The sequence below is a fragment of the Emydura macquarii genome, unplaced genomic scaffold (assembly GCF_026122565.2).
Source record: "Emydura macquarii macquarii isolate MOO-44397 ecotype Brisbane River unplaced genomic scaffold, CSIRO-AGI_Emac_v2 contig_1002, whole genome shotgun sequence".
NCBI lineage: Eukaryota > Metazoa > Chordata > Testudines > Chelidae > Emydura > Emydura macquarii.
Genome location: NW_027131139.1, coordinates 1,850,608 through 1,918,174, shown reverse-complemented (window position 1 = coordinate 1,918,174; position 67,567 = coordinate 1,850,608). Strand labels below are relative to the sequence as shown.

The 67,567-nt window shown below is 62.9% G+C and overlaps 3 protein-coding genes across 6 annotated transcripts; 1 reads left to right on the top strand and 2 right to left on the bottom strand.

Moving 5' to 3' along the window:
• Positions 1-7,883: 7,883 nt before the first annotated feature.
• On the bottom strand, positions 7,884-11,943 carry PET100 (PET100 cytochrome c oxidase chaperone). The gene is made up of 4 exons (XM_067544635.1): positions 11,855-11,943; positions 10,209-10,295; positions 9,748-9,780; positions 7,884-9,040 (listed from the first exon to the last, which is right to left on the bottom strand). Exons 1-4 carry the CDS (start codon positions 11,879-11,881, stop codon positions 8,963-8,965), a joined length of 225 nt encoding a protein of 74 aa, XP_067400736.1. The 5' UTR covers positions 11,882-11,943; the 3' UTR covers positions 7,884-8,962.
• Positions 11,944-12,220: 277 nt separating this feature from the next.
• On the top strand, positions 12,221-26,720 carry XAB2 (XPA binding protein 2). The gene is made up of 19 exons (XM_067544633.1): positions 12,221-12,370; positions 13,295-13,443; positions 13,911-14,034; positions 14,854-15,051; positions 15,725-15,859; positions 16,227-16,391; positions 18,608-18,752; positions 19,471-19,622; positions 21,356-21,475; positions 21,867-21,998; positions 22,350-22,481; positions 22,684-22,797; positions 23,096-23,258; positions 23,572-23,762; positions 24,330-24,452; positions 25,154-25,325; positions 25,433-25,559; positions 25,925-26,037; positions 26,161-26,720. Exons 1-19 carry the CDS (start codon positions 12,311-12,313, stop codon positions 26,220-26,222), a joined length of 2,577 nt encoding a protein of 858 aa, XP_067400734.1. The 5' UTR covers positions 12,221-12,310; the 3' UTR covers positions 26,223-26,720.
• Positions 26,721-27,469: 749 nt separating this feature from the next.
• CAMSAP3 (calmodulin regulated spectrin associated protein family member 3) lies at positions 27,470-60,889 on the bottom strand. 4 transcript variants are annotated; one of them, XM_067544629.1, is made up of 19 exons: positions 60,588-60,889; positions 47,531-47,796; positions 43,223-43,357; positions 42,856-42,966; positions 42,130-42,162; positions 40,829-40,876; positions 38,879-39,017; positions 38,609-38,748; positions 37,807-37,900; positions 37,290-37,341; positions 35,715-35,776; positions 35,143-35,218; positions 32,834-34,652; positions 31,291-31,418; positions 30,615-30,847; positions 30,387-30,486; positions 29,987-30,105; positions 28,887-29,005; positions 27,470-28,704 (listed from the first exon to the last, which is right to left on the bottom strand). In XM_067544629.1, the coding sequence occupies exons 1-19, from the start codon at positions 60,733-60,735 to the stop codon at positions 28,402-28,404; spliced, it is 4,125 nt and encodes a 1,374-aa protein (XP_067400730.1). In that variant the 5' UTR covers positions 60,736-60,889; the 3' UTR covers positions 27,470-28,401. The 4 variants fall into 4 exon arrangements, with proteins under 4 accessions (XP_067400730.1, XP_067400732.1, XP_067400731.1 ...); XM_067544631.1 differs by lacking the exon at positions 40,829-40,876; XM_067544630.1 differs by lacking the exon at positions 42,130-42,162.
• Positions 60,890-67,567: the final 6,678 nt, after the last annotated feature.

Genomic DNA, 67,567 nt, shown 5'->3' with positions numbered 1-67,567 from the left:
TGGTCCCAGGAGTGTCCACACGCACACAGGGGTCAGCTGGGCATCTGCTGGCCAGATCACAGCATAAGCTGGTGCCAGCGTCCTCTCTCCAAGGGAACGAATCCTTCCCAGGCTGGAGCAGGGAGGCAAACACAGGTATCAACAGGCAGGGGGCCCTTTCCCAGCTTTTCCTTCCATGACGGTCTGATCGAGCCATCTGTGCTGTGTATCGGGTCCCCCGCACCAGAGTCTCTGGGCACCACACAGTCATTACTGTATTTATCCTCTCAACCCACCCTGTGGGGCAGGGCAGGGCTGCTATCCCCATTGCACAGGGGATATAAGTCCCACCACCAGCCCATGCTGCCTCTTACTGTATTGTCTTGCTGATCTCATTGCCAGCTGGCTTACAGCTATTGCCTCAGTTTCCCCACACTGGTTGGAGGGTTCCGGCCTTTAGCTAATCCCAAACTCCCCCTGCAAACCTTCCAAGGTAAAACAGAGTCCAGGGCAAGCCGCAGCCCTCCTGTGCCCAGGCTCCTTATTGGGGCATGTGTCCAGTTCCCACCTTGGTACCCCGGGGCGCTTGCATCCCCACCCAGAAGCACCAACCTCAAGCAGGAAGCAAGTGCCATGTGCAGGCCCAAGGCCTCTCCCTTCTCCTTCCCCCCAAACCCAGGGCACCCAGGCAGAAGCCAGCTTAGCCGCCCAGTTGGAGTAAATTTCCCCTCTCGGGAGCCCCACGAGCAGCTGCTCCTGCCTTCAGGTCTCCCTGTCCTCTGAGGGGAGTTTTCATTCCAAAGGGGAAGTTTCCAGCCCTCGTGGCTGTGAAGAGGAGCTGGGACCGGGAGCCCAGTGCGGTCTCGGGCCCAGAAAGCAGAAGGGAGAGAGAGCTCGGGGGTGTTCACGCACTTAGCGATTTTGGAGGCAATCTTGTGATTTCTCGGGGCCTGGCTCCCGCGGTTCGAATGCCAGAGTCTGGCGTTGCTGTGACCCAGGCCTCGGCGAGGCTGTGCCTTCTGTGAGGAGAGAGAGAGAGGCAAACCAGGACCAGGGAGAGCACCTTAAACCTCCTAACGGAAACACCCAGACATTTGGCAGGATCAATAACTGACCCGAAAGTAACATCGGCCCCTTGCACACTGCAGATTACCAGCACAATAAAAGATGTTTTCTCAACACCTCGCTGCGTCACCCAGGGGGAATCAGCTCCCCTCTGCCCGGCAGCTTCCCCCCGGCTGTCCCGCCTGCGCCTCTCCCCGGCTTGCGATGCTCCTTAGTTTCCACGCTGCCCTGACCGCTCCTGTCTCTGCAGGTCCACTCGCGAGCGGCAGCCGCTCACCCAGAGGCCACCCTCATTCCCCAGGTGCACAAACTGCATCGCTCTGTCAGCGCCCCAACGGGACGCCCAGGCTGAGACCCCGAGGCCTGGTTTTCAGGGATTCCAAGCTGCAGATGCTCGGCACCCTCTGAAAATCAAGGGATCTCTACCTGGGCCCCAGAAACGGAGGCAGCTGCAATCAGTGATGGCTCTAGAAAATGTCAGCCCAAAAGAATGATCACCTGCCCCTCACCCTGGCATTTGGACGCCTCTCTCAGAAACCATTTGCCACCCAGCCACACCAGCTGGGGTCCCTTCCAGCTGGGGTCCCTTCCAACTCTAATATTCTATGATTCTATGACCAGGGCGTATCAGGCCACGGGGTTTAAACAGCACCTCCCCGTGGGAATGAATGAAGGAATGAATGAAGTGTGTGTGCTTGTGTTTGTGTGTGTGTGTGTGAAGGGGGTATGTGTGCACTGCTCTCTACAGGATGCAGCCAGAACTGCCTCACTTTGTGTCATTGACCCTACACTGCTAAAACCCAATGGAGATTCTTCTAGCTCAAGTGCCAGGGCCTGGGTTTTGGCCCAGTGGGATCCGAGCTGTGTCCCTGGTGTTGCTGCGTGTTTATGGGTGGCCACAGGCTGCAGCTCTGGGAGAGCTGGGTAGCCCCAGGGGTCTGGTTGGCAGCGATCCTCTCCCAGATCCCAGCCGCCAGCACAGAGCCTGGGGCGAGTGAGGGCCCAACACAGACAGGGCTCCAGGGACTAAAGCTGGTCCTAGGACTGAGCCCGGGCCTGGAAGCTGGTAGGGAGTATTGGGAGTGCAGGGGGCAGGCCCACTGGGTTGGGATGGTAGTGGAGGTCGCCAAGCGAGGGTGATGGGGGGAGGGGCGGTGTAGGCCTGCAGGGCAGGGATGGGGAAAAGGCCTGCGGGTGACGGGTATGGATTGTGGGGGGCAGGCCTCTGAGTAGGGATGGGTGGGGTGTAGGCCTGTGGGGCGGAGATGGGAAGGGGTCTCACGCTGTCCGGCATTGCTCACGACTGGCAGTGCCCACCTCAGGGCAGACTGACAGACGCAGGGCAGGCCCCCCGAGCTGGTGGGGGGGGTTATAATTAGCTTTCACCACGCCAGTAACAACTGTGAACTCCTGGGTCACTAGGACAGTCTGACCAGGGGGTCCCAGACACTCTCCTTGGACTCTCCGGTCTATCCTGCCACCCAGACAAACTGGCCTTGGGGCTAGATGGTCACACACCAAAAATCACACCACATGCAGGTTGCTTCCAGCGCCAAGAGACCAATCACTTACCCCCAATTGGTACCCGAGATCCTCCACCACAGACAAGGCCTGTAGCCAATCCTGTCACAGACTAGCTAAAGGTTTATTAACTAGGAAAAAAGCAGGAGTGAGTTATTTGCAGGTGAAAGCAAGCGAACACACACCCCAGTGAGTTACCGTCTAGCTCTCAAGGGACAGCGTTGTAGTGAGCTGTCAGTGCGATGTGTCTTTTACCGCAGCCGCTGGGGATCTCTGGCTTCACTTTAGCGTCTCTGACCCGTCAGATTTCAAACAGCCGAAGAGATGGAAAATTTTCCCACGTCTTTGTTTCATTTCCTTTATTCAGCTTCCAAGCCCACAGGGTGAGCTTTCTTGCACCGGGGACATCAGTTGGTGGCTCCTTCACGGAGCCGTGAGCACAGGAGTGTACTTGGGCGGTTCACCCCTCGCCCCAACACCTGCCCTTTCCGCGGCGTGCGGGAGACCCTGGTGCAGGGGTACCTCGAGTGCGCCAGGCTCCAGCCCCTGTCCCAGCACTTTTCCCCGCACCTGTTTATCTACGCACACCCCATCCGAGGCCCCACGAAGTCGCGGGACCTTCTCGTCAACCTCCTCCTAGCACTGGCCAAGGTGGCCATCTACAACACCAGGGACAGGAGGTTGGCTAAGGGGGCGCTCTGCGACTGTGGAGCCTATTTCCGTTCCTCCATCCGTTCACGCATCCGGCAGAGTTCCTCTGGGCGGCGTTCGCTGACTCCCTAGACACCTTCCTGGAGCAGTGGGCGCTGTCTGGGGTTCTCTGCTCAGTGTCCCCCTCCAGTTCCCTTCCAGTTCCATCCATTTGACCCTGTGACCCCCACGCCCCTTCCTGGTTTTCCATTAGTTGTCCCACAAAATCAGTTGAGTCCTGGGTCCAGTGGCTCCTCCCTTTAGGCTGGGGGAGGGGCCTTTAGCGGTGGATGGGCTGCCCCCCCTTTTTCCCTCCAACTCAAAGAGTAGCATTTCCCAGCTGTGATAGGACCATTAATCTTTGCATCCCTGAGATTCTTGGTGCCCATCTGATTTTTTTTGTTCTGGCTGGCCGGGGCAGGAGAGCTGATTCCCACGCCTCAGTTCACAAGTTCAGAGCAAACATTTTTAAAGTTGTAAAGCAAAACGTGCACATTTCCTGGCAGCCTGGAGGGCTGGAACGCCAGTCCCAGTGAGCTGAACGCGTGCAGCATCCGACTCCCCTCCGCAGACTCGGAACCTAAACAGGCGTATAAAGACTAAGCCCTATTCTGAGCAAAACTGACACACAGGTGACTGGTCATCAGACGAGGTTGTCAGTTCTCAGCTAATGCCCGCAGCCTGGGCAACAGCTGGCACCTGGCCTGCCAGTGTCATGGTGTATGTGGGGGGTGGGCATAGGCCTGCTGGGCAGGGATGGGGGCAGGGATAGGGGGCACCACTGACGTCTCTGTTTCCCCCACAGGAGGGCGAGGAGCCGACCCTTCCGGAAGCCACCTCCGTCATGGTGTCCCCGGCTGCGCCCATTGCCCCCACCGACGACTACTTCTCCCTGATCAACCGCGTCCACGGGCACCAGCTGGACAGCACCAGCACCAAGCTCAAGAGCCCCCCTCCCCCCCAGCACTAACCAGACCTAGCCCCCAGGACTCCCCAGCTCCCCCAGATCCAGGGCCTGGGACCCCCAAACCTCCCCAGACCTAGCTGCCAGGACCCCCAGCTCCCCCAGACCCAGTGTCTGGGACCCCCCAGATATAGCACCCCAGAGCCCCCACTCTCCCCCTAGACTTAGCATTCCCTGACCTGAACCCTTCCCAGGGCACCAGGAACTCCTCCAACCCCCGCAGATCTAGCACCCCGAATCCTCCTGCCCCCACCGCTCCCCAGACCCAGTGTTCTGACAATCTCCAGCCGCACCCTCACCAAGCACCCAGGACACCCTCACTAACCTCCCTGACCGAGTGCTTGAGAATCCCCCCCCCCATCCCCCCAAGACCTGGCTCCCAGGACCCCCTCAACCCAGCACTCCGACCACCCTCCTAAACCAGCTCAGACCCAGCACCCTGCCCCCAACTGGCCCCAGACCGAGGATACCAGCTCCTCTCCCCAACCAGACCTAGGATGTCCCCCAAACCCAGCACCCCCACCTTACCCCCCTGACAACCACCTGCCCCCAATCCCTGCCCCAGCATGTGGGATCTCCCCAACCCAAGCACCCTGGATACCCCCTCCACCCTGAGAACTCCCCAGGACTAGTGCTGGTCCCCCCTCCCCGCAGGCCAAGTGCCCCCATACCCATTCACCCCAAATTTACCCAGACCTAGTGCCCCAGCTCCTCCCCCTCCCCCCCACACCGCGCCCTGTCCCCAGCCAGGGCACACTTACACCCACAGCCCCTAGGACAGGATTTCCTGTCACCACTGGGCCATGGAGAGGGACAGGCAGCCAGGGCATGAACACGAGGGGCTACAGGGTAGGACTCCCTCCTCCCCCCATATTCCCAGAGAGCAGACGCTATGGGAATGGGGCACCCACCCTGTTCCATCCCCTCCCCCACTGCCAGCAAGGAGGCACTCTGGCTTCCTCACCTGACCTCCTCCCCCAACCCACACCCTGCCCCAAACCTGCCCAGACTCTCAGTCTCTGTGTCTGGAGGCAGAAGGGCCCAGTGAGCATGAAGGGTTCTCCCTTCCGCTGTGATCCCGGCCCCTCTGCATGCAGCCTGTCCCCCCACGCTCACGTAGGTCTAGAGAAACCCCCCACCCCCATTCCCCGATTCCCTCTATCAGGTTGCACATACCCTGCCCCATTTGTGTAGGGATAGGAGCAGGAGCTGAGTGATTTCGGGGGGTCTTCCCCACGTGGACCCAGGTTGCAGGTCGTCCGTTCTGTGTGAGATCCCCCTCCCCCAGGCGTGCAATAAACGGAGCTTTGGTAAGAGCCGGAGTACGCCAGGCGCTGGTCGTGGGGCATGGTGGCTTTGGCAGCTGCGTGGGCTGGGGTGGCCAGAGCAGAGCTGGGGACTCCCGCCAGCCGGGGCCGGGGGGTTCTGCCTACAGCCCCAGGTCCCGGAGTCCTAGGATTACAGGAGAGTCGCAGCTGTCACTTTAAACAAGCCCCTTTCTAGCCCTCGTGGGGGTGCTTGGGGGTGACCCGGGCAAGAGGCCTGGGGGGGGCTGGGGGGAGGTTCCTGGGCACGAGGTCTGGAGGAGGATGAGGGGGAGGTTGCTGGGTGGGGTCCCCAGCAGGGCAAGCAAGGTTTGAAAAGGTTACAGCAGCGCAGCCAAAGGCAGCCGAAGGCAGCCAGCCAGCGAGTGCCGAGCCCTGCTGGAGTGGCTTATCACGCAGGATTTTTAAGCCACGCTTGGAGCTGGCGCTGCGCCTGCTAACACGCAGCTTGGGGGGGGAGAGTGGCCAGACAGCACGACCTGACCTTCTCAGTACAAGTGCTGCCTACACAAACTGCAGAGCCCAGCGGGCAATGCGGGTTGGCCTATGGATGCAGGTGGAGCACGGTATGCCGGGACCTGTAGTTTGCATGGGCCGCAGCTCTGCAAACTGCTCCGTTCCTTACACGGCTAGGCACGGCCTCTTGACCTCCAGGCAGCGTCTCCACAGGCCCTCATATGGGGAAGGGCTGGCATGGCAGAGTCATGGCTCTACCCTAGCTCCACCCGCAACCCAGCCATTCCACCATAGCCCCCCTGCTGGCGGGAAGGTTCTGCCAAGGCAATAAGCAGTGATTGAAATAGTCAACATTGCTGGCACTTCTGGTGACCTCATTAGGTTTCAGAGTGAACAATGCAAGAAGGTGGATGAGGCAGTTCACAGCTCTCCCAGCTAATTATCATCACACATAAGCAAGCTATTAATGAACATTGTGTGGGTTACAATGTCAAGCACACACAAGCCAGGAAATGGCCGGCTGCCTGTCCAGCCTGAACTCTGGGCCCTTGCAGGTCCAGCCTGTGCCCTGAATGAGATGGGGCCGTGACCTGTGTGACCCTGGAACTAAAGACTGGACTAAAATGCGTACAGCCAACATGGCCGACTGAAGGTAGCAGAGCAATTGTAAAACTGGCACCTCCTGACTTTCAACGGCTTGACTTCGCAACCTTACTAATGGTCATTTAACTTGTTTTGGTGCATAACTTGCTGGGTGTTTTTTAAAGGAAAAACAGAGTAACACAAATTCTCTTCTGTGCAACTAGAACTGGCACCCAACTGTACCTGGAGTCAGCAGCAGGGTTTGAAAGCTGAACCTTCAGCACTGCAGATTGCTGCTAGTGCAGCCCCATGTCTAACAGCATTAGATGGCAGCAGTTGAAAGTTGTTATCCCAGAGGGGTGATGCGCCACAGGCACCATGGCCTAGGAGCTGGGCCTATGAGGGCTGTCTGTCTTCCCAAGGTGGGGGGGTTCCTGCCCGGGGGGTCCCTCAGGGAGAGGATGGATGGGCATCTGGAGCCATGTGCTGGGTCATACCCTCCCTCTTTCTGCCCCCGCCCAGGCACGGAAGAGTTCCTGCCCTCTGTGGTGCTTCCTGAAATGGGATGCTGGGGCCATGTTCCAAGTTTGGCAGGGGGGAGCCCAGTCCCACTGTCCCCCTACCTGCACACTGCTCTAGCTGCATCCGAGCAGTCCCAGGGCTGTGCAGTGCGAGCCCAGCTGGCTCCTTGAAACGTTCCCATTCAGTGACGACTGGGACAGGTGGCTGAGGAACAGGAGTGAGCAAAGGGAAGCGACATTGCTCGCTCAGCCACATTTCAAAGGCACGCCGCAAACAATGGCGGGGTGCAGAGCTGCTGCAGGCTCAGGCCCATGGGGAGAGGGGGAGGGCAGCTGCCATGGCTGGAGCCCAGTCAAGTGACTTGGCCACATGACACTTGTCCAAACAGCTGGTCAGTCGCTAACTGCAGGGCCAAGGGGCTAGCACTGCAACGCGGCCCAGGACCCAATGAGCAGAGTTCAGCACATATCCACCAGACAGGCCAAAGCCCGGGGGTGCATCCCCTTGGAGATAGCCCTGGGATCAGTGGGCTAGACAGAGCCCAATGGGACCTTTGTGCAGCTAATGCTGGAGCCAGGTTGCAAGAGTAGAGGCCTCAGCCCATGGAAGATAAGGAGAGAGGGAAGCTGCTGCACCAGGGGATTTGCCTCCAGCCCTGAGATCAGGCCAAGCGAGCAGCCCAGAGGCAAACGGGGGGTCAGCACATGATCTCATGGTAGAGGATTTTGTTAGTCAGTTCAAGCAAGAGCTAGGCGAGGCCAGGACACAGACACGCAGAGTAAGTGCCTCCAGGGGAGGTGGGATGCATTTACTGGAAGATTTTTCCCCACACACTTCGCCCCATCCCGCTGAAGTCAACGGAGTCAGCCACCATAGCAGCGGGGCAGATTTCACCTCCTCACGGTGCCGCATCTGAGCAGGACACTCGGCAACATACAGCAGAGACTGGAAAAGCCACATCGTCCAGCCACGTCCCAGCGGGAGGAGACTGGAGTCAGACAGCGCCAGGGCAATGCCTCGGGCTCATTCCTGGAGCCAGAACACAGTGTGCTCTCCAGAGGGTCGGCACCTCCTCCCTCCAGAGAGAAGGCAGTGACTCCATACTCCTGCTGGCCAAAGTGCCACCATCCTCTCCTGCAGCGCTGCCAGCTGGTGCGGGGGCTCCATCTTCCTGCCTCCCTCGCTAGATCCACCCAGTCTGTCAGCCCAGGTCACAACACGCCACAAGCTGAAACAGATCTTCTCACTGCCAAGCTCACGTGCCTGACGTTGGCCCCAAATCCCTGCACTGCTCGCGCATCACTGCGCCTTTCCCTGGCACCGCCCAGCGGAGGAGCTCAAAGCAATTTTTAACTCAGCCATATCACCCTCAAGCTACAACCCCTGCCCTCTCATGCAGGCGGGGAAACTGAGGCACAGCAAAGGGAAGGGATTTGTCCAAGGTCACAGGAAGTATGTGGCAGAACCAGGGACTGGGGGTGGAGAGACATTCCAGCCAGAGCTGGTTTCCCTTTGAGCCTCCTCCCCTCCTGCCCAGAAGGGCTGTGAGGATTAACTAACGAGCAGAAGCAAAGCCCCCCAGCACCCAAGAGCAGACAGGGGGTTATTCTATTTGCTATTAACCCCCTCTGCCATTATATCTACAGCTCTCTTCACCCCCCACGCCTGCAGGTCTCCATGGAGGGCAGCTGACAGCAGCCAGGCCGGCACCAAGGGGTCAGCATCCCTGACAGCCTCTTGGCGGCAACTTGCAAAGATGATGTGTGAAACTGTGTGTGTGGAGGGGGGGGGGTCCATCACCCACCCCAGGCCATGCTCCCATCTCCCTCAATCCAGCTCGGGGGGGCGGAAAGTGCTGTCACTGCTGGGACACGCGCAGGCGCCGCTCTTCATTCCTCTTCCGCATCCGCTCCTTAAAATCTTCCAGCTCCTTCCTCTAAGGCACAGACGGAGGGGATGTGTCAGTACGCAGTTCAGCTGCTTCACGCCCCCCACACCGCAGCCCTCTGGGGACCATCTCCCTCCCAGGTCTCCTCAGAGCCTGACACACTGACGGGTGGAGGCGGGAGGGATCCTGCTGCCCTCTAGCGGTTAGAGGGCAACTCAAGAAACCAGCTCTGGTGCTGCTGCAGCTAATGGACTAACTCCCCAAGGTAGCGTTAACGCAGATCTCTTACTGGTGGGGAAGGACGGACAGACAGACACACAGAACTCCTCATGCTGGTTCCAAACCCTCCAGGGGCTGGGCAAGCTGCTTCTCCAAACCCCAACTGAGTCCTGGGATGGGAGGGGCTGAGACTGGGACAGCTACAGAGCACTTGGGGACACCAGGTAACTGCCTGGTTCTAGTGCTACAGACGGGGAAGGGTCGAAGCAGCTGAGTCTTTGCCACACAATGCTTTGAAGGCAATGGGGAGAGCTTTATCCTTCTGCTCTGCCTGAGACAAGCTACCCCAGCAAGGCCTTGCAGGTGAGGGCACATGGCTGGGGGGTAAATCCAACCCCCCAATGGCTGGTAACCCCAATGACCTGCAGTGGGCAGGTTAGCGGATGTCCTGAGGGAGAGGTGCTCAGCAGAGGCCTCCAGAGCTGGGACATGGCCTCAGCAAGGTTCACGGGGGTGGTGGGGAGGAGCACACTTACCCGGATGTCGTCATCAGGTGGGAAGATCTCCCTCTGTGGAAACAGAAATGCAGGCATCTGTGAGGATTACCGGTCAGAGGGGAGTGCCGGGGCCAGTCTTACCCAGCAGGGGAGCTAGTGCCATTACTGGCCCAGATGGGAAGGAGAAATGGATCCAACAGACCCTGCTGGGATGTCTGCCTCTCCCACCCCTTTTAACAACAGCTCCTGACCAGGTCTCTCTCCTAGCAGAGGTGGAGAAAGAGCAGGGCATGGCAAACAAAGTCAGTGCAGCTGTCTGGTCAGCTCCAGGAAACACCCTCTACAGACATTACTCCCAACTCCCCTCCATGAGCTCTGACTGAACCCTCACCCCCTTGTTCTAATCACTAGCCCATACTGCCCTCCTAGAGTCCTCCCCCACGGTACCTGCACTAATCACTAGCTTGCACTGCTCTCCCCAAGGAGAACGCCAGGCTAACCTTCCTTTTGATGACATATTCTTCAAAGTATTCCGCTTGATTAGAGATCCAGAACATGGCAACAGGGAAAGTCAAATACAGAACCATCTGCAGAGAAAGAGAGGAAAGGGGGAACACTGAAGTGAGCTGCACCAAACACCTTAAACAAGGATAGCCTGCATGAAACCACAGGTACTGCTCAGCCCAGTTAAGCAAAGCCCCGGCGAAGTACATGGCAGGGATGAACTCAGCGCACCTTCAGGTAGGTTATGTACATACTACAGACCCTACACCAGCATAGCTCCTAGCGTAGACGGAGCACACAGCGACAGGACTTTTTCGGCCAATGTTAGAACAACTGCCTAGATGTTAGCTCTGCTGACAGAGCCTCTCTTCCATTGACATAGCTGCATCTACACTGGAGGTTTTGTCAGCATAGTTCTGTCACAAGGGGGTGTGGCTTTTTCACATCCCTGCCCGACAGAGCTACACTGCTGTACATTTTAAGTATAGATCAGGCCTTGATCAAAGCTAAGTCACATTAAAATGTACTGGTCCAGGAAATTTGTGCGCATGCATCTTTTCTTTCAAAGTCTCCTCTTCTCCTCGGGATCCATGAAATAACTAATGACAGCTTAGACACCTGGCTAAGTTGACCCCCAAAGGTGTCTGGACCAATAGCATTTTGCAAGGCTGGTGCCAAAGCATTTTCCCCTTAGGAGGAAGGACCTGGCTGCGTGTTTCCCGGAGACATTTTATACAATTGCTGAACGTTGCCTTAAAACGTCATGAGATGAAACTGTAGCAAATTGTCAGAGCATGGGGGAGTCTCCATACCCACTGCAAGGTCACCCCCTTCTCAGGGCCACAATGGTGGAGTCCCATCCCTCTCCTACCCCTAAAACATGCCATCCCTAGGGAAAAGGACTGGGGTGGGGGAAGAATTCCTACTACCCTCCTGTTGAGCTGCCCAGCGTCTCAGGCCACATTGGATCCCACCATACTACTAGCGGGCTGCCCCATCTTCAAGTCTGCCTGGAGCTGCCACAGATTGGGGCTGGCAGCCTGAGCTCTCTGCTTCGACCTACAGGCTCGTTTCCTGCTTTTCCGGGATACTCTATAAGGAGGAGTTTCCATTTTAATTTTTTTTTAACCTCATCTGTCCCAGCTCCAGGGGCAGCCAGCCCCGGGCTCCCAACTCCCCTTCCCCTCAGAGGTGCTCAGTGCTGGTCCATTAGCTCCAACTAGTAGTCGGGTCTTTATACGGCACCCTCCACCCTGGTAGCAGGACACCCCAGCCCAGCCCCTCTCTCTGTGGGAAGGGGCCAGCGCCCATGGGCAGAGGCCGGGCCCCAAATTGGGTTGTGGGTCACGGGCAGAGCTCATGCTGGGCTACCAGGCCCGGGGATGGGGGGCACCTATGGGTAACACGAATGAGACTGGTCTGCCAGGACAAACGGACAGAGACAGAGGCCATCAGCCACCAACCACAGACACCCCCTCCCCCAGACCCCGCCCCCAACCACAGACACCCCCGCCCCCATCACGCACCCTGCAGGCCCCTCTGTCCCCACTAGGGCCCTAACAGCCCCAACGCAGCAGCCCCCCGGCCCGGCCGATCCACATCCGCCCCCCTGCGCCGCACAGGCTCCGTGTCTGCCACTGACCCGAAACACCTCGATCTTCACCCCCATGCTGCTCCCACCCGCCGCGCCTGCGCTCCCCACCCCTTCCGGTTTGTCTCCGTCCCCTCTCTCCCTTCCGGAACCGCGGCGTCGGCCGCTTCCGCGCTCTCACACCCGGCACCAAACTCGACGTTTATTGGCTGGCGCGCAGCATCAGCTTCGGTCATTGGTTGAAAACCCGGAGGAGGGGCGGGACCCGCTCCCCGATGCCCGGAGTAAAGATGGCGCCTGGGCGGAACTGCTCCCGGGCTGTGTCACTTCGCCGGAAGCAAGTGCGGCCTCCTTAGCCAATGGGCGACTTCCCCGCGGGATGGCGGCCCCCTGACGCGGAGAGACCGCGTCGCTGCTTGCGTCATCGCCGCGCGCGGGGCCTGGCGGTGCGGTCGGTGGCTCGGTGCGGGTGAGCGGGGCCGGGCAGCAGCGTCTGGCGTAGCCGCGATGCCGGAGCTGGAGGAGACGCCGGGGGCCGCCGGCGCGGGGAAGCCGGATCTCTTCTTCGTGAGTCCCCGGGCGGGGCGGGGCATGTCCTCTCGGGCCACCGTACCCCAGGGCGCGTCCCCGGCCCGGGCCGTTAGGCTCCGTCTAGCGCAGCCCCCACGGCCACGGAGCCCCGCCCCCTTCCCCCTTGGACCCAGAGCCCCGCCCTCCAGACCCAGCCCTGCCCCCTTCCCATGGACCCAGAGCCCCCCAGTGCTGCCCCTCCCCACCCCCCCCGGACTCAGCCCGTCCCCGAGCGCCCCATGGGCTCAGAGCCCCACCTTGTCCGCCCCATAGTGCCAGCTCTGCCCTCTAAGCTCTCCTGGACCCCAGCGCTGCCCCCACCCCCATAGACTCAGACCTGCCCCATCCCCGCCTGGTGTCCTCCCCCACCCTGCGAGGCAGGGGTTCGCTGGGCAGAGCCGGGGGTTTGCAAAGTTGGAGCCCGGAGCACCCAGTCACCCTCGAGTGTCCCTGCCTGTCACAGCCGGGGCTGGAGCAGCTCCTGTGCCGTGATCCCTCGCCCAGGCCTCAGCACGGGAGCCGAGGTGCAAGGCTCGGCCTTTGACATCCCAGCTTGGCTCTGATGCGACTATCCAGTACCAAGCTGGAGTGTGTGTGTGTAGTTCTGAGCAACCCTGTAGTGACAAAACCACATCTGCAAAGCCTGGTCCTTCTCGGCAACCCTACAATAATAAACCAGCATGTTTAGATAAACCAGTCAGTCCATAACCCTGAGCAGCCCCATGTTAATAAAACAGGTTGCCAGCATGGAGGGAGCAAAGGAAACGGGTTGCGTTAAATAAAGGAAAATGGAGTTTTAAAATTGAGGATTCCCTTGATGGTTTCTCTACTAAACAGACTCTGAACACTGCTCTGAAGCGGTGCTGCTAGTGCCTGGAGATTCCTCGGCATAAGCCTCTAACCCATTCTCCCCACATACAGGAGGAGGAAGATCTGCAATATGAGGAAGAAATTCTGCGCAACCCCTTCTCTGTCAAGTGCTGGATCCGCTACATTGAGTTCAAGCAGAACGCTCCCCGGCATGTGTTGAACCTGATCTACGAGAGAGCCCTCAAGGAGCTGCCAGGCAGGTATGTGGCTGGGAGGAAGGGTATGGGGACTGAGTCTCTTCCTTCAGGCATGGAGAACTGTTTGGGCATGTCTACACTGCAGTCAGAGGTGTGACTGCAGCATGTGTAGACACACCCGAGCTAGCTCCATTAAAGTGGCAGTGAAGCTAGCTGGTCGAGCCCACACCCGAGCTCATGGGCACGTTTGTAAAGCCTGTGCTGCTGTGTCTGTGCTGCTGCTGTTAAAGCTCACTGGATCAAAGCTAGTGCAGTTACCCTTCTGATCGCAGTGTAGACAGACCCTTCAGGAGCTCACAACTGCTGTGATCTCATGTGGGAAGCACTGCAGAAAAGCGCAGGTGCTCTGGAAATGGGACGCTCCCAGCTATCATACTCCTAGCCTCTCCCAGCAGGAGGTGCTGTGAGAGGCGGGACAGGAGCGCAGGCTACAGAAACCCCTGGTAGTGACAACTCCGTGGTGTTTGCAGTTACAAGCTGTGGTACAACTACCTTAAGCAGCGCCGGAAGCAGGTGAAGAACAGGTGTGTGACTGACCCTGGCTATGAGGAGGTGAACAACTGCCATGAGCGTGCCCTCGTCTTCATGCACAAGGTATGGGGAGGCCTGGGGTGTGGGTGGGTCTGGGGCACAGCGATGAGTGGCGAAGCCACTGGGCCTCATGGTGATAGATAGACCCCTCCCTCCCCCCGGCAAGGGCAGGGGTGTTGAAAGCTGTCTACATGGCCCAGTCCCAACCATGGACAGCCCTGCCCCAGGTTTTGTCCCCACCTGCATAGACCACCCAACCATGGATCCCTTGTATCCCGGGCATCATCACCAACCATGGACTCTCTTCCCCCTCCCCGACCCTGCCCATGGACCACCACCTGCCTGCTCTGAGTCCCATGTGTGCCTCCAGAATGGGCATAGCCTGGGCAGCCGCAGGGCCAGCTCTCCTATGCCATCAATAGTCATTGTGCATCAGCACTGGCCAGGCCTCATTCTGCTCAGCTTGCTAATGAGCTGTGGGTGGGGGCCAGCAGGAAGCTGTCTTAGACCCAGCAAGCTCATGTCATGTAACTCCACTGGTGGCTGTCAGTCACTTCTGGCCTCGGGCTGCATTGGAACCAGCAACTTCGAGGCCCACGGCTCTGTAGGGTTCTCTTGAGAAACCCCTCTGCCCCCCTAAGCCTTGTCTACCCGCTGCTGTGGCCGGAATGCAACCAAGAGGGAGGAGGGGAAATCCAACTGCCGGGTGAGGTGCCCACGCTGTTGGGGGTGGGGCTTCCCTCCTTAGCGAGAAGGGGTTTCGTCCTTGGGGACAGCTGTGCCCACAGCATGGTGGCAGTACAACCATAATGGGAGGAGTCGGGCCCTTCCCGTGGGCCTGCCCCGATGCCCTGGTAACCGGTCCTGCCTTGTGCACCACAGATGCCCCGGATCTGGCTGGATTACTGCCAGTTCCTCATGGACCAGTGCCGGATCACCCGCACACGCAGGACCTTTGACCGGGCACTTCGGGCACTGCCCATCACGCAGCACCATCGCATCTGGCCCCTCTACCTGAAATTTGTGCGCTTGTACCCACTGCCCGAGACGGCTGTGCGAGTCTATCGCAGGTACCTGAAGGTAAGGGCGCCAGCCTCCTTCCCTGATCTCTGCTTTCCTGAGCTGCTACCCTGTGAACTGTCCCATCTGGCTTTGCCCGTCTGCACAGTGGAGCTACAGCATTGGAACAAAGGCCTGGGAGCTTCTGCTCCTTAGAGGGTCAAAATCCAGCCCAAACCTCACCACAGCCAGCTGCAGCGCATGTTTGCAATGGAGGCAGAGGCTCTGAGTCCAAGCTCCCGTAGTCCCACAGGGAAGCTGTGGCGGAGCAGGGAATTGGACTGGGGTCTCCTGATCCCAGGTTAGCACCCAAAGTACTGCACTGTCCTTCCGCTGGTCCCTGCCTCAGCTAGCTGTGGGCCCTCTGGCAACTTACTTCCTCGCTCCGTGCCTCAGTTCCCCCTCGCTCAGGGCTGTGGGGTTAGCGATCTGGGAAGTGCTCTGAGATCGGGGCAGCTGTGCAGTGGCGGGTAATGTTAGCCTGTAAAAGCCTGGGGTGGGGCTAGGGGATGAACTAACTAGCTGCCGCCTGGACGTTGCTGGCAATGCCGTAATTAATCATATCTGTTAGTGGTGCTGACTCCATTAATGCCTGTGCCAGCTCTCCCCACTCCAGGGCTAGGATCGTGTGGTGGGGGATGGGGTGGGGTGCCAGGGTGCCAGGCGAGCTCATCCCCCGCTCTGTGTGCTGCAGCTGAGCCCTGAGAATGCCGAGGAATACATCGAATACCTGCGCTCCATCGACCGGCTGGACGAGGCTGCCCTCCGCCTTGCCATTGTGGTCAATGACGAGAGGTTTGTCTCCAAGGAGGGGAAATCCAACTACCAGGTGAGGTGCCCATGTTGCCAGGGCGGGGCTCCCCCTCTGAGGGGGCAGTGGTGCCAGTCGGCCACCCCGCTGCTCATACCTCCCCTTGCCCCCTCCCCTTAAGGATGTCTTGCGTCCCAGCTCTTGCTAGTCCCCCCCGAGCGCTGCCACCACGCAGAGGGTCTCGCATCCTGGCCTGTGCCGGGCAGGGCAGCAGGAGGGGAGGGGGGGCCTGGGCCCCAGGGGTGTTGGGAGGTGAAGAGGATGGGCAGAGATGTGCAAACCAAGCCAGGGCAGGAACCTGGAGTAGCTGCCATGGTCTTGGGGGATAGGCCCCAGGACCTGTGAGCTCCAGGCGTGATGGCCTGATGTCTCGTCTCCCCTCCAGCTGTGGCACGAGCTGTGTGACCTCATCTCCCAGAACCCCGACAAGGTGAGGTCCCTCAACGTGGGGGCCATCATCCGCGGAGGCCTCACCCGCTTCACCGACCAGCTGGGCAAGCTCTGGTGCTCCCTGGCTGACTACTACATCCGCAGCGGGCACTTTGAGAAGGTACCTGGGGAGGGTGGGCGAAGCCTGCCCGGGGGTTCATAGGGACGAGCACCGGCCATGCAGGCTGCTCTGGGAGTGGCACTTGCTGCCGGCAAAGGCTTTCCCGCTGTGAGGGGTCGCCCAGTGCAGCAGCAGGTTTAAAAGGAACAGAAGGAACTCCTTGCCAGGGGATGTCGTGAAAGCCAAGACTACAACAGGGTTCAAAAAAGAACTAGAAAAGCTCATGAGGGCAGGTCCCACAGTGGCTGTTAGCCAGGATGGGCAGGGATGGCTGTTTGCCAGAGGCTGGGAATGGCTGACAGGATGGATCATTTGATGGTTACCTGTTCTGTTCATTCCCTCTGAAGCAGCTGCCAATGGCCACTGTGAAGACAGGACACGGGGCTAGATGGACCATGGGTCTGACCCAGTATGGCCATTCTTATGAGGGGCAGCTGGTGTATAACCCCTGAATGCTGGTCTGTGGGGGTGCAGGGGTTAACGGTGCTGGGGAAGCAGCATCCCAGGAGGCTGCATGGCTGGGTGCAGCGTGGGCCCCCAAAGGGTTAGTGAATCACGAGCTGAGAGGATGGAGAAAAAAGGTGGGGTGGAGTGGGAGAGAGGAGAAGGAAGCCTCCACGAGCTGTGGGGAGAAGGCTGGTGCTAAGTGATCTGTGGAGGGGAGGTGACAGGAGCCAGGGACAGGCAAGCTGAATCTCGGGGGGGTTTTGAAGCAGGGTGGGGGACATTTGAACTGGATCCTGAAATTGGGGGGCCTGCGAGCTGGGCGGGAGGTGCTGCAAAGACCAGGGCAGTCGGGGGGAGGAGGAAGGGAAGCAGGTTGGGGAATGCCTCCCAGGCCAGCAGCGATGCAGGGGGTCTGAGTTCATCAGAGCAATGTGGAGAGCAGATGGGCTTCCCCACCCCCTCAGGCACTGGGGTGGCGCCTGTTTGCCTGGCCGTTCTCCTCTGGAAGGCGCCCAAGGCACATCTGCCCTGGTGCTGGAGTGTGCCCGCCTCTGGGGTGGAAACAGCGCGCACAGCGCTACGCGGTCACGGAAGAGCCTGTGACACATTTCTCAGCAGCGAGGATATTAACCCTCGTGTCCAAGCCCAATCCAGTGTGCTACAGCCGCCCCTCGGCATCCCCCAGAGTGAGTTAGGGGCTGTTCCTTTCCTCACCTAAGCTCTTCTGTCGCTTCAACCAGTCAGTGTTTCGAAGGCACCTCGTGCAGTAACGTTGAATCCTCTCCCGCTGTGCGGTGTTGCCAGGTGCTGATTAAACAGTGTAGCAGGGTGGGATGTTGCTGGTGCTAAGCTGTTAGGGCTGCTCAGTGCTTCTGTGCTTGGAGCCCCCATGGCATCAGCACAAGCAGAGGGTGCAGCCTGCTAATTCAGCAGACCGACCTCGACGTTGCTTACGAAGAAATACCCTCGGCACGGTTCGGTGACACAGATGCTCGGCCAGGTTTGTTGCCCTTAAGGCACAGTCCTGGCATCCCCTGGGAGCTACGGGTGCACTAGAAGAGGAGTGCCCAGTGGCAAGGGGTGGCTCAGTCAGCAGTGGGAATTTCTGCTGTCCCCTCGGCCACACAAAAGGTAACGGCGACTCATAGACTGAGGCAAACAACTTACCTGCCGCCTTGTGTGTGTGATGGCGTCTGTTTGTTACCTCTCCTTGTTCCTGATGTATTGGACAAAGCCATCTCATTTATTGTTTTGGCAACTCATTTTATTTTGTACTAGTCTAATTTCTAGCTCCGTAAATGTCGAGTGTCTAGGACTCTTTGCCGAGTTCACATGCCCAACCGTGACCTTGTAAGCATTTACTTCACTACATGATCTGACTGTGGTTCGCAGCCTCTGGTTCAGGCCTTGAGTTTTGCACCAGGCCCAGTGCTCCAGACTCTCTTTCTCTACTACAAACAGTTGCTGCACCCCACCCCAGAGGCAGCCGCATCTCAGTACTAAGCAAGGGACTAAACAACTCCCATGCCCCACCCCAGAGGCAGTTTCATCTCAGCACCGGGTGAGGGATCCCTGTATATACTGCCCCCGTTCCCCACCCCAGAGGTGACTGCATCTCGGCGCAGGGCAAGGGCTCATGGGGGGCTTATCTGGCTAGAGGTGCCATAGCTCCCATTTCTACCCTGGGAGCTGGCTTGGAGGGTGCCCTTGTGGGGCAGGGGCAGGGAGCCTGGGGCTCTGCCCTGTGCTCACGGTGTCGTGTGTCTCAGGCCCGGGACGTGTACGAGGAGGCCATCCAGACGGTAATGACGGTGCGGGATTTCACCCAGGTGTTTGACAGCTATGCCCAGTTCGAGGAGAGCATGATCGCGGCCAAGATGGAGACCACCTCGGAGCTGGGGCAGGAGGAGGAGGGTGAGTAGGGGCCGGACCCCCCCAGCAGGTGACACTGGGACACAGAGCAGGGATCGGCCAGCCTGTGCCCAGGAAGGCAGAGCCCCAAGTGTAGCCCTGGGGGGCAGGGGGCGATGCTGACTTCTGCAGTTACACCACGTACATTTGGCCTCCAGACCCTGGCAGTTGATTGCTCTGTGTGGGAGGCACAAATGACAGCTCAGATGGGGTGGAGGACAGAGATCCTGCTGGACCCAGTGGGTTGGGCTGGGAGTTAGGATTCCTGGGTCTCTGCCTCAGCTTCCCTGTGTGTAAGACAGGGCTAGTTCTGTCCCTTGGTGTGCTGGGGATCCTGCCCCTCGCTCCCTGCCGGTGCCATTCTAATCTGAGGGGGGTAGAAACGGTGACTATTAAACACTTTCCTGTCCCCGGCTTGGAGGGCTGCAGTGTCTTTGCTCTCCAGTTCTGATCCGTGTTTCTGGCTGGGTCTGAGGCAGGTCACAGACCAGAGCAGGGTGCAGGCTCCTGTTCTGGGTGGTTGGTTCATAGCCCACAATGGGGTGGGAGGACCATGCTGAGTTGGCCTAGGGGGCTGGAGGTTCTTGACGATGGGGATGAGTTGAGGGGGGGTCTGGCAGCTGGCGATGCACCAGCTTGTCACCTGCACGCTGTGTGTGGCCAGGCTGCTGCAGGGGCGCCGCAGCAGTGGTTGATCTGCCTGTTCCTCTCCCCACGACAGATGATGTGGACCTGGAGCTGCGCCTGGCTCGCTTTGAGCAGCTGATCACGCGCCGGCCCCTGCTGCTCAACAGCGTGCTGCTGCGCCAGAACCCTCACAACGTCCACGAGTGGCACAAGCGCGTGAAGCTTTACGAGGGCAAACCCCGAGAGGTAGGGACAGCCCCTTCCCCCACGGCAGCATGCTGGGTCACCCACTCATCAGGGGGCTCTGCCTTCTCAGCATGGCGACCCTACCTGTGCCCCCCATGCAGTCAGACCTCCTGGCATCCCAGGGGAGTTGGGAGATGGGCAGAGATGCAGCTGCCTCTGGGGTGGAGCTCGCAGGAGCTGTTCGTACATCGATTCCTTTTCTGGTGCTGAGATGCAGCCACCTCTGGTGTGGGACAAATCTCCCCTCCGAATCAGTGCTGCACGAGGCAGGTGCGGACTGCAGTGCAGTGTACTGGGGGCGCAGGATCATGCAGCGTGGCTCAATATGGGGTTTCTGGCTCGGGGATGCTGAGAGACCAGGTGACTCTTGTCTGTTCCTCAGTTTCCCTGTCTGTAAGATGGGGGTGGTAGCTGCCGAGGGGGCATGAGTTGCTGGCTATGCAGCGTGTTGGGCTGTCCTCCTAGAGGGTGCTGGAGTGCGGGGCTGACGTGCGGCTGGCACTGCCCCGGGCTCTCCAACCCCAGGTGGGTCAGTGCATTTCCCGGCTGTGCACGTCTCCCTCGCTGGCCCCATCCACCCTGAGCTGAGCCCAGTGGCACTGGTGGCACCGATTCCCAGGATTGCTGCTACACTCCCGCCTTTGGAGCAGTATCGGAGGAAGCCGCCCGTGTGCCAGACCCCCACGGAGTCTCATGCTCCCTCCAGGGTAAGCCCCTGGCTTCACCTCCTGAGACCGGGCCTCTGGGCCTTCCTCTCCCCTGCGTCAGCCTGTGCGCTCCAATCAGCAAGTCCCGCCGAGACAGACCCTGATGGAGACTGGTCCCGCTCAGCCCAGAGCCCAGCCATGCCCTGCTGAATGCTTCTGTCTGACCTTCCATCTGGCCTCCTTGGTCAGACTCCGGGTGTGAGCCGCCGGCTCCTTCCAGCAGCCAGTTCTGGTCCCGCACCTCAGACCTCTGCAGTCCTTTGATCTCAAGATGGGGGGTGGTTCTGCATCTTGAGGTGGGGACATCTGTCTCCCTCTGGTTCGTTGGTCGGAGATGTCAGTGTTCTGGGGTTTAGGGTTCCCATTGTCTTCTCAGCTGCTCCTCTACTATGGGGATTAAACGAGGCAGTACCCGCGTCTGTCTCAGCCTGCCCTGAGAGCAGCCAGTCCCCTTCCCCTCTCTGGAGAAACTGAGGCACAAACAACTCCTAAAAATATGACACAATGTTCCCACTTCATCGCGTCTGTCACTGGTATATGTGGCTGCACGAGGACTGGGGCAGCAAGGAATTGGGCCGTCTTGGGGGATGTGTCCAGAGCGTTAGAACAGCAGGAGCGCAGGGAACGGGCCACAGGCCCCGGTTCTGATCTGGCCACGGAGGCTAGGACATGGGATGAGGGCGGGGGGTGTCACTGGTTCCAGTCCAGTCTCGGGGGGCCAGGGCATGGGACCCAGGTTCCAGCCCAGGCTGGAAATGACTGAAAGCTGCTTCCATTGTATGGCCGTGCGGTGTGTGAAACGCATCACTGGGCTCCGCAAGGTGGGAGACCAACTTGCCCCAGCGAGGAGCCAAGGGAGACTGAACTCCGCCCTCACCCCGAGGAGGGCGCCCCTCTGGGGCAGGGGGAGGCACATGGGAAGGGCTGTGTGGGCAGCGTCCCCTGCTGTAGCTGCTCTGTTGGCAAAGACCTTCAGCAGAGCGCGTCCCTCTCTGGCTGTGTGTGACGCTGGCGCCTGCCCCCCAGATCATCAACACCTACACCGAGGCCGTGCAGACTGTCGACCCCTTCAAGGCCACCGGCAAGACACACACGCTCTGGGTCTCCTTCGCCAAGTTCTACGAGGACAATGGGCAGATCGAGGATGTAAGTGTTGATTGGGGTGGGGAGGGTGAGAACAGCCAGGAGAAGCTGCCCCCTTGCCCTGCCCTGGCTCAGGGGACCCATCAGTGTAGGACCCGGCAGGAACATCACCCGAGCACCTGGAGAGTCTGCGCAGAGCCCCCTGTTAATGCCAGCCTTGGGGGGCTGGGGCCAGGGCAGAGGGGCCTGGGAGGGAAGGGGGGGGATTTCTGCCTGGCTGGGTGCACTGTGGCTGGGCCCCTGCCGGATCCTGGGGGGGGGAGTGGGATGGGGCTGGGCCCGGGCCTGGGGGAGTGGGCTGGCAGGGGCAGGGTCCAGGGGGGAGCCGGCTGGCAGGGGCCCAATGGGGTGTGGGCCGTGCTCCCTCTGATTCTGCCTCCCTCCCTTCTCCCAGGCCCGGACCATCTTTGAGAAAGCCACCAAGGTGAACTTCAGGCAGGTAGATGACCTGGCGAGCGTGTGGTGCGAGTACGGGGAGATGGAGCTGCGCCACGAGAACTACGACCAGGCTCTGCGCATCCTCCGGGTGAGCCCAGCCCTCCCCAGGGGGTGTCAATGTGGGGCATGAGGGCAGGCGCCGGGCAACCACCCCTTCAGCTGCTGGAGAGGCGGAGGAGAGAGGGACATCTCGAGGTTAGGGCGCAGACTCCGGGGTTCCACTCCCAGCTCTGGGAGGGGCGTGGGGTCTAGTGGTTAGAGTGGGGGCCATGCTATGCTGCTGACTCACAGATGGTGGAAGCTGCCTGCCAGTGACACCTGCCGGGGGACATGGTGGGTCTCTGAATGAGTCTGCCTGCCCCACGCGCTGCTGGCTGTGAAATCCCCTGGACCCAGGGGTTTGCTGCCCCACTGAGCTCTCTCTGCTCTTGCCCCACAGAAAGCCACGGCCATCCCAGCTAAGAAGGCCGAGTACTTTGACGCCTCGGAGCCCGTCCAGAACCGTGTGTACAAGTCCCTCAAGGTCTGGTCCATGCTGGCTGACCTGGAAGAGAGTCTGGGCACCTTCAAGGTGAGTGAAACCCGCCCCTCTGCAGGGGCCAGGTCCCGAGGGGTGGCCAGAGCCGTGCCCTGCTCTGTGTGGGCAGGGGCTGGGGGGTGGACTCCACTACAACCCACCCCTGCCCACCCTGCTGGGCCCCCTGGATCCCTGAGCGTGGCGGCCCCTACTGTAACCCATCTAATACTGCTGCCCGCCTGTTCCTCTCTCCTAGTCCACCAAGGCGGTGTATGACCGCATCCTGGATCTGCGCATCGCCACACCCCAGATCATCATCAACTACGCCCTCTTCCTGGAGGAGCACACCTACTTCGAGGAGAGCTTCAAGGTGCGGGCGGGGGGGAGGAGCTCCATTAATAAGGGCGAGGGACGGTGGAAGGGGCAGAGATGGGGTGAGGCGGGTGGGCGTGGCTGGGTCAGAGGAGTTCTGAGGTGGCACCTTGGGGATTAAAGGGTTAATGTGCAGACCAGGATGTGGGGGGCTGTGATTGCTTCCTGGGGGTCAGGGAACTCCCCTCCCCACCCCGATACCAGCAGGCCCGAGGGCTGCAGGGCCCCAGCAACTGGGCACAGGCTGGGCGGGGGGAGACCTGGGGCAGCCGTGCTCACCCCATCTCCCTCGGCAGGCCTACGAGAGGGGCATCTCCCTCTTCCGCTGGCCCAATGTGTACGACATCTGGAACACCTACCTGACCAAGTTCATCGACCGCTATGGCGGCAAGAAGCTGGAGCGTGCCCGCGACCTCTTCGAGCAGGCGCTGGACGGCTGCCCCCAGAAATACGCCAAGAGTAGGTTGTGGGGGGGCCCAGGCCAGGATTCCAGTCAAATCTCCAATCCCCCAGGCAAAGGGGCGCCCTGCCGGATGGGGTGCTGAGTGGGCAGCCCAGCCCCACCTTGCCCTGCGGCTCCGGCATGGCAAAGAGGGCCTGGACCCTCGGCCTTGGCAGGGCTAGCACCCCCGTACACTGCCCCCTGCCAGCCTCTGCCCCAGTGGTCCTGTGGGTTTGTACGGTGATCCCCAGTCACCTGGCGGCCCTGTGCCAGGATGCCCCTTAGCCGTGCCCTGTGCCAGCCGACCCCTGACGCACTCCGTCCCTGCAGCCATCTACCTGCTGTATGCCAAGCTGGAGGAGGAGTTCGGGCTGGCGCGGCATGCCATGGCGGTATACGAGCGGGCCACGCGGGCCGTGCAGCCCGCGGAGCAGTACGAGATGTACAACATCTACATCAAGCGGGCGGCCGAGATCTACGGCGTCACCCACACCCGCAGCATCTACGAGAAGGCCATTGAGGTGAGGGGGGCGGGGCTGGTGGGGGGCCCAGCTGGTGATTTCCCCTCCCCCAATGAAAATGGCTCCTTCACATGTGGGCCTAGAGCAGTGTCCCCCACCCCGCTGCGCCGGCAGGTTGGTCTGTCCTGGGTGCCTTCCTGCCATTCAGCAGCAGAGACCCCTCCCAGCCTCCTGCGCCCAAATCACATGGGCCAGTGCTGGGGTGCCCTAGACTGGCTTCCTGTCCCAGTTGGCATCCTGACCCCCACCCTGTGTGTAGGTCATGTCCATCTGGGGGGGCTGAGGCTGCTCTCCTGGGTGGGGGGGCCTGGGGGGGAAGGGGAGGGCAAGGGAGATTGAGGTTGTGGACGGTGGCTTGGGGGGCGGGAGGGGGGAGGAGGGGCAGGACCAGTGGGGGGTGGTGGTAGGGAGATGGGCCAGGGCTGGCTTTGTGGGTGGGGGGGGGAGATGGGTGGGGCCAGGGGCTGGCTGTGGGTGGGGGGGAGATGGGTGGGGCCAGGGACCGGCGGTGGGGGGGGGGGGAGATGGGTGGGGCCAGGGGCCGGCTCTCACAGTCTTCCCGCCCAGGTGCTGTCGGACGAGCACGCCCGGGAGATGTGCCAGCGCTTCGCTGACATGGAGTGCAAGCTGGGTGAGATCGACCGGGCCCGCGCCATCTACTCCTACTGTTCGCAGATCTGCGACCCCCGGGTGAGGGCCCTGGGGTGAACTTGGGGGGCGGGGCAGGACTGCAGAGGCCCTAGGGGTGGGATTATCCCGTCCAGTCTCTTCCCTGGCACTGCCGTTCCCAGGCCCGGTTTCCCGGCTGCTCTGCACAGCCAGGTGGGCGTTGGAGCAGGATCACCCTCGCGCTGGGGGCTGGGGCCGGGGGCTCTGCCTCGTGCAGGGCGGCTGGCAGTGGAGAGCTTGATCCCTCCCCAGCTGGCACTAGGGATCTGTCCCCTGCTGTGACGCTGCAGTGCTGGCCTGGAGCCTCCCGCCTGCCCCCGGCCGGCCAGCCAGAGCCGGGGGTGAGGGTGTGTCGCGCTCTCTGCTGGAGCTGAGCCCGGGGTGAGTGGGGAGGGACTTATTTGTAGGGGCCGCATCGTCACCGGGTGCAGGGCTCCCCACCTGCCCCAGCACAGCAGCCCTAGACTAAGCCTAGCTCTCTAGGGGCGGGGCTCCCTGAGCCCCCGCCCACACTGGGGGCGTGTCTTGCAGAGCAGCGTGGGGGTGGGAGGGTTAGATTGTTCAGTGTCCCAGGGATGCCCAGCATCGTGCCCCCAGCCCTGTGGCCTGCCGTGGGGGTGAAGCTGAGGCACTGCCAGGGGTGGTCTAGCAGCCAGTACTGGGGGGAAGGGCAGGCCCTGGAGGTGGGGCCGGGCAGGGCTCACCCCCTGCCTCCCCCCCAGACCACAGGCTCCTTCTGGCAGACGTGGAAGGACTTTGAGATCCGGCACGGGAACGAGGACACGATCCGGGAGATGCTGCGCATCAAACGCAGCGTCCAGGCCACCTACAACACCCAGGTCAACTTCATGGCCTCCCAGATGCTCAAGGTCTCCAGCAACGCCACGGGCACTGGTAAGCAGCCCCGCCCTCCTTACCCCCCGCCCCAGGTGGTGGGTGCCGCAGGGCACCTGCACACCCCACAACGGGGCCCTGGCATTCCCCCTTCTGTCTGGTTGCAGTGTCAGACCTGGCGCCCGGGCAGAGTGGCATGGATGACATGAAGCTGCTGGAGCAGCGGGCGGAGCAGCTGGCGGCCGAGGCAGAGCGGGACAAGCCCCGGGCCAAGGAGAAGATCCTCTTCGTCAGGTGTGTGCACACAGGGCGGCGGGTGGAGACTACATGTCCCAGCATGCATCTGAGCAGCTGCCCCACGGCATGCTGGGGCTTGGCTCCCCTGCTGTATAGCTGGAGATGGCTCTGCTCTGCTTCTCCCCAGCTGAGCCCCTAACCGCCCTCTGCCCTCACCCCTTCCCTGCTGGCTGGGGCCTGCTTGGGGGCGCCTGGCTTAGGCCTGGAGCCATGTGCGCTGCAGGGGGCCAGGACTATTTGTGGAGCAGCTGCCCTGGGGAGGTCTCTGCTGCCCAGCCTCTGGCTGTGGCTCTGTGCTATGGGGTGGCTGGGGCAGAGGGTCCCAGCCTCTCGCTCACCCCTCCCCCCCGCTGTGTTGGCAGGAGCGATGCCTCGCGCAGTGAGCTGGCCGCACTCTCCAGGCAGGCGAACCCTGATGAGATTGACATTGATGAGGAAGAGGAGGGCGGCGAGAGCGAGGACAATGAGCCTGATGGTAAGGGGGCAGAGGGGTGCCGCTGGGTCGGTCGTGTCCCCGGGGGGCAGAGGCGGGGAGCCGGGCAGGCCTGGGCACTGGGGCCTGGCTCAGCGCTGACCCACCCTCCTTTTCTCCCTGCAGAGGTGCAGCTGGAGCAGCAGAGCGTCCCCTCGGCTGTCTTCGGGGGGCTGAAGGCCGACTGAGGGGCCCCCCCTGGAGCTGGGACAGCGGCCAACAGGCAGCAAGGATCCTGCTCTGCTTCTGGACTTTGGGCCCTGCTGGTGGAGGGGTCTGGACTGTGAGATTCCTGCCCCATGCTGGGCCGTGGCTGGGCCCCCTGCAGCTCGGCAAGAGCCCTCTGTCCCCCGGCACTGCCCCTCACCCAGGGGAACGGGCCTCAGCCCAGGGCAGTCTGCTGGCCTAGTTCTCACGGTCCCTGGAGGGTAGGACCCAGTGCAGGACACAGGCGTGGGGGGGTGTGACTAGCTGGAGCTGAGCTGCTGCATCCAGTCAGCCCCTCCCCCGGGCAGTGCTGTGGGAGCAGGTGGAGCCCAGGGGGCTGGCAGTGGCCAGGGCAGATTAGCTCCAGCCTGAGGCCCAGCAGCTCGTGGGGGGCTGTCCTGGCCCGGGTTGTGCTGGAGGCTGGGCCCCTTGTTCTTGTGCTGGCAGAGGGGAGCCCCCCCAGTGGGGGCGGCTGTATTTCAGGCAGGGTGTTCTACCATAAACATTATTTTCTAACCCCAGCTGGGCTCGTGTTGCTGCACCAGGGGGTCTGGCCCCACCCTCGGCCCAGGGCAGGATCTAGAAATTCAGGCGTCTTCTCCCCCCTGCGCGGGGCAGGGAAATGGACCCTGCGCACGGGCCTGTTCAGTCCAACGCCAGCTCCTGGCTCTGGCAGCCCCTGGCCATGGGCTGCAGCAGCTTCTGTGACCAGCAGGGCTGGCCTGGGCCTGCCCCCCTGCAACACGCTGCTGGAGGGCTGGGAGCCTGGGCTCTGGCCTGGGCCAGCCTGCAGTGCAAGGGGAATGAGAGTGGAGCGGGGCTGGGGGGGGTGGCGGCAGCACTGGGGGAAAACACTCAAGCCAGGCACTGATCCTGCCCCACCTGTGCCCTAAGCCCACATCACTGGAGACTAGACCCCTCTCCTCCTCCCCCCCCCCCCAGCATTTCCCACTGCAGCCTGGGGGGAGGGGAGAAAGGACCTTTCCATTTTTCCATCAAAAAGGGGAAAAAAATTTCCCTTGGGGTTGAACTGGAACCTGCACCTGCCCTTCCCGTCTCCCCCCCCCTCCCCCCCTTCTCTCCCCCCCCCCCCCTTACAACCTAGAGTGAGAGCCCTTGGCTCCCTGCCCCCTTGCTCTCACCCACCCCCACCAGAGGCTGGTCCCCATGTGCTAGGGGGCGCTCCAGGCTGCTGCTCTTCGGAGGAGGAACCAGGCACAGGCAGAAGCTCCTTTAAGTTACTTTATTAAGTGACAGCTGAGGCCCTGCTGGCTCGTTACAGCAGCTCCCAGTGACCCACCCAAGCCAGCAGGCCCTGCCTCCTTCACCCAGCCTGGGGCAGCCCTTGGGGCCCACAGTGCCACTGCTGGGGGGTGGGGGAAGGAGGATGAGCTGGCCAGCCCCACTTCTCCCTCCCGCTGTGGCAGCCAGCCTGGGACCAGGCCCCCCTCAGCTGGACACAGCCCCCCGAAGGGGGAGAGCCGGAGGGCCAGCACTGCTGCGTGTGCCCAGCACCCGCCTCCAGGGACACATGCACAGGCAGGGCAGCCAGGGCACAGGGAGTCCCTGCTCCCCGGGGCAGCTGCAGCTGGGCTCGGCCAGCGCCGGCCCCTCGCCCGAGGCCGTAGCCCTGCGGGGGCGGCCGAGACAGGCCTGTGGCCAGCAGCCCTGGCTGCAAGGGGGAAAGTCAACACTTAAGTGATCGGGCAGAAGTTCAGAAGATACAAAAGAGACAAGACATGAAGGAAGAGACAGACAGCCCCCCCCAGACACCCCCCCACACACCAGCCAGGCCCCCCCTGGCCTGTTTATCAAATGCAATTCACTTTTATATACAAATCATTGCAAAATCATGTAAATAGCTTCATCTCTGTATAGGTACGTGTAATATACACAGGCCCCGGGCCCCCGCCCTGCTCCACCCCCTGCGAGGGGTGGGGAGAGACATGCACCTGCAGGGCCACTGGGGCACAGTCTGACATTCAGCTGGTGGGGCAGGGGCAGCTCCCCCCTTGCCCCTGTGCCCTTCGCTCAGTCCTGGGTTTGGCAGGTCCCAGGCTGGGCCGGGAATGGGGCACACGGGCCCCGCTGTAAAGGACCAGCTCAGAGCCCGAGGGGCAGCTCTGGGCAGAGACTCTCAGGGCTCCCCGGCAGGAGCAGTTATTTGGGGGTGCCTGGCTTCTTGGGGGTGCCCGGCTTCTTGGTCTGCCAGAGGTGGCCCTGGATGGTGATGGCATCGACGCTCATGGACATGGTCTTGGTGGGGATCTGGGTGAAGCGCTTGCGGTCCGAGTTGTACTTGTAGATGCCCTCGATCATGGCCCGGCTGATGGTGCGGGGGCCGTAGCCCGTCAGGCGCAGCAGCTCCTCCGTCTCCCCCGCCGGCGTGTACAGCGCCCGGAACTGGCAGCTGGAGTCTCGGAACAGGATCAGGAAGTGATGGGCCTTGCTCTTCTCCATCTCCTAGGGGGTAGGGGCGATGGGTTAGAGACGGGGGGCTCAGCCCCACTGGGGTTCCCCTCAGCCCCCCTCTCAAGCCAAAAAAGGTTCCCATTCACCTCCCTCTACAGGCTGGGGAATAAGCAGCAGCCCCCCCAGGGCACAGAGGGCCCCAGGGTGGGACATCCAGGCCGGCCCCTGCTCACCTCCAGGATCTTGTTCTTGTGGGGCTCGTTGACGCGGCCGGCCAGGCAGCAGTGGGACAGCGCGTTGTGGATGATGTGCTTGTTGGACTTGGCGCTCGGCTCTTTGTACAGCTTTGGGCCTGCCGGGGGGAGATGGGGGTTACAGCATGATCCCGGGAGTGGGGAACTGCCCCAGCAGGCCTTGCCCCCCAGGGGCAGTGGGGGCAGGAGAGCTCCCCCTGGGCCCTGGCACCTCTAGTCAATGGCCGTGGGGATGGAGGTGACAGACATGGGGGGGAGTATCTTCCATTGTGTGCTCAGGGCTGGGGTGGGCAGCAGGGGTGGGAGGCGGGTGAGGAGGGGGTCTCCGCTGTTGTGACAAACGGGGAACTTTCTGTTTTATAAATGCTATCTGCCTCAGTTTCCCTTATATTTTGCGGGGGGGGACTGTTCGCTCCTGAGGCAGGCTCAAAGACACAGGCCTGCATGGCCCAGCCAAGGTCAGCTGTTAAAGAGGGGGCGGCCTCAGCCAATCCTTCACCAACAACAAGATGCTGCCCCCCCCAGCAGGATTTCCCCCAGCCCGGAACCAGCTGGGAGGAAAGGGGGAGGGGTAAGTGTTGGCTGCAGGAAGCAGTCGGGGGCCCCCAGCTGGGATCTGACCGAGGTCAGACAGACAGACAGGCTGTCACAGCTGGGGGCAGGCACAGTGAAGGACAGGCTCACAGCCGGGGCCCCACACAGCCGGGAGGGAGGCAGGTTGCAGGGGCGGTGAAGGCAGGGCAGGGAGGGAGGGGGTCTTGCCCCTTTACTGGGGGATGGAGGCAGGGCAGGAGGAGCCGTGGGGCAGCAGCCAGGGATCTTACCTGTGTGCTGGGGCACAGAGGAAGGGTGGGGGGTGGGGAGTGTCCCGCCCCTGTACTCAGGGCAGCGAGGGGCAGCAGGGGAGGTGGCGGGAGGGCGGGGGTCTCACCCTGGGGCAGCGGGGGCAGCGGGGGCGTCTCACCCTGTACTCAGGGCAGCGAGGGGCAGCAGGGGAGGTGGCGGGAGGGTGGGGGTCTCACCCTGTACTCAGGGCGGTGAGGGGCAGCGGGGGCGTGGGGGGAGGGCGGGGGTCTCACCCGTGTACTCGGGCACGGAGGCGGGCGAGGAGGCAGTGGACGCGTTCTCCCAGTCCCGGTCCCGGCTCTGGCTGGCCAGGTGGCGGCTGGGGGACATCAGGCCTGAGGGGGAGGCGGCTCTGTGGAGGGGGGGGGTAAGTTAGTTACAGGGCAGGAGCTCCAAGGCAGGGACCAGCCAGACCCCACTCCCCCTCCCCCCCACAACCTTCCAGCCCCCCAGGGTTGGAACCAGCCCCTCAGCCCGGGGCTCTCCCGGCCCCTGGGAGCTGCCCGCCCCCCCCCCCCCCACTCCCTAGGAGGAGCCAGGATGAATGCCTCCCCCAGCATCCAAAGGGCAGAGCAGCGGGGGAGGGGGGGTATTACCTGCCCACACAGCCAGCCCTCCCTCCCCCACACTCACCTGGAGTGTCTCTTGACAGTCAGCGAGTTGCCGGGGGGCTCGTTGGCCACAGTGGAGAGGGACAGGGTGGACTGGGAGTACACTTTGCTGAGCCTGGAGCCTGGGGGGCAGAGCTGGGTCAGACGGTGCCCCCCAAATCTCCCCCCGGCACATCCCCCCCCGGGGTCAGTCCCACCCAGCTCCTGGCCGCTGCAGGGCCCCGTGCAGCCCTCCCTGCCCCAGCCGTACCGAGGAGCCCCTTGAGCGGGCTGCGGGCCAGGGCCGAGTCGTCGCAGAAGACGGTCTTGGGCCGCCCCTTCTTCACGGCGCGCACCGTGGTCGGCTTCTGGCGCAGCACCTTGTCCAGGTCCTCCATGAGCTTCAGCTGCTGGCGCCGCTGGTACTCCTGGCGCGTGAAGTCGCCACGCCGCGGGCTGGCCTCCTCCTCCGGCCGCGGGCACGGGAACGCCTCGGCCTGCAGCCTGGCACGGGCAGTGCGGCCGTCAGGGGCCGGCCTCTGCCCCCCAGCCAGCCCCACACCCCCCCAGTGCCGCCCCCACCCCCCAGCCAGCCCCACCCCTACCCCTGCCCCAGTGCCGCCCCCACCCCCGCCAGCCCCGCCCCTGCCCCAGTGCCGCCCCCAGCCCCGCCCCTGCCCCAGTGCTACCCATGCCCCCGCCAGCCCCACACCAGCCCCTGCCCCAGTGCTACCCATGCCCCCGCCCGGGCTCTGCCCCACCCAACAGCCCCACCCCAGGGCACCCCACACCATCCCCACCTGGACTCTGCCCTACTCCCATTACAGGAACTAGCCAACCAGCAACTCCACTCAGCCTCCATCCCAATCCTGCCCTGCCCCCTCCCCCATGGCCCAGTCACAGCCCCTCCCCCGGGCACCATCCTGGCACCTGCCCCCAACCCCCACCTGGCTGCCTCCTCCTTCTCAGCCTCCAGCCACTGCTTCCTCTGCCGCGCCTCCTCGCTGCGCCGCTGCTGGCGCTCCAGCAGGATGGCCCGCTTCTGGGCGATCTCGGCCGCCGGCTTCTCCTCGTCCTGGGCAGGGACACAGCCAGTGAGAGCCGGATGGGCGGGCGGGGGGTCCCACACAGCAGCTCCCAGGTACCCCGGGCAGGGGCGGGATGTGAGTGGAGAGCAGGCGTCATGCACTGAAGGTGGCGCTGCCACAGCTCCAGCAAGGGCAGGGAGGATGGGGCGGGTGCCCATGGTGGGGGCAGGTCCCCACGAAGCCAGAACAAAGCCGCAGTGCATCCTGGGAGCCCACCGCTCCCATCCCAGCACCTCCACCCACCCGCAAGCTCCAGGAAGCCACGCAGCTGAGGGCAGGGCCCAGCTACCCCAATTGCCAAGCTGGGCCACGGCCCACTGCGTCAGAGGGAGAGGCAGGAAGTCCCCCTCCCCAGGGGGGCAGCCGTGCCTGAGGAGGGACCCCTGTAACAGCGTGGTGCTACCCAGAACATCATCTAATCCTCATGGAGTCTGCTAAGCTCCTGACCTCGGCATTATCCTGAGGCAGTGAGTTCCCCAGGTGAACAAGTCATTTCCTAGTCAGTCCTATGGTTGTGGGCACCACCCGAGTTGTGGATCATGGGCGCAAGCTGGCAGCATGACCCCCAGCCACTCTCAGCCCCTGCAGCATCCCGGGTGCAGCCCCAGTACATAGGAAGTAAGCAGAAGACACTGAGGCAGAAGACACTGAGGCACCCAACTCCCATGGACCCTAGACCCCCTCCATAGTCTTGTATTCTCAGCGGGGCGGCATCCCACTGAGCTAACACCCCATGGCACTGCCCCACATGGCCCGCTGGGCCAGGGCCAGCCCCAGCACCCGGACACTCGCTACAGCCCCGCCCAGCTCAGTCCCGCTGCAGCCTGCCAGGTCAATGCCACAGCACCGTGCTCCCCTGGTACCGACGTGCAGGGCTGCATCCCAGCCGGAGCCAGCTGCAGGGCTGCCCAGTCTGGGGCACAGAGCCGGGGAGGAGCCTGCTCAGAGGGGTGAGTCCTGGCAACTGCAGGGGCTTTGGTGGGGGGCAGCAGCCCCCGATTGCCCTCCACAAAGGAGCTGTCTGGCACCCAAGGGAGGGAACCCCACAGGAGCCTGAGCCAGCCAGGGGCAGTGCTTACTAGAGGGGAAAGGCCCGTGTGCTCCCCCGGGGCCAGATCAGAGCTAGCACCCCCTCGAGGGGAAAGGCCCCATGTCCCATTCCCAGCCCCCGTTAGCCAGCTAGTGCTCCCCTGCCCCCAGGGGCCAGATCAGAGCTGGCACCCCCTAGAGGGGAAAGGCCCCATGTGCCATTCGCCACCCCACAGAGAGGAACACGCCCAACCCAGGCCAGGTGCCCAGCCGTGGCTTGCAGCTGAGAGCGGCCGAGTGGCTCTGGCCAGCAGCACAGGGCCCCGTGGGGCTGGGGGGCGCGTGGCTCTGTCCCAGGCGGCCCAGCTCTCACCTTGAAGAAGAAGCCGAGGCCGCCCCGCGGCTCAGTGTCCAGCACCTCGGCCAGCGACTCCTCCAGCGAGTCATCCCCGTCGGCCTGGAGGCTGGAGAGCGGGATCTCGATGAGGCTGCTCCGGCGCTCGCCCGGCGAGGACACGTCACTGGTGCCGTCCCCGGACACCCGGCCGCTGCCCGCCCCGCCCTGCGGCACCACGGAGGCCACGGGGCGCAGGTTGCCCTGGGTCTCCAGCTCAGGGGACTCCGGCAGCTGCTCCACTCCGGGCACCTCCTCGGAGAAGTGAAGGGAGGAGCGGGTCTGCACGGGCACCTGGCTGGGCGAGAACTTGCGCAGGTGCGGCAAGGTGTCCACGTTGTGGGGGGGCGTCAGCACCCGCGTCAGGGGCGGCAGCTTCAGCTCCACGGGCCGGGTGTGCTTGGGGCTCTTGGGAGGCGTGGGGGCAGCCTTCTTGGGGGCCGGCTGGGGCGAGCGGGGCGCAGCGGGGACGGGGGGTTTGCGGGAGGGCGAGGAGGAGGAGGAGGAGAGCTCCACGGAGCGGGGCGGCACGAACTCCCGGCTGGGCCGGGGGGCCGGGCCCTTGGGGGCCGGGATGACCCAGGCCTGGCTGGGTTTCTTCTCCTGGAGCAGGTGCTGCTGCTGCTCGCTCAGGCGCTGCATGTCCAGCTGCAGGGAGCCGAGCGCCGTGTTCAGCTTGGCCACGGCCCGGTTGTAATCGCCCAGGTTCTCGTCCAGCGGGGCCCCCCTGATCTCCGGCGAAAACGTCACCTGCTTCTCCAGGCGGCCCTGGGCCGGCCCCTCCTCCTCCGCCCGCCCCGGCAGGCCGCCCCCATCCTCCTCCGCCTCCAGCCGGGCCAGCCGCTCCTCCAGCGTGGCCTCCCCGGCATCCTCCCCCTCCTCGCCCTCCCTGCGTTTCAGCTGCAGAAAGGCGCTCTTGCCCAGGCGCTGGCGGTGCTTGGCGAAGATGGCCTCGATGCGCTTCTTCTGCGCCTCGATGGCGCGCCGCTTCTCCTCCAGCCGGGCGCCCAGCTGGCTCATCTCGGAGCTCAGGGCGGGGCTGTGGCCAGGGCTGTCGTTGGGGGGCCCAGCCCCCGCCTCCGCGCCCTTGCCGTCGGGGGCCGCCAGCTTCTTCTTGCGCTCGGCGAAGCTGGTCATGCGCACGCCGGTGCCCGAGGAGCCGGCGCTGTCGGGCTGGGAGCTCAGCGAACTCAAGCAGGACGACGAGTCGTCCTTGGCCCCGGGCGGGCGGGAGGGGTCCTCGGCGTCCGAGTCCAGGCTGCTGTCCCCGGGCGGGGTGGGCGCGGGGCCCTCGGCGCGCCCGTTGGGGGGCCCACTGTGGAAGCGGTAGACGGCCGGCGGCGGGGAGGGCTCCGGCAGCCGGGGGGGCTTGGGCGGCTCTGGCGAATGCAGGTAGAAGCCGTCGGCCGCCCCCTCGGGGTGCAGGCGCTCGCTGCTGTGGATGATCTGCAGGGCCTCCTCGATGGTGGGCAGGTCGGGGTAGCCGTCGGCCAGCCCGTTCTCCACCGGGGGCCCCTCGCGCTCCGCAGCCCCCTTGGCCGACAGCGCCACCTTGTGCACCGTCCGGTGCGGGGCCACCGGCCCGTTGGGGGCCTCCTCCTTGGCCAGCCGCTGGGCCGCGTCCTCGGGGGGCAGGCCGGGGGAGCGGGCCAGGCGGGCGGGCGCGGGGTAGGGGGCCGGCGCCAGGCTGTCCGAGCTGACGGAGCGCAACATGCCCACCGGGTTCCCCATCACGATGTCCACGTCGCTGTCCAGCCCGAAGGGGATGCTGAACGACACAGCCTGCGAGAGCGGGTGGCTGCAGGGAGAGGAGGGGTGAGGGGCTGGCCGGGGACAGGCCCCGCCCCCAGAAAATGGATGGGCCCCGCCCCCTACCATGCCTACCCAAGCAGAGCACAGACGGCGGGGACAGCAGGGGCCATGGCCTGGCTGTGGAGGGACAAGCCCCCCTCCCCCCCCCAGCCCACATGTGCCAGTCCTGGCCCTTGCTCAGTTGGGGGGCATAGGCCTAGGCGGGGGGAGGCCCTGCCTCCCGTATGCCCGCCTCCCCCACTGCACAGACGGGGGGGAGGGGACGACGGACACACACACGACTGTGGGGAGAAAGTTAGGGCCCAGAACCCAAAGCCCCACACCTAGGGGGGCACAGACCCCTGCCCCCAGATCCCAAGGAACCATGGCGTCCTGCTCTCCCAGCAGCTCCTGGCCCAGCTCCCACACCTGCGATGCCTCCCTCCACCTGCTCTCCCCCCCCCCTCGACTCAGCCCCCCCCCCATCCCTGCCTCACCTCAGCTGCTTCTTGCTCCAGGTTTTGCTGAATCCACCCTCCACATGGGACATGGAGGTCGAGTGGTGCATGGCGCCTGGGGCACAAAGAGAGAGAGTCACCCAGGCAGCCTGGAGCCCCCAACTGCCCTGGGACCCTGCACCAATCCCCCTGCTCCAACAGTCGAGCCCCCCAACCCTTGGGACCCCCACCCTTCCAGCCCCCCTGCCCCAAACCCCCAGGGTCCCCACAGAATGGCTCAGATCCACCCCATCACCCCCCCCCCCACGATGGCATAAGATCCATCCACTTCAGCCCACACCCCAGAGCCATCCACCCCTCCCCCAGGAACCCCCAAGAATGGCTCAGATCCACCCCTGTGCCCTCCCCCCACCCCATGGGGGAGCCAGAGCTGCCCCCTCCAGGATGGTTTGGAACAGGGGCCAGGTCTATAGGGACCTGGGATGGGGGGCTGGAGCCCCCGGCGTTGAGCCCTGTCAGACAGCAGGCATCCGTCGGGGAGCGAGCCCCCCAGCTTAGGTCAGACCGTGCCTGACCCCCGCCCACCCCCCGCCGAGGGCAGGGCACCTCACCTGGCGCGCCTCGGGGCGGGGACTGCAGGAGCGGGTGCAGGAAGCTGAACACCGGGGAGCCGCTGCCGGAGACAGAGCGTGAGGCTGGATCGTGTTCGCTCGCACGTGCCCCCAATTCCCCCCCCCCCCTCCCGCCTGAGCGCACGGGGCCAGCTCAGCACCCCTGGCTCCCGAGGAGATGGCAGAGCAACGACCCACGTGGACCCTGTGCCGCGGCTCCTGGCATGGGCATGGGCAGAGCCCTCCCAATTCCTGGCCGTGAAATCTGGCTATCGTGGGGGGGGGGTGCGGCAGCAGCGCAGAAGTGAGGGTGGCAAAGACGCGCCCCTCTCACAATAGCCTGGTGACCCCCACACCACCTCCTTTCGGGTCAGGCCCCCCCCCCCCCCTTTGAACAGGGACATTTCAGATTTAAATGTCTCACTGAAACTGACATTTTACAAATCCCCTGACTGTGAAATTGACCAGACTGGAGGGGAACCTGGTAGGGTGTATCCCACCGCTGGGGCTGTCACACGCGGGCGGGCACCAGGGCAGCTCTGCCTGGCAGGGGCAGCGACTAAGGCACAAGCCAGCTGGGCTCAAGATTCGATTCTATAAGTGAATTTCCTGCCAGGGCAGAACAGGAATGAAATTAACCAAACCAGGCTCCAGCCGGCTGGCCCCAGAGCTGCCATTCATGGCACTAAGCACCTGGCCCTGCGCCAGGACTCCTGGGTCCTAGCCCCAGCTCCTGGCATGGAGTGGGGGCTAGTGGTTAGAGCAGGGGGTGGTGAGCCAGGACTCCTGGGGTCTGCCAGGGACTCCCACAGCTGTTTTGCAGAACCCCAGGTTGAGGAAAAACAACAAAAAAAGCCACCTCCTTTTTAAAAAATCCAATCTTTGGGGTGGGGCGGGGGGTTGGTTTTTCTTTTGGGGAAGGAGCAGCCCAGCCCAGTCCAGTCTCACCCCCTCGGAATGCTTCTCTTCCTGGGTGGAGGAGGAAATCGACTCCCATTGATCCCCAGTACACTTGCTGCTCTGGGAGGGGAGGGGGGACCGATGACTGTAAGGGTCCCGCTGGCGGCTCAGAGCGGATCCTGCCCAGGCGTTGCTATTTAAACTGGCAGCTGAGCCCCGGCGTCCGTACCAGCCGAGCCCAGACAGCCCCTGCAGAGAGCCCGGGCAGGGCCTGGAAAACGGCATCCCAGGGAGTCCAGCCCCTGCCACCCAGCACAGCCCAGGGGGAACCTTCTCCACCCCAGGGAGTGGGGAGAGGTCGGGCTCCAGGACCCCTGTGCTCCTCAGTGCCCCAGCTGAGGGCCCACAAGTGACCATGGACAGGGAGGCTGGTCTGAGACCCACCAACGTCATGCTAGGAGTCACCAAGGGTTCGGGGCGCGGGAGCAACGCAGTGCTACTATGGCCAGCCAGGAGTAGCCTGGGGAAAGCCCCCGCCCCACTCCCTGCAACACAGCCCCCTAGCGCCGCAGTGGGGCAGTGGGGCCAGCACACAGCAGACCTGGCCCTTCGCCCACCAGGGCGCCATGGCAGGACCTGCCCGCCACGCCAGGCTACATGGACCCGGGGACTCACCTGTTGCTGTTCCCACTGCTGGGCGTCAGGGAGTCGCTCAGCGCAGGCAGATCTGGAAGGCAGGCAGGCAGGGAGCGTGAGTCTCTGCCCCCCACCCGCATCCGAATGGGCCTTTCAAAGGGCTTCGCCAACACAGGGGCCTTTGTTCTGGACTCCCAGCATGCGCCACTTCCACTCCCTCGCGGCCCCCCCGCCCCGACCTTGGCCAGGGAGCAGCAGCCGCAGCCGGGGCATGGGAGTCCCACTTGGCTGGGGGATGGGATGAAACACCCCCTCCCCCCCCCCCCGGCCCGGGGGGCGGTCAGTCAGCATGCCATCGAACACTGGACCCCAGACAGGGAACGGTCTGCCCCGCCCAGACCGGGCACCCACCTGTGACCACGGGGGTCCAGTGCCAGCCAGAGGGAAGGGTTCGAGGCTGCCTTGCTCCCGGGTGCTTGCAGGGGAAGGAGACACCCCCGCCCCAGCCCAGTCCTGAGCCTGGCCCAGCAGGGACTGACGGGCCCCACCCCAGTACCTTTGAGCCCCCCCAGCTCCTTGGGGCGCACGAAGTCCGGCTTGAGCACCTCGAAGCACAGGAAGAGCTCGGCCAGGAAGGCACCGATGTTGATCTGCAGGGGAGGTGGGAGCGGCTCACGCGCACCGACAGGGGTAAAGCAATGAGGACCCCCCCCCTCCTCCCCGAGGCCCCGCCCGAGCGAGAGGAGGGGCTCCCTAGCCCCACCGGGGCGTGCACAGACCCCTGGGGGAGCAGGGGGCGCATCCAGGGCAAGGCACCCATGAGCACAGCAGAGACGCCAGCACAGGCAGCCCCCCCAGCTGGGGGCACTGGGCCCGGGCACCACCCAGACGGGGCCGGTCATGCCAGGCTGCAGAGCCCCAATTAGAGCAGCCGGAGGCACCAGCCAGGCCTCATTAGGGCCAGGCCGGGCTGTTCTGCCAGGCTGGCTAACCCGTGCCCTTCTGCTTGAGTGGAGAGCAGGGGCCGGGCTGGGGGGGCTACAGAGCCCCCACCCCCAGAGCAGAGAGCTTTACGGTTACCTTTAACCCGACCCCAAAGGGGGCACTGGGACAGGAGGGGCATCCTGCCAGGGGACCCCCGGCCAGCCAGCAGGCTGCACGGATCCCAGCTGGGCCTGCGGGCAAGCACCCCCAGCGCCCCCCTGGCACGACTCCCGCCCCACACCCCACACCACCTGGGGCGTGACGACCTCCTCCCCACGCACCACCGCCCAGGCATGTCGCCCTTCCCCCCAGGGCACCGCCCACATCCCGGGGGCCCCTTGCTCAGCCCCCCCCTCCCGCACACACACACCCACCTTCAGCACGGGGGGCACGTAGAGCAGGTCCTCCAGCGCCAAGGGGCAGCAGCCGCCCAGGTTCTCGGCGCAGAACTCCTGGATGAGCTGCAGGTTGTAGAGGTTGTCGGCCACCGACATGGTCTCCTTCAGGCACACGTCTGCAGGGAGGGGGGGGCGTCAGTGCTGCCCTGGGGAATCCCCCCCCCACAGGGACTCCACCCCAGCCAGGCTCCCCTCCCCACCCCAGGGACCGCCCCACCCACGCCAGCACAGCCCCCAGGCGCTCACCCTCCAGGCGCAGCACGGCCGGGCAGTAGTAGTGGATGGTGGCAGCGATGGCCCCGCCGCTGGCCAGGTCCTTCATGCCCGTGACGGGCGGGAAACAGGGCGTCTGCTTGGGCAGCACCTTGTCCTTCCGGTACCGGATCTGCCCGGAGCACAGACAGGGGGAGGCGTCAACAGCTGGGGGATGGGCCCCACGGGGCAGGGGCATTGCAAAGCCAGGGGCCGGGCAGACCCTGCCCCCTCCCATCACCTCCACTTGCCCCCCGATCATGCTGGCTACAGACCTCCTGTTCTCCCCGCCTCCCACATGGGGGTCTCTGGCTCAGCAGACCCCTAGCGCCCCCATTCACACCCAGCCTTGGGTTCCCCCTTCCAGGGGTCTCCTCCCCCCACGCCTCCAGTACCCCACTGAGAAAGGTCCGCTCACTCCCACACGGATCCCCCCTCCCACATGGGGCTTCAGGGAACCCCGGTGCAGGCTCCATGCTGGGAGGGGCTGGGCTCCCTCAGGGTAGGGGGCTGTGGCTGGGGTCCCCCGGGGCAGAGCAGCCAGGATGAGCTGTGACCTGGGGACGCTGCCCCCCCACAACAGGGCAGAGCCCCCTGCCCACCACAGGAGGGCAGAGATTGGGGGCAACTCAGTGCAACAGCCCTGCCCCCGCCCCTCAGTCTAGTGCGGCCCTACAGCCCCACAGGCCTGGCACGGAGGGAGGAAGCAGGAAAGACAAGTCAGGGATGCCCGATCTGCCCCCCCCCAGAGGCCCTTGGTGGGTGAACAGGACCTGCCCCCGCCCACCCCAAGGTCACAGCAACACTCGAGCGCAGGAGACGAGACAACAGCCGGTTGCCCCGCGCCAGGGCCGGGCACACAGAGCCGAGCAAGGCAGAAGCGTGCAGCTACAGCGGGGGAGGAGCACATCCCACAGAGACAGACGGCCAGCGGGCCAGACAGACAGACAGCCTTGGGGAGGTGTGGGAACAGGGGCAAAAATACGTGTGGGGGGCCTGGTTATTCCTGCTGCAATGAGCCCTTGGAGAGCCCCTCCCCCCCAGAACAATGCATGGGGAATCCCCGACCCCTCCAACACACCACGGCCAGGATGCTGCAGGGACCCAACCGAGGGGGTCCACGAGACCTATGCGGGGGGGTCCTGAACCAGGAGACACTGTCCCGCCACCAGCTGCTCCATTACAGCCCAGCGAGCCAGACTCCCCCACCTCCCTGACACAGGCTGGGGGTGCAGATCCATCCTGTGCTGCGCCTGGGAGCCCCGTTGTGGGTCAGGGGAGCCCCCAAGACCCCCGAGCCAGGGCAAGAGCTGGGTGGAAAGCAGCATCCATGGGGCCTACAGTTCCCAAGTGGGGGTGGCGATGGACACCCCAGCAGGAGTATGGGGCAGCTCCTCCAGGGCAGTCCTTCACCCGGGCCACCCCACATCTAACCCCATAGGGGGCCCAGTGCTGCGCACCGGGAATCAAACCCGGGACCTTCGGAACCAGGAGGGGCCCCGCTAGCGAGGTGCAAGCCCTTGGCCGCTGGGTGGGCTGCAGCCACTAGATGGCACCATTATGCCAGGCCTGTATGAAGGCCCCTATCGCTCTGTGAGGGGCAAAGTTGACTTAACGCGGATGGTGACGTGTGACTTTTGTACCCTGCAGTCAGGGCAGGGGAGTGGCAGTGCAGCACAGACCTATGACAGTCAGAGGGGCAAACCAACATCTGGGGGGGAACTGCCCCTCTTGCCCCAGAGCAATTTATGCCCCTGTCACTCATACCTCTGCACTCCCAGTCCCTCCAGTGCCTGCTGCTGTGGGGAGCAGGGCCGGGGCATTGCAGGAGGAATAACCAGCCCCACGGGAGGGGATGGAGCAGCAACGGAACTAAGCTCAGTGGGTCCGGCGGGCACGCAGCGGCAGGCGCAGCAGGGGCGCGGGCACTGAGTGATACGTTACCACAGGAGGTTTACTCCCCGACTCCTTCAAACAAAAAGCGATGGCATGCTGGATGCAACAGCAAAGGAAAGAGAAAGCCTCATCAATGCGGGGGCCCAGCGGCTGCCGGAGAGAGCGCCGCGGGGAAGGAGCTGCTGCCTGGCCAGGCCTGTGGGGGGCCCACCCTACAGCCCTAGCTGCGGGGGCGCTGCCTTGGGAGCCTCCCCCAGGGTGGCTCTCTGCCAACATGCACCGGGGGCCCCTGCACAGACATCCCCCAATAGGCTAACTGGACTGCAGGGCACCCCTCAAAGCCAGGTCTCAGCTAGCCCTGTGGGGTGGGTGCCCCCCTGCTCACAGCCTGGACCCCAGAGCACTGGGGACCCTCGCCCCCAGGGGGATCAGAGCAAGCAAAGAGGGAGGGAGGGAATACGTCATGTGACCAACATGCTGCCTTTGATTGGCTGTCTGACTGCCCCACTCCTGGGTCTCTTAGCTCATTACTGAACCCAGCTCCCCCCAGCGCAGCCATAGGGTCTGTTCTGGGGGTCACTGGCTGGACAGTCCCAAGTACCCTTAGCTGACCCACCCCCATGGCACTCCCCGTGGACCCTGGCCCTGGTAAAGCCCCCCGCCGCCCGCTCAGCAGGGCGGATGCCCCAGACCTGTGTGTAAGAAGCTAAGAGACAAGAAGGGGGTGCACGGGGGGGGGGGGGGGTGGTTGTGAGCAAAGGATGCCAGGATGCAACCGCCACCATCCGCTGGCCTCTAGCGATGGGCACCAGCCGCCACCCGCTGGCAGAGATCTCTCGCGGTGGGGGCCGACAGGGCATCTTCTGGGTCACCCCTGAGACCCATCCCCCGACTCACCACCCCCGAGAGCCGCACGCCAGACACCCAGGATGCTGCCCCCACACCCCCAAGGGACAGGATGGCATCCAGGGGACCTAGCCCCCCCCCCCCCCCCGAGCCAGAGTCAAGCTCAGAGGTGGGGGAGGAATGGCCCCCCACAGCAGGCACCCTTCCCACAATGCTCTGGGCCACTGTCCCCCTTCCAGAGAAGCAACTTCCCACAGTGCTGGGGCCTGCCACCTCCCCCCCCCCCCACACACAGGGGCCACCCTTCCCACAGTGCTCTGGGGCCTCTCCTCAGCCCCCCTTCCCCCAATGCTCTGGGGCCCCAGCATCCTTTGCTCGAGGGGAGGGGGGGGGGGGCTCCTGGCATGCAGACCCACAGGCACCTGCCCAGCAGTGCTGGCCGGACACGGCCCCGGCCGTCAGTCGGCGCGGGGAGAGGGAGAGTAAATAAACCACCCACTTACAGGAACCAGTTTCCAGTACCACCTGGTGGGACACTGACGCGGAGGAAGGAGAAAGGCCACAGGAAGGAGGAGAGAGACGCAGAAGAAAAGAGTCACACAGCGAACCTCCCCGGCCCCCCCGGGCAGCCACGCAGCCGGGCCGGGGTCACGCCAGCCGCCCCAGGGCGGCACCGTAGCAGGGGAGGGCAGACTGCATGCCCAGTGGGGGAGACGGGGGCTCCCATCCCCTGAATGCCGGAGGGGGGCATGGAGATGCCCCCCCACCTCAGCTCAACCCCAGGCATGGAGCCACCCCTCGTTTACCCAGGCAGCGTTGCCTAGCAGGAGAAGCGGGGGGGAGGGGGGAAGCACGTGGGGGAACAGCTAGACTAGGACCCATCACCTCCAGGAGGTCAGAGCCCACTGGATCCCCCCAACACACACACCCCACAAAGGGGACATTCAGCAGCAGACTCGAGGAGGGGGAGGGGACCCCGCTGTCCAAACCGGGCAGGTGGGTGCACATCTCCCCTGGGACGCTCGTCCATGGCCCCAGGGACCAGCCACAGCCCCTCCCTGAAGGAGTTCATGCACCAGGCTCCGGGAACACCCCAAGCCCCCACCCTCACTTGTCCCGGTGCAGCGGCCCTGCCCACTCACCCTGCATCAAGTTAGAGGGGCCAAGGCAACCCCCCTCCCTTCACTGCCCCCGTAGAAAGAGCCCGGCACAACGCTGGACAGACCCACCTTGGGACCACTTGCCAGGGGCTGGGCCTGGCCCTGGCTCTGGCCGTCTGTGCCGGGCGCTGGCCGCTGCAAACTCTCATGCTCCGTGGTCTCCTGCAGCCTGCGGTTCACCTGGGAGGGGTAGGGACAGGTCAGTCTGTGCCAGGGGCAGGGAGAGCCCCCCCCAGCCTAGAGAAACCCCCCCCCCCCCATGCTGCTGGAAGAGATCAGCTCGCCAAGGACCAAAGAGGCCGGAGTCTTTAGGTAGCAGGGGGCCACTCCCAGTGCCAGCTGGGGCACCCACTCAGAGCAGTGCCCTGGGAACAAGCGTCCCAACACTAGGGGGCAGCAAGGGCCATGGACCCCCCCCCCCCCCCCAACATCCTACCGTGTCCACCCAGCTGAGGAGCTTCAGCTCCCAGGAGCCAGCGCCCGGCTCGGTGCCAGGGGGAGCGCTGAGCGAGCGGGTGCTTTCCACAGCAAAGGCCGTCATCAGGGAGTCGATCACGGCCAGGTGCGCGCCCTGCGGGGAGACGGGCCCATCAGACGCTGTCCCGGAGACCCCATCACCAGCCCCCCCTCCCCCGCAAAGACCCCACCCCTGCCCCCCATGGCTCTTGTGGGGAGAAGGGACTGTCAGATGCATCCTCCCCAGCCCTAAACCCCAACCCCATGGCCCAGCTCAGAGACCAGCCCTCACTGCCCAACCCAGAGATCCCCCCCACCCCCGACACACACACACACACACACACACACACACACACACACGGACAAACCATCTGAAACTGTCCGAACCCAGAGACCCCATCACCAACCCTGCACCCTAGAGACCCCTCACCCCACGGGCAATGCGCACACACGCACGCACGCACAGCGCCTTGGCATGGCCTGGAGACCCCACAGGCCCTGTGCGGAAAAGGGTCTGTCAGACACTGCCCTTGACAGCCTCCCCGCCTCAACTCCATTGCCCGGCCTAGCCCAGAGACCCCACCCCTGCCAACACCCCACCCCCCCCAGAGACCCCACGCACTGACCCCTGCCATCCCCAGCCCCCACTCCAGCCAAGACACCCTCACCCCATGACCCCGCACAGCCTGTCCCTCCCATGGGCACAAGACCCCCTGCTTTACACCTGCCTGGGTCACCTTTGTGGGGCGAGAAGAGGGTTTGGGGTGAGTGAATGAGAGGCAGCCCCCCCTCGGCTGCAGAAGCAGCCCTTGGCCCAAACGCTGGCACATGGCAGGCTCAGCTTGGCCAGTGAATCCAGTCAGCACAGACCCCCGGGGGGTCCAGCAGGCCCCGCACCAGGCCCATCACTAGCCACAGGGCCTGCACTCCCCACGGCTAGGGCAGCCCCCAAAGTTCACCCCACAGGCACTGCCCACAGGCAGAGGGGCAAGCCATGCACCCCAGCCTGGGGGAGGGGAGCATACAGCAGAAGTGCTCTAAGAGCCAGAGGGAGGGAGCCCCATATTCCCCCCCACTGGGCAGGGACCAGGGCTGGGGGCCTGGAGAGATACCCACAGACACAGGCCTCACGCCGCGCCAAGGGCCAGGCAGGCTCAAGGCAGGAGAGCGAGAGGTTTAAAGGCCCACGGCCAGCTGGGTCCGTGCAGATACTAGAATCCTGGGGCATCGCTGCCCGGCCCAGCCCAGCCATGGGCATCGCTGCCAGGGCAGGCCCTGCCGGAGACCCATGCCCACGTCAGCACCAAGCCCACCGACCGTAGGATGTGGTGGCCTGGAGTGCTAACAAGCGCAGGTACCTCAGGGAGGGCAATGGCAGCTCTGAGGGAGCAGGGCCTAGTGGTTACAGCAGGAGACCGGCACCAGGACTCCTAGGTTCTATTCCCAGCTCTGAGGGGAGGGGAGTGGGGTCCAGTGGTTAGAGCAGGGGAGTCAAGACTGGGTTCTGCCCCTGACTGGCTGTGCCCCCTCAGGCAAACCCCCTTCAGTCTCTATGCCTCAGTTTCCCCCGCATCAACATGGGACAAGTGACTTCTCCCTCTCAGGAGGGAAAGGGACACTGCCAGCTCCTGGCTCGGTGAGACTCCCACCGGGTCCCCTCAGCTGCCCCATACCCCAGCAGGGACTGACCAAGATGTGCCCCCCCCATACACCCCCCTCACTAGAGCACAGGGAGCCTGGGGCCATGATCTCAGGAGCGGATGGTGAAAGCAGAGCCCGTGCACGCAGCGGGGGGGTGGGGGGGCGGGGGGGGCAGGACTGCGGAGCCCAGGCTGCGCTGCCCCAGGCCGGGCCTGCCTCTCCCCAGCACGGCGGGGCTGTGGGATTAGCCGGCTTGAGCGGTTCAAATGAACCTGTGAGAGCGAGTGGGGGGCAGGTTCTGCCCGGGCTGAGCTGCCAGGGCCCCTGGGGTCATGCCAGCGCCCCGGACCTCAGCCAGAGGAGCCCATGCCTCCAGGAGCAGGGTCCGAGCCCCCTCCCCCGGCAGGACACGGGTAATAGGATCCTCCCACAAGCCAATTATCCCTGGACCGATCCCTGGCATCTCCTGGTGGTTAATATTTAACCGGATTAGCGTGGCTCCAACACTGGTACTGGAGCTCCCCGCCCCCGGCTCCCCACCCTGCCCGGCCCCCCGCCCGCCAGGGATGCAGCTGCCCGTTGCCTAATAGAGCAGCTCGCCAATCATTAACGTGAGCCCATCCCCCATGCCAGGCACAGGCACCACTCAGGGTGCTGCAGAGGCCCCATTCCCAGCTGGAGCCCTGCTCCAACAGCTGGGCAGGCAGCAGGGTCCCCTCCCGCCCCCCGGAGAACAGCTGGGTCAGACAGAGCCTGCCAGGTGACCGGGGGGGGGGGGGGGGAGTCCCATTAGCCAGGCTTGGGATTATTAAGCAGGGCAGCTAATATCCCTTGACCTGGATCTCAGCCTTCCCTGGCCTAGACAGATTTGGGGGGGGAGGGGGGGTGTCTGAGCAAGATGGAGGAGGGAAGATGCATGCTTGCCCCTCCCCCAGCCCAAGAGCAGGGTGGGGGCAGGGATTTGTGACATCACGAGACAGCAAGTTGGAGAGGCTGACTGGAGGAAACACCAGCTGGGCAATAGAGATGGGCCCCAGTCAGCCTGTGGAACTGCCTGCCACTGGATCCAGAGAGGGTCAGAGAAGGACTGGGATATTCCCTGTGAGCAGTGGGGCAGCAGCAGCTCCATTAGCTGGGCAAGATGCTCACAAAAGTCAGAAACCCCCACCCACACTTCAGGCAAGGCAGAGACACCCCTCCCGCCCCCACAGCTGAGTCCCCCACAGGGAGAGAGAGGCTCTGTACATCTGGCACGGAACGCTCTGCTACTGGCCACAGCAGCCACCGGCGACCAGGCCCGATGCACGTTGCTGGGGCAGAGATGGAGTCTGGGCTGGAAGGACCGTCTCTGATCAGCTCCCACAGCCGGGGCCACGCTCAGTGCCCGCTCTAGGCTGGGCCACGCAGCGGGGGAGGGGATGCCAGACCAACGTGGTCGCCCTGGGCAGACTGGCCCCCCAGCCCCATGGGAGTCAGGGACGGGGATTGCAGGGCCCCCCCACAGGGGCTTCAGCTGGCTCCATGGGGCATCAGGCCTGGAGGCAGCTACCAGGAGCCCAGGGCACCACCCGCCCCCTCCCCGGGCAGCCCTGCTGGGGGGGCATACATGAGGTCCCACCACATGGCGGTGATTCCCCCTGCCCCTTCCCAGCGCTGTGTGTGACCCAGAGAACTGGGCTGTGCCCTCGCCACGCCCTGCCCGGATGCCACCCCCGTGCTCTGATCCAACACACCCCCCCGCAGCCGGAGCCCCACGGCCGGAGCACCCGGGCAGCGTTTCCAGCCACCAGAGCCCAGCTCAGCACCCCACATTCCCATCAGGCACCTGCTAGCAGAGCGGCGCCAACAGCTGGGCCCCCCCAGTCACCCCACGCGGGCTGGGTTCGAGTCTCCAGGAAGCAGACCTCTCCCCCATGCCACCCAATCACCCCTGGATTTAAACAGGCTGGCGAGACCCTCCCTCCGCAGCCTCTGGGACATAAGCAGCCCACACGGCTCCCGGCAGAGCTGACCTGACTTTCCGGAGCCAGGAGCCCTGCGCTCACAGCCCCATCCCCACACCCCCAGGTTCACACTCGCACAGGGCCCCTGCCCCCCCGACAGCATGAACCCCACACGGGGCACCAGCCCCTCTCTGCCTTTGACACCCGGACGCCCAGCCTGAAGAGGGGAGGGGGCCCCTCTCTGGGTTTGAAGGTCCCCCTCCAGCACGCATGGGGGGGCAGGGGCCCAGCTCAGCACCCAGCAGCCGTGGGGCAGGTGCCAGCCAGGATCCCAGCCCCAGCGCACGTCCCAGCAGCAGCCGCCAGGATGGTGGGGGGAGAGGGGAGAGGATCCACCCAATCCAGGGGGCCTATTCCCTCCCCCACTGCCAGGCTCATGCCCTGCCCCATAAGATGCCCACTCCAGGGAGCACCACAGCGCCCCGCCCCCCTTCCCAGCATCTGTCTCTTCCTGCCCACCCAGATGCCACCACAGGCCACCTCTCCATGAACTGCAGAGCAAGACCCTGGACAGGACACCCCGGGGGGAGGGGCAGTCTGGAAGCTGCCCCGCCCAGCTGTTTGGAGGACCCTCCCCAGCCCCCTATAACTGGCACCCCCAAAGCAGTAGCCAGAAGGTCCCCCTGACCTGGCCGGGTCCTTACCATCTTGATGGGTTTCTGGCGCAGGTCGGCCTCCTTGACGGGCTTGTCCTGGTAGGTGGGGGCCAGGCCGTGGCGCCCCAGCAGCGCCAGCAGGGCGGCGTTGTCCTTGGGGCCGGGCGCAGCCGCATCGTCGGGGGGCAGCACCTGGCAGCAGGCCCGGCAGTAAATGTCCGAGGAGAGCAGCAGGCGCGTCACAGGCGGCTTGATGTGCTCCTGCTCGTACTGGTCCGTGTAGAAGGGGTCGCGCAGCTCGTCCGGCACCTTCTCTGCACGGGGAAGAGGGTGAGGAGCTGCTGGGGAGCCCTCACTCACCCCGTTCCCCTAGAACCCGCCCGATCTCCCGTGGCCCCCCATTCACCCAGAACACCCATGTCCCCCCATAGCCCCACATGGTCCATCTCACTGACAGCCCCCCACATCCCCATGGCCTCCCATTGGCCTGGCCCCCCCATCCTTCCACAGCCCCACTGAGCCCCCCACTCACCCAGCCCCAAAAGTCCCCCAGTGCCACATTCCCCCCTCCCCCAATCGGAGAATCACAGGGGCTGGAAGCGACCTTGTGAGGTCATTAGCCCCATCCCCTCCCCGACGGGTGTTTGTCCGACCTGCTCTTAAAAGTCTCCAGTGCCGGAGATCCCACAGCCTGCCTGGGCAATTCATTCAGCGCTGAACTACCCGACAGGCCGGGTGATTTTCCTAGCGTCCAACCTAAATCGCCCTTGCTGCGGTTTAAGCCCATTGCTCCTTGTCCCGTCCTCCGAGGGTAACAAGACCAATTCTTCTCCCTCCTCCTTGTAACAAACTTTTATGCACTTGAAAATGTTGTCACACCCCCTCAGCCGTCTCTTCTCCTGACTTAACCCCCCGGCTTTTCAATCTTCCCTCCCAGCTCGTGTTTTCTGGACTGCTCTTCTCTGAGATTGTTCCAGTTTGTCCAGATCTCTCCTGAAATGTGGCGCCCAGACCTGGACACAACGCTCCAGCTGGGCCCTTGTCAGCACGGACCGAGCAGAAGAATTACTACTCGGGTCTTGCTTGCAACACTCCTGCTCACGCAGCCCAGAAGGAGGTTTGGTTTTTTTGCACCAGTGTTACAGGGTTGATTCACATTTAGCTTGTGATCCAGTATGGAAAACTCCCCCCTCCTCCCTTTCTGCAGGACAGCTTCCTGCACAGTCACTTCCCATTTTCCTGTGTGCAGCCGATTGTTCCTTCCTAAGTGGAGAACTTTGCATTTGTCCCTATTGAATTTCAGCCTAGTCACTTCAGCCCATTTCTCCAGTTTGTCCAGACCATTTTGAATTTTAATCCCATCCTCCAAAGCCCTCGCACCCCCTCCCGGCCTGGTATCGGCTGCAAAGGTCACAGGTGCCACTATCCAAATCATACTGAACTTCACCTGCCCCAGAAAGCATGCCCTCTGCTAAACCCCAGGCCCACTCCAAGCTCCCCAGGAAGCGCTCAGCACCCCCAGCCTGGGCGATGGGCTGGCTCGGGGCTCCCCACCGGGGGAAATGCCTCATCCAGCTTCTGCTCAGAGCCAGCCCAGCCTCAGCCCTCCCCCCGTGAGACAACGTCGGACCATGGAGCCCGACCCCCCCTCCAGGGCTGGGGACCAATGCGGGCAGGGAGACGGAGGTTCCCTGCCACACGGGGCAGCACCCCTCAGGGACAGAGGCTGTCAGCTCCCTCACACCCCCAGAGATAGCCCCGGCCCTTCCCATCCCCCAGAGCACGCAGTTCCTGGGGAAGCAGCATGCCAGGAACAGAACCCAGTTCCGCCCCCCCTGAGCCAGGAACTGAACCCAGGAGTCCAGGCTCCCTGTTCCTCCCCCAGGCCAGAACTGAACCCAGGATTCCCGGCTCCGAGCTACGTCCAGGGGGAAGCGGCCCCTGGATGGGCCATGCACAGAGGTCCTGGGAGATGCTTTGCCAAGTGCCAGCCAGCTGAACTCCTTGGGGATTCGCTATGAACCCCCTCATTCCCTCCCCACCACCGCTGCTGATGAATAGAGCCCCCACCCCACTCCTGCTGCCAAAGCAGCTGGGGGGCATGGAAACCCCTTTCCTCCCCCTCTTCCCCCCCGACCCAGGCAGGAGGAGGGATGCTGGAGAAGGAACTGGTTTCCCAACAGTCAGTGCGGGAGAAGGGGACCCCTGCCCCCCTGGGGCTGCACGGCAGCAGGCCTGGCCCCCCACCCTGATTCCCAGCCCCCAGACGGGAGCGGCCCCCCGCCCACGCTGCACCTGTACAGACACGTCCTGGCGTACGAGAGGCAAGGGCCGGCACATCTTCCCACGGGCCACAGCCCCGCTGCCTCCCTCCCCTAGCCTGCCAGGGCGTTGGGCGGAGGCAGGTGGAGCCGACGGGTTCCCAGGCATGGGGGGGAGGGGGCGTGCATCAGGATTGGGGGGGTCACAGCAGCTAGCATGAGAGCTGGGGAGGGGTGATCCCCGCCCCCTGCAGCCCCCCGGAGTGCACTTACACCCGAGCCGGCCCCTCCAGCACCAGGGAGCCCTCGGACTTGGGCTTCCTCTAAAACAGCAGCCAGGAGAGGCTGCAGAGAGCACAGCCCAGCCCCCCCTCATCCCCCAACACCCCCCGCACCCTGATCACCTCAGCTCACGCCAGGGTGGGGCTAGATCCCATGGGAGAGGCTGGCACAGCCCAGTTGCTGCACTGCAGAGTCCTGTTTTCATGCCCCCTCCAAGCCAGGACGCTCCCCCCACAGCCCTGGGGCAGAGGAGCTGCCATCCCAGCTGGAAGGGACCCATGTCCTGCCCGACCGCCAGCCACACGTCAGCAGCTCCCAGGGCTCTCCCAGCCCAGCCGCGCGTGGCTCCAGGCTGTTCCTGTCTCATCCAGGGGGGTTCAGCACAGCCCCCTGGCTGCCCGTGGCCCGGCGAGGGCCGTGTCCCATCAGAGCCACAGCCTGTGCTGGGACCACACCAGTGTGGCCTCCTGGCCTTGGAGCCGGGACAGAGGGTCCCAGCTGCAGCCCCTTGGTTCCCCGGCCCTGGGGGATCCCTGCACCGGCTCCTGGGAGCCCAGACCCCCCCAGCCTTCTCTGCCCCCTATTCTGATCCCCCGCCCAGCAGTACTGACAGGACCAGCCAGGGCTCAGAGCCACCCACCCGTGAGGCCCTCCCCAGCCCGTTGCTTCCTCCCCCCGCCCTCCCAACATCTCCAGACTCTCCGCATCTCGTCCCCTGCCCAAGCCCAGCACAGGGTAGGTTACAGCCAGCACCCCCCTTCCCCTCCAGGCCCTGCCTGCCCCGTTAGTCCCTGCAGTGCCAGCCCTGCCCATGCCCAGGCAGTTCACCCCATGCCGCAGCAGGGGAGGAGGGGGAAAATCACTAACCAGAGACCGCCTGATACACAAGACCTCCCATCGTAGCATCCCCCGCACTCCCCGGCATGGCCTCTGACCTCTCTCCACACACTGCCTCCACCCCGCAGACTGGGGGAGGTTCAAATCCACCCCCTGCCCTGCCAGAATGGGCCCCTGCCCAACTATGGGAGAGTCCCTGCTTGCAGTGCGGGGACTAGGACATCGCTGGGATGCTCCAGCCCTCCCACTGCCCGCATGCTGCCAGCCCAACCACTGCCCCTGTCAGCGCAAGAGGGGCTCCACCAAGGCTGAGACAGGCTCACCTGGACTGATGGAACCTGGGGCACAGATGGGGAGGTCACAGTGCCAGCCCCCTGCCACAGCCAGCCCCGGGGAGAGGGGCTCACAGCTGGGTGCAAACACACCAGGCCCACATTGGGGGGGGAATGGGACTGATCAATAATCCAGCTGGAGCCACAGCTCCCCCCAGCATCAGCAGGTTGTTCTCAGCAGGGCAGCCCGGGAGTCAGGACACCTGGGCTCTGTCCTCAGCTCTGGGAGGGACGTGGGATCTGGTAGGTTACAGCTGGGGTGTGTGTGTGTGTGTGTGTGTGTGTGTGTGCGCGTGCGTGCGCATCTGGGAGTCAGGACACCTGGGTTCTGTCCTTGGCTCTGCCCCACTCACTCCTAGACCTCACTAATGACCCCTACATTTATGTCCAAGGTGGCGGGGGGGGGGGCGCAGGGTACACAGTCTCCTACAGTCCTTCTCCCCCCTCCACCACAAGGGGCTGGATGAGATCAACCCTCCTGAGGCTGTTTTCTATGCAGAAAGGACGTGAAACACAAGCTGTGCGTCAGCACACACACACACGCGGGATGGGGGGGCAGGACATTCCTGAGCAGGGAGAATGCCTCCCCCCCCCCCACCACCAGGCAACAGGTGGAGCAGCCCACACGGCTGAGTCAGCATCACCTGACGGCAGAGTCCCTGCTGCGCATGGGACTGGCGGCTCCAGCGTGGAGACACCACACCCCCCATGGCACTGGGCCCACAACACCCGCCTGCCCCTCCAGCACCCAACGCTGGGAACAGGCAGATCCCAGGATGGGGTGGGGGCAAATGCGGGTGCGAACACCCCAGCCCCCCAGGCGTAGTTACGTGATCCTGGCTTAGCACAACGGGACACAGCCCCACTACACATCACACACCCCACAGCGGTCTCTGCCGCACAGCGAAGGAGCTGGGTGTCTGGGCTTAGGGGAGGAAGCAGCCCAGGGCTGGGACAGCGGGGGGTTGTGGGGCTCAGACACTGGTTCCCAAGGAGCCCCTGATGTCTGTGCAGTGCAGGGAGAACAGGCCTGGGACAAAGGGAAAGAGCCCAGGAATCAACACAAAGGGTCTGCGTGACACAGCTGGGGGCTGGCATGCATAGCCCTGCTCCTCCCCCTCTGTGGTGCTGCCCTCTCGCTGGCTGTGGGGCTCAGATACCAGCCCCCAAGGGAGCAGCATGGAGCTGCCAACAGCAGCAGAGAAACAAGGATCCAATCCCCCCAGGAGCCCTCCCCTGCCCCCTTCCTCCCCTAGACATCTGTGCAGCTGCCACATCCCACCCCAGAGGTGGCTGCCTCCCTGCGCTGGGAGCTGCATGCGGGTGCTACCAGCACCGGCGACATGAGCCGGCAAGCTAATCCCACCCCGCTGCCTGAGCCGCTTATCTGGGCAAGGCCGTGAGGAGAACGCAGCAATGCTGGGCGGGCGCCAGGCCTCCCTCACCCCGGAGCCTGCCCAGCTGTATCTCAGATGCGCACAGCTGGGAGACAGCCCCGGCCGCAGAGGCAGGAGGCCCAGCCTGCCAGGCGTGCAGATGGGAGCCAAGAACATGCGGCTGCCTAGAGGGGGGAGTCAGGGGAACAGGGCCTAGCACTGCCCACGCCCCCCAGAGGGTACTCCCCACCCCCAAGCTCCCCCCCTGCTTCACGAGCACTGGAGTGGGCAGACCTGCTCTGAGCACCTGGGTAACAGCCCTGCCCCGGCGCACAGGGACCCAGGGAGGGAATCCCGGGGCAGGGGGGCAGTGAGCAGTCTCCAAGCCCCCAGGATCTCTCAGTCATCAACCCACAGCACACTGGCCTCATCTGCAGAGCTCTCCGGGTGGGCCGGGTTGGGCCAGGCTGTAATGGGGGTTGGGACCAGGGCACGGTGCCACCCAGCCTCCTGCAGACCGTGAGGCAGGGACACGGCCCTCAGTGTGCAGCTGGGAGCCAGCGTGGGGGGGATCCATGCAGAGCCCCCACCGCTGGAGCAGACCGATGGGCTCCAAGGCCAGTAGGAACCACTGGGATCATCTAGTCCGACCTGGACAGCACAGGCCGCCGGACCGCCTAGTTCATCCCCCTCCAGCGACAGAGAACCAGCCGCCCTGGGGAGCCGTCCCCACGGTCAGCTGCCCTCCCCAGTGAAAACAGGCACCCTATTTCCAGGCTGAATTTGTCCAGCTGCAGCCTGGGTCAGGTGGGACCTTTGTGTGCGGGATGGACGAGCCCCGCAGCCAACAGCTGGTCCCCGCCTCGGCACTGGAATCTAGTCACCCTTTAACCTTCCTGTTACGCTAAACAGATCGAGCTCCTCAAGTCTGTCAACACAGGGAACCCCCGGGGCCCCACACTCACACGGGCAGTCACCCCGGGACAGCAGGCCCTGGCACACGCAGGCACCCACAGGCCTACCCCCCCCCACCCCCACTCCTAGCTGCCAAAGCGCTGGCCCTGCAGCCACCACCGCAGCGTAGCCAGCTCACCCGGCTGCCCACGCCACCCTGCACGCGCCCTCCCAGCAACCCGGGGTCAGCCCCCTCGCCACGTCCTGTTCTGCCCTCTGCCAGGAGATGGCAGCCCGTGTGCCTGCCCTGGAGGGGCCAATGCCTTGCAAGGAGCCAGGCCCAAAGAAAGGCCCTGATCCTGGGGGATTCCTGACCCACACAATCAAGGCCCCGGGACGGGTGCAGACCGCCCTGTGTCCCACGCCCAGCTGCTGCCCCAGTCACCCATAGGCCATGCCAGGGGCAGGGAGACTCAGGCGGCACCTGCACCCAGGACACGCCGTGAGCGTCATGGTGGGAACACTTGTGCACTCGTCCAATGGGAATGCTACCGTGTGACTTTCCCGACCAATCAGCAACACCGCTCCAGCAGCCCCCTGCCCAGCCAGGGCCCCCCCAAACGCGGGCATCGAGTGGACTGGCTGGAAACATGGCACGTCCTGGGATGGGCACAGCATGGCTTCCATGCCCCGGCCAGCTGGGAAAGCAGCAGCCTCCTGCAGGACCCCAGCAGCCCCTTCCACCCCCTACCCCACCGCACCCACCATCACCAGGCCAGACCCCGGGGGGGGAGGGGGGAATGGGGAGGATGGTTACTGACTGGGAGACAAGCACAGAAGGGGTGGTTAGATACAGGCCTGACTCCCAGCCCCCGGCTCTAACCCGCTAGACAGTGCCCTGCCCCCACCACACCAGCCAGAACGCTTGCCCGTGACATGCCAGCGTCCCGCCCCGCAGGAGGCACGTGCAGGCGCCTGGGAAGTCACGGCACGAGGGGCCTGCACATGGTGGGAGACACCCAGCTGCTTGGCAGGAGCCAGGCCTGAAACTCAGCTCCAAGGCAAGGCACGGGCCCCAGAGACAACTGGTCCCAACGGGCCCTGCCGCCCGATGGCTCGGGGACAGGGGCAGGGTGGGGGGGGGGGCGGGACCCAGGGAGGAAAGGGTGTGCGCTGGCACAGCACAGACATGGGCCTTGGAGAAAGGGCCCCCCCTACCCCCCCACCAAGCTGGGCCTGCTCACAGCCGGGCGCCCAGGCTGTGCTAGGAGTGGGGGCAGCAGCTGGGCACCAAGAAGTGGAGGTGGCCCCTGCAAACAGGAGGTGTGGGCAGCCAGAGGCAGAGGGCGCGGTGGGTGCGGAGGCCCGGGGTTAAGGCTGTGCCAGGCGCTGGCTGAGAGCTGCCGCACGCAGCTGGGCAGCCAGGATTAGAGAAAAATAGCAGAGTGGCCCTCCCCGCCCCCACCCACCCACCACGTGGTCACTGCCAAGGGGCCAGCACCCCTGTAACCCTTGAGACCCCGACTCCAGAGAGCTGGCAGCCTGGGGCAGGGGACTGCTGGGGGGGAAAGGCTGACAGGGCCTGTCTACACTAGGCAAGTAGAAGCTGCAACAAGCCACGCCCTGCAGTGCCGGCACCGCTGCCCCCAGTGGGAGACCCCGACTGGCTCCAACACCCGAGGTGGGACCAGAACCTCCACGCTAGAGAAGGACAGCGCTCCCCATTGGGGAGGTACCCTGAAGCCCCTGTTCCCCATAGGGAGAATGCAGCATTGCCAGGGCACTGGGCATCACAAGGGAAGCGCCATTCCCCACGAAGAGCCATCAGGATCCGCTAGTCTGACCTCCTGGAGGGCACAGAGCAGCCCCGAGATCATTCCCAGGGCAGAGCTTTTAGAAAACCCTCCAAACATCACCGAAACGCGGTCAGTGCTGGGGAAGCCACCACAACCCTTGGTAAATCTTCCAGTGGTTAATTATTCTCCCCATTAAAAATGCAGGCCTTCTCCCCGCTCTGGATTTGTCTAGCTTCAACTTCCAGCCAGGGGCTCACGTTAGACTGCGTCTGCGGCACTGAAGAGCCCAGCACTGGACAGTTACGCCTGGGTAGGTCCTTCTAAGCTTGAAATCAAACCACCCCGTGACCGTCTCTTAGCTAAGCTAAACAGCCTGAGCAATGGGAGTCTATGCTGGAGTTGTTCTCCGACCCCTCTCCCATTCATCAACAGCCTCCCTCATCGGGGGCACCAGACCTGGGCCCAGGAATCCAGAAGCCATCGCCCCAGTGCCAAACGCAGAGGTAAAATAACCTCCCTGCGTCCCAGGGTCACGTCAGCCTTTCTGGCCGCAGCATGGCAGGGGGGGCTCACGTCGAGCTGATGATCTCCCCCGATCCCCAGGCATCGCTTCCCAGGACAGAGTCCCCCCTGCCGTGCGTCTGGCCTACGGTCTTTGTCCCCAGAGGTACGCGTCCACAGCCGGCCAGACGAAAAGGCAGCGTGTTTGCGTGCGCCCCATTCACCCAGCGATCCAGGCGGCTCAATCACTGACCTGTCTTCATTGATGAGGAGCAGCCACTCCTGGGGGGGGGGGGGGGGGGGGGGGGGGGGGGGAATACAGAGGCTCCCTCCCTCCCCTCCCCCAGGCTGGGCAAGGCACACAGGGGCAGAGGGTGCTCTCCCCCCCCCCCCCAGGCCCTTGCCATGCTGTCCCTTTGCCCTGAGAAGATACCCAGAAGCCCCTGCTTCCACCCCCAGAAGGAGCCAGACAACTTGGGGGAGGGGGATGTGGGTTACGGGGCACCCACCTCCACCTGGACTGGCTCATACCACAACCCCCCGGCCCCCCTCACCCCCTCCCTCCAGCAGGTGCCAGAGCCCCCCTCCCCCCAGGCACAGCTGTCTAGGGGAGGCTCAGCGGGAAGCTGCTCTTCCACCCGCCGCCCCACAGACAGCATGGCGGGGGGGACACAGCCAGATTAGCCGGTCCAAGGGTCGGTGCGATCCGGGTGCGGGACACGCGCACATAGCCAGGCATCTCGCCCTGGCTCTCCCTGGCATGGATCACAGCGGGACCGGCGCGCTTCCCTTCCCAGCTCCCACCGCAGGAATTCAGCAGCCAGGAGTCCCCGCCCCAGCCCAGATCACCAGGTTTGAACATGGCCGTGGAGCAGCTGGGCCAGGATCCTGTCAGGACTCGTCCGGGGCTGGCGCTGCTGCCGGTGTTGACATCAACACGCCAAGGAACCGTGTCCCAGGCCTGGCCCCCGCAGGCCTCAGTTAAGTGTGGCCAAATAAGACAGCGGCGAGAACAGTTTTGGCCTATGGGGCACAGTGGGGTCTGGTGGCGACAGCTCTACGTTGGGAGTCAGGATTGCTGGGTTCAATTCCCGGCTCTGCTACTGACCTGCCGTGGGGCTGCCCCTCCGTGCCTCAGTTTCCCCTCTACACTTTACTTACTGGGAGCTCTTTGAGGCACAGACTGTCTCTTATTAGGTGTCCATGCAGCACGGGGCACAACAGGGTCCCTTAATCTCAGCAGGGGGAGACCACTCAATAGCCAGCACAACAGCTCCCCCCCCCCCCCCAGGCAGAACCTGCAGGCACCCGTCAGACACCAACACCCCGCTCCACTGGTCTGTAGTGCTGAACTCCACAGCCAGCCCAAAACCCACCCAGGCTTCAGCGCTGGAATACGGACCGGGGGGGTGGGGGAAGACAGCACACCGAGCGGGCACCATCTGGGTTCCCCAGCTCAGGGCAGCGGGGCTGCCAGCAGGTGTCTGGCATTGCCCAGAGCGAAGATAAGCACGCAGTTCCCAGCAGCGCCTGGACTCTGAACCTGGCACTGCCCCGCCAGGGCCACCCTGGCCTGGGTCCAAAACTGATGACGCAGGCTCCTGCCTGGGCTGTTTGTGTGTGACACAGAAGGGCAGGGACAGGGGGAACCTGTTCTCAGCTGGACCCCCTCCCTCCATGCACAAACCAGACTGGCCAACCCTGCAGCCTGCCCTGACCCCACTGTCAGCAACCCCGGAACACCCAGCTAGGGCAGGACCTGCCCGTCACTTCCTCTGAGCTGCCGAACCTCACCCCAGAGTCAGCTGCATCCTAGCAGCAAGTGTGCAACTCCTGTACAGCGGCCACAGAGCCGCTAGCTCCTCCTTCTCCCATGGCCTTGGCAATGCTCCCCCCTGCCCCCTCGCCACAGGGCAGAGCCCACGCAGAGCACCAGCCCACGCAGAGCACCAGCCCTCCTCCAGAAGCATTTGCCTGGGCTACAGCCCAGCCACCAGGCCCTCCCACATCACTTCCAGGTCAGCTGTCTCCGCCAAACGCCCTCCTCCAACCAGCCCACTGCTTAGTAATTGGGGCTTCCCGCCCCCGGGACTGGGCTGCGTCTGCGACACACAACACCCAGCTGCTAGCACGCACCCCAGCCCCAACGGGGGTGCACTGCTCCCGGCCAGCCTCCCTCCCCCCCTGACTCCTACCACCCCTCCCCCTCCCAGCCACACAGCACTAGGAGGGGAAAGGATCTCCTCCCCCAGGCAGACAGGGTGTAGAGGGGGCTTGGGGGCCCTACCCCCTCCCCAGCCTGCTTGCAGGAGAGCTGCTCCCCGCCAGCCATCTGGGGAGGATCAGAGGCCAGGCAGGGACAGAAGAGCCCCATGGCTGACTGGGGACCAAGGATGTAGGGAGCGCAGGGGAATGGGCAGGGGAGAAGACACCGTTCTGGGGGGCTGCAGGAACAGAGAGCCCCGAATGGGAAGGTTCAGTCGCGCCTCCCCATCGCCACCCAGCGTTGATCCCCGGGGCCTCCTAGGACATCAGGTCAGACTGAGCTGGGTGCGGGACCCTACATGGAGGGAGGGAGGGGGATCCTAGTGGGCAACTGAGCCCAGTCCCGTGGTCAGGCCTAGGGCCTCCCCACAGGCCTGGGGGCAGCATGTTGCCCTGCCAAAGGGGCCCGGGGGAGGTGGTGCTGGGTAAGGCCAGGGGAAGCCCAAACACTCTGGATCCAGGATATAGGTGCCTCCCCTTCCCCGGCACACGAGGCCTAACCCCACTGACGGGGCAAGACAATTCGGGTTCCCCGTGAAGCTCCCGCACAGAAGGACCCTTTCTTGTCCCAGATTCAGTCTCTGGGACCCCCAGGCAACGTTTGCAGTCACTCCTCGCTCAGAGGGCCTGGCCAGCCCTGGCTTCCTGGAGCCACACGTCCCAGGGCAGGTGCCACCTCTAGCCGGGTGCCCTGGAAGGCAGGGCAAGCCAACTGCCTCCCCGTGGGGCCGCATCAGCGGCGAGGACAGGCCAGCAGGAGCCCCACTGCCGGAGGCTAATTCCCCCTGCACTGGGCTTGTCCAGCACCAGCATCAACACACAGCCGTGGTCTGACAGCCACACCTGCCAAAGCCACCGGACACAGCCAGTGTCACGGCCTGGCAGGGCGGGGCACAGCGCCAGCCAGCCACCCGCTGCCCTGGCCACAGCCTGGCGCGTGGCGGCAGCAAGCAGAGGGTTAAAGCAGTGTGATCTCACCTAGCCACACGTCACCACGGCTCCCACCACCCAGGCCCTGCGCCCAACCGACCGACCGCAACAAAAGCACCGGCCTCGCCAGCAGCCCGTCATCAGGCAGACAATGCAGAGGGGCTGCAGACTATGGCGCTGGGGGCATGAGGCACGGCAGCCCCCCCCGGCCTCCCCAAGATCACACACAAACACGGCCCTCAATCAAAACCCTTCGCCCGCCGGGGCTGGGGAGAGCGAGACACCTGCCCACCCGGGGCCGCAGGAAGAGCCAGCCAGGGGCAGCCGAAAGAAGAGACAAATACATGGAGATTAAATCCCAGCCCTTCTGCATCCTCCCCTGCCTCCAATCACAGAGCAGGCCTGGGAACAGATTGCAGACAGGGCTGGGGGGGGGGGGTGGAAAACGGACCAGCACGCATAACCCTCCCCCCACTCCCAGAGTCCCCATTTTCCTGCCTATTCAGGCAGCCCTTTCATGGGTCACCGCTGGGGTGGGCATGCACGGGTGGGGGAGTTGCACTGCAGGTGACAGACCCACACTTCCCCCCCCACACACACACACACACACACAGAGCACCCCGTCCCACCAGGGCCAGAAAAAGCCTCTCTGAGCACGGAGATGGAGGGTAAAAACCCCAGCCTATTGTTCGGGCTGGGCGTTTACGGAGCCAGCCAGATGCCAGGCAAGACGGCAGGAGCTCAGGGAAACAAGGGCCCTGCCAGGGAGCGGCATGGCAGGGTTATGGCATGGGGGAGGGATCCCTTCCCCCCCCCCCCAGCTCAGAGCAGGCAGGCCTGTGGAGCTGGGGGGTTCCTCTGTTCCCTTCCCCCCTCCCTCCAGCACCAAGTGACCCTGTCACCACCCCCCCCTGCAGCGTCTAAGGGCTCCCCCACCACAGAAGGATCAGGAATGGGGGGCAGAGACGGTCTCCCCCACCCCACAAGGGACCCACCCCCCTGAAAACAGCCTGGAGGCCTTGGTGAGTAGCAGGGCTTGTGATTAAATTCCCCCCAAAGCCAAACCCAGACAGAAAGGGGGGGGTCAATGCCCCCCAGGTATCCCCAAACCAGCCACCTGCATTCGCACAGAGGCGGCCAGGGGACAAGGAAGAGGAAATTCCCCACAACCCGAGTCTCCACCCCCACGTACTCTGGATTCTCGTCCCTTCCCCCCACCCCTGCAGCCACACTTCGGACTACCCCTCGCTGCCCCGCACCCCGTAATCCAGATTGTCCATCTGCCCCCATCCGCCCTGGAATCAGGGCCTCTCTGGCCTCGACCTGCCGCCCCCACCCCATATAATCTAGACTCCCTCTTCTCCCTGCCCCCCATAGCCGGGGCTTCCCCCTCCCAGGCCTCCGCAGCTTTCAGAGGCCTCCCCCCACCCCCGCTAATCCGGATCCCCCCTCGCTAGATCCCCAGGCCCCCCTGCCGCCACCTGCCCCCCAGCCCCGCTAATCCAGATCCCCTCCCCCCGCTAATCCGGATCCCCCTCTTCTTCCCAGCTGCCCCCCGTGTACCTGCCCTCTCCGCCCCCCAGCACAGCCCCCGCTACCCCGCCCCCCGTGCCCGGCCCCCCGGTCGGTACCTGCGCCCCCGTAGCCCTTGGCCAGCACCCAGGCCAGGCTGGCGGCGCTGCGCGCCCGGGGAAAGTCGCACTGATCCAGGGGCTTGATCTCGGGCACCAGGAAGCTTTTCCTCATCGCCGCGGCGGCAGCGGGGGCGGCGGCCACCATGGCCCGGCCCGGCCCGGCTCAGCGGCCCGGCTGCACGGCGAAGGGGGCCGGCGCCCCGCCCGCTGCTGATGGGGAGGCGGCCGGCGGCGAGCGCATCCCCGGCGCGTCTCCTCCTGCGAGTCCGGCCCCGGCCCGGCCGCGGCGGCTCCCAGGTGCCTGCCCAGCCCAGCGCCCGCCCCCCATGTGATCCCGGCGGCTGTCAGTCAGCGCGGGGGGCGGGGCTCCCGGCCAGGTAATTGCCCTAGGCAGGGGCAAAAGCGGGGGGGGGTTAGTTCCTCCGCGGAGCGTGGGGCTCCCCCCCCCGCACCCATCGCCTGGAGCCAGCACCTGCCCGCACGGAGGAGAAGGGTGGGAGCCAGCCGGGGGGCTCTGCAGGCCCATCAGCCCCCCCCCAGCAATGGGGGGCTCTGCAGGCCCATCCCCCAGCAAGGGGGGCTCCGTAGACCCATCAGCCCCCACGTCCCCCCCCCCCCCCACCACACACACAGGCAGGGAGATGGTACACCCTCCCCCACCCCGACTGCTGCTGTCTGGGCTGCACATGTCGGGAGGCGAAAGCCACTTCATTCTGCTGGGAAGAGACACAAAGGGACTGCGGGTGGGGAACAGCTCCAAGGCACTGCGGCCTCCGGCTGGGCTGGCCCCTCTGTGGTGTGTGTGGGTGTGTGTGTGAGAGAGAGACTGAGAGATTCCCCGCATTTCCCCCTGCCCCATGTATGACAGAGAGATCTCCCCCCACCTGTGTGTGGAGATCCCTCTGCCCTTCCACACAGCTGTGTAATCCCCCTGTGTTTCCCCCAGTATATGTGCATGAGAGATCCCCCATCCCCCATGTGTCTGAGAATGAGATCCCCTGCACTGCCACACACACTGTGTGTGAGAGATCCCCCTACACTCCCGTGTGTGTGCGAGAGAGATCCCCCTACTGTCCCTGTGTGCGGGTGAAAGATCCCCCTACACTCCCCCATGTGTGTGCAAGAGAGATCCCCCTATGCTCCCCCATGTGTGTGTGCATGAGAGAGATCCCCCTACACTCCCCTGTGTGCATGTGAGAGAGATCCCCCACTGTCCCCCATGTGCATGTGAGAGACACCCCTACACTCCCTTGTGTGTGTGAGACACCCCTATACTCACTCCATCACTACGTGTGTATTTCGGGGTGTCACACTCAGCCCTGCCTGCCCACCAGTCCCGCCAGCCCCAGACAGTTACATGAAGCCCGTGTGTTACATGAAGCAGCCAGCCAGTGTCTGCAGGGCCTGGGGCCTTGTGACTTTTCTCGAAATACGCCCCATGCAAAATAGGTGAGCTGCCCTGCAGGGAGCTGTGTGCCAGCTCCCTTCCACCACCGCCAAAATCCAGTGCCAGGGCCCCTCCCCTGACCACCATTTTTTCCATGATGTCCAGCAAGGTGAAAACCTGCAGGCCTTTTAAATGCCCCCGTTCCACAATAACGCAGCACCCCATGCGGCAGGGGGTGCTGAACCTGTGTCTCCAGCAGTCCAGGGTCCTGCCTTTAGCACAGCCTCTCTGCACAGGGCACGAGGAGGGGCTGCAGATGCAAGCATTTCTTTGCCTGGAATTGCGTGTCAGGCTTGGCTTCCCCACTTGCCACATCCATCACTCATTTTATTTCTTTCTTCAGACATTCTGTCCTACCCGCCCTGTGCCCATGCTGTGACGTTGGTGGCTGCGCGAGGTGCTGCAGAACAGACACATGCGTACAACTAAAATAACTCTCCAGTATTATGAAAAAAAATTCAAGTGGAACACAGGCATCCTGGTGCCCTCTCGCTGCTCTAACTCCTGGACCCTTACAAAGCTGGGACTAAACTGCAGAGGTCCTGATTCCCAGCCCCCTGCTCTAACTATTAGACCCCACTCCCCTCACAGAACCATGGATAGAACCCAGGAGAGCTGATGCCCAGCCCCCTGCTCTAACCACTAGACCCCACTCCCCTCCCAGAGCTGGGAATAGAAGCCATGGGTTCTGGCTCCCAGTAATCTCATGCTAACACACCAGACCCCAGTCCCCTCCCAGATCTCAGGAGTCTTGTGACCCAGCCCCCACATCCCATCCACACCCCTCCCCATCCATGTAGTTATAATCCCTTTCAGGGGCCCAATCCTGCACTCCTGAACTAAGGGGAGTCAGAGCAGGCTCTCCACAGAGGGTCCATCATCAAAGCATCAGTGGCCTGATCCAGCAAACACCCCCTCCCCCAAGCAACAACCCTGCTGTCTGCAATGGGCAAGCAGCTTGACCTGGGTCATCTGTGGGCGTTGACAGGATCAAGTCTGCTCGCATGCTGCCTTTGCTCCCCTGTGGAAAACAAAACAAAATAAAAGCTGGGAACTGGGGTGGGGCAGCCTCAGGGCCACCAATCAGTGCCTGGGAATGGGAGAGCGCCCAAAGCGAGGGCTTAGTCCGCATCCATCAAGCACTTCCCACAGCCACCGCCTCCCCGCTGCATTACCACATACACGGCAGCCTCCAACGGGGAAAGGCCTGACCTGCTTGCGGGGGCAGTTACACCAGCGCCCATGTGGACGTGCTTAATCCAGATTGGTCTAGCCCAGTGGTTCCCATCCTTTTTGGCTCGAGGGCCACAAATATCATTTCTACAACCCTGAAGGGCCACCAGCCGATCCACTCGCACAGACTGTCTTGATGTGCACACCATGACGGACTACAGAGCCCGACATATTTAAAGTCAACACTTTGATGCTCATGGTTACCCTCACTATTTTACACCTACAAATTACTCACACGTATGTCTCACACTCAGACAGAGCCCTAGTGTAGATGAGGGACTGTCACTAGTTCTGGCACAGGCCAAACCGGAAGGCACTGATTTTTAGAGCCCTGCCCCTCCTCAAGCATGGTAGGTCCTGGCTGCTCCACTAGCAGCGCCCCCGCCCCAGTGCAGACGGAAGGAGCTGAGCGAGGAGGCTGCCTCCTTGCTGATCTCCCGTCCCCCTGGCTGCAGCAGGGAAACTGCACGTCCTGTAGCCCCGTGCGCTTCTCCTGGGTCCCTAGGCCGGGGCTCCCTTCTGCAGCCAGGGGGACGGGAGATCAGTGCTCGCCTCCCTCTGGCTCCAGCAGGGACCCCAGCGTCTATGGACCCAGGAGGAGCGCTTTGTCATGCTCCCTGCTGCAGCCATGGGGAGGGAAGTGCTGATCTCCCGTCCCTTTGGCTGCAGTAAGGAGCCTGCATTGGTCTTGTGGCCCCACAGCAACGCACCCCACCTGGGTCCCTAGGTGGCGGCTCGCTGTGCAGCGGCGGGCCCCTTTGAAAGGGGCTTGGACTAGATACCTCCTGAGGTCCCTTCCAACTCCAATCGTCTATGATTCTATGAAAGACTCTGCAGGCCACTTTTGGTCCCCGGGCCACAGGCTGGGACCCACCGCTCTAAGCCAACAGGAGAGAGCTCTCCTGTCGGTGCAGTTAATTCACCTCCTTGATAGGCAGCAGGTATGTCAGCGGGAGAAGCTTCTCCCACCGACACGGTGCTGTCTACACGGGGGTTAGGTCGGTGTGTTGCTCAGGGGTATGGATTTTTCACCCCCTTGAGTGGTGTAGTTATACTGACTTAGGTCTGTAGTGTAGCCTGGACCTCAGGCCTAGTCCAACCTCCGAAGCGTTTGTTGGGCTAGCGTGGTCCAGTGCTACTACTAAACCCAGGAAAAACAACTACGTCTGCACTAGGGCTTTGCCAGTATAGAATTGTCCTGAAAACATCACACACATTCCTGAACAACTGTGCTCTGCTGGTAAATGTGTCTCCTGTAGACTGGCCCTACGGGTTTGTCCACATATAAACGTTGTGTCACGTGAACTCTCCCGGGATACCTGTAGAGTTGTGACCCTCTAATGTGGAGGCAATTCTACCTATGTCAACGGGATTTATGCAGACTAGCAATTCCCATATGGGGAGGCGACACACCAGACCAGTGCATGGCATCTTTATACCAGCATAAATGCTCCCACACTCCGGACTGGACTGGTATCACTGGAGAAACAGGCCCATCCCACACTGACACAGCTATACTGGTACAAAACACAATTACCCAGGATGACCTGGGTAATTACAGGCCTGTTAGTTTGACATCAATCCTGGGCAAGATAATGGAGCAGCTCATATGGGACTTGATTAATAAATGACTAAAGGAAGGTAATGTAATTAATGCAAATCAGCACGTGTTTATGGAAAATAGAGCCTGTCAAACTAACTGGGTATTTTTTTTATGAGATTACAAGTGTGGCTGATAATGGCGATAGTGTTGACGTAATAATGTAAGGCGTCTGACTTGGTACCACATAACATTTTGATGTAAAAAGTAAATCAGTATAAAATTAACAGCGCACCTTAAATGGGTTAACCATTTACTAACTGAAAGGTCTCAGAATGTAACTACAAAGGGGGAATCGTCATCAAGCAGGTGTGTTTCCAGTGGGGTCCCTCAGAGATCGGTTCTTGGCCCTACACTATTAACATCTATATCGGTGACCTGGAAGAAAACGTAAAATGATCACTGCTAAAGTCTGGAGAGGACACAAACACTGGGGGAGTGGTCAATAATGAAGAGGATGGGTCTATGCTACAGAGCAATCTAGATTGCTTGGTAAACGAGGTGCAGGCAAACAATATTCACCGTAATTCAGCAAAATGTAAATGTATCCGCACAGGAACAAAGACCGTAGGCCAGGCTTACAGGAGAGGGGGCTCTATCCTGGGAAGCTGCGACCCTGAAAACCATTTGGGGGTCTTGGTGGATCATCAGCTGAACATGAGCTCCCAACTTGATGCTGTGGCCAAAAGAGCTAATGTGATCCTGGGATGTGTAAACAAATCTCAAGGAAGAACAAAGAGGTTATTTTACCTTTGTGTTTGGCACTGGTGCAACCGCTGCTGGAATCCTGGGCCCAGTTCTGGTGCCCCCAGTTCAAGAAGGATGTTGGAGAAGGTTCAGAGAAGAGCCACAAAAATGATTAAAGGGTTAGAAACCTGCCTCATAGCGATTGACTCAAGGAGCTCGATCTGTTTAGCTTACCAGAGAGAAGGTTAAGGGGTGACTCGGTCACCATCTGTAAGTAACTACACGAGGAACAAATATTTATAATGGGCTCTTCAATCTAGCCGAAAAAGGTCTAACATAGCTAGATACATTCAGACCAGAAATAAGATGTATATTTTTAACAGTGAGAGTAATTAAGCATTGGAATAATTGACCAAGGGTCGTGGTGGATTCTCCATCACTGACCAATTTAAAATCATGATTGGATGTTTTTCTTTAAGCTCTGCTCTAGGAATTATTTTGGGGCAGGTCTCTGGGGCTCAGACACGATGCTCACGATGGTCCCTTTTGGCCTTGGAATCTATAAATCTGTGAAATCAGTGTGTGGAGCAGAGGGTGCTGCTCTTAAAGGGACATCCATATAGGTGCCTGCACTGGCCCCACTGAACCAGTTTGAATTCACACCCACGTAGCTCTCTGTGTAGGCACTTAAAGCAGCGGTGGGGGTTACGCTTGGCACTGGTGAAAAGTTTCAATACAGAAGCCCAGAGTCCAAAGCTCGTAGAATGATAGAAATGCCAGGCTGGAAGGGACCTTGAGAGGCATCTAGTCCAGCCCTCTGCGCTGAGGTAGGACCAAGTAAACCTAGACCACCCCTGACAGATGTTTGTCCAACCTGTTCTTAAAAACCTCCAGTGACGGGGATTCCACAATCTCCCTTTGAAGCCTATTCGAGAGCTTAACTCCCCTGAGAGTTAGAAAGTCTTTCCTAATATCTAACCGAAATCTTTCTTGTTGCAGATTAAGCCCATTACTTTTTTCCTACCTTCAGTGGACATGGGGAAACAATTGCTCACTGTTCTCTTTATAACAGCCCTTAATATGGTTGAAGACTATCATCAGGTTTCCCCTCAGCCTCCTTTTCTTAAGACTAAACCTGCCCAGTTTTTGTAACCTTTCCTCATACATCAGATTTTCTAAACCTTCAATCATTTTTGTTGCTCTCCTCTGGACTCCAATTTGTCCATGTCCTCAAGTGTGACACTCAGAACTGGACACAGGACTCGCAGTGGGGCCCCACCAGTGCCGGGTAGAGCAGAACAGTTACCTCCTGTGTCTAACATGCAACACTCCTGTTTATACACCCCAGAATGAGATTCGCCTTTTCACAACCGCATCACGCTGTTGATTGATATTCAGTTTGTGATCCACTATAACTTTCAGATCCTTTTCAGTAGCAAAGCCACCTAGCCAGTTATTCCCTATGTATAGTTGTGCATTCGATTCTGCCTTCCTAAGTGTAGTACTTTGCGCTTGTCTTTACTGAATTTCATCTCGTTGACTTCTGACCAATTCTCTAATTTGTCAAGGTGGTTTTGAATTCTAATCCGCTCTTCCAAAGTGCTTGAATCCCCTCACTGCTTGGTGTCATGCACAAAGTTTTAAGCATACGCCATTATCCAAGTCATTAATTAAAATTTTGAATAGCACCAGACCAAGGTCTGACCCCTGTAGGACCCCACGAGGTATGTCTTCCCAGTTTGACAGCAAACCATTGATAACTACTACGCTTTGAGCACAGTCTTTCAACCAGCTGAGCACCCACCTTAGATTCATTTCATTTACATCATATTTCCCTAGTTTGCGCATGAGCAACCTTTAACTACCTGAAAGGGGGTTCCAGGGAGGATGGGGCTAGGCTGTTCTCGGTGGTGGCAGATGACAGAACAAGGAGCAACGGTCTCAAGTTGCAGGGCGGGAGGTCTAGGTTGGACATTAGGAAAAAGTTTTTTACTAGGAGGGTGGTGAAGC

Excerpts from the sequence above, each read along its gene's own strand:
- PET100 (XM_067544635.1), bottom strand. The coding sequence starts at position 11,881 with ATGGGGGTGAAGATCGAGGTGTTTCGG. Across the intron at positions 10,296-11,854 it reads TGAAGATCGAGGTGTTTCGG|ATGGTTCTGTATTTGACTTT; the intron begins GTCAGTGGCAGA and ends CTTTCTCTGCAG. Across the intron at positions 9,781-10,208 it reads AATATGTCATCAAAAGGAAG|AGGGAGATCTTCCCACCTGA; the intron begins GTTAGCCTGGCG and ends CTGTTTCCACAG.
- XAB2 (XM_067544633.1), top strand. The coding sequence starts at position 12,311 with ATGCCGGAGCTGGAGGAGACGCCGGGGGCCGCCGGCGCGGGGAAGCCG. Across the intron at positions 25,560-25,924 it reads GAGAAGATCCTCTTCGTCAG|GAGCGATGCCTCGCGCAGTG; the intron begins GTGTGTGCACAC and ends CTGTGTTGGCAG. Across the intron at positions 26,038-26,160 it reads CGAGGACAATGAGCCTGATG|AGGTGCAGCTGGAGCAGCAG; the intron begins GTAAGGGGGCAG and ends TTCTCCCTGCAG.
- CAMSAP3 (XM_067544629.1), bottom strand. The coding sequence starts at position 60,735 with ATGGTGGCCGCCGCCCCCGCTGCCGCCGCGGCGATGAGGAAAAGCTTC. Across the intron at positions 43,358-47,530 it reads GCCAGAAACCCATCAAGATG|GGCGCGCACCTGGCCGTGAT; the intron begins GTAAGGACCCGG and ends GTCTCCCCGCAG. Across the intron at positions 31,419-32,833 it reads GCCTCGGCTTCTTCTTCAAG|GACGAGGAGAAGCCGGCGGC; the intron begins GTGAGAGCTGGG and ends GTCCCTGCCCAG.